The sequence below is a fragment of the Homalodisca vitripennis genome, chromosome 2, assembly GCF_021130785.1.
Source record: "Homalodisca vitripennis isolate AUS2020 chromosome 2, UT_GWSS_2.1, whole genome shotgun sequence".
In the NCBI taxonomy this organism is placed as follows: Eukaryota; Metazoa; Arthropoda; class Insecta; order Hemiptera; family Cicadellidae; genus Homalodisca; species Homalodisca vitripennis.
This window is the reverse complement of record NC_060208.1, coordinates 127,946,795-128,018,883: the sequence shown is the minus strand read 5'-3', so window position 1 is coordinate 128,018,883 and position 72,089 is coordinate 127,946,795. Positions and strand designations below refer to the sequence as shown.

The 72,089-nt window shown below is 32.7% G+C and overlaps 2 protein-coding genes across 2 annotated transcripts in view; one reads left to right on the top strand and one right to left on the bottom strand.

The window, feature by feature from the left end:
* LOC124354716 (60S ribosomal protein L29-1) overlaps nt 1-9,848 on the bottom strand; it is a 12,384-nt gene extending 2,536 nt beyond the window's left edge. Inside the window, exon 1 of the mRNA XM_046805373.1 lies at nt 9,743-9,848. The gene's annotated coding sequence lies outside the window, so the exon portion shown is untranslated. The remainder of the gene's footprint in view (nt 1-9,742) is intronic.
* A 14,414-nt stretch (nt 9,849-24,262) lies between these two features.
* LOC124355803 (tetratricopeptide repeat protein 37-like) lies at nt 24,263-67,533 on the top strand. Its single transcript, XM_046806957.1, is given in 19 exon segments — nt 24,263-24,691; nt 26,123-26,355; nt 27,125-27,320; nt 28,315-28,663; nt 31,884-32,095; nt 35,460-35,744; nt 37,610-37,789; nt 39,392-39,517; nt 44,696-44,766; nt 47,299-47,475; nt 48,485-48,696; nt 50,751-50,938; nt 51,262-51,472; nt 55,676-55,911; nt 55,913-55,934; nt 58,280-58,433; nt 63,661-63,835; nt 64,474-64,686; nt 66,476-67,533. Coding segments are annotated over 19 exon segments (3,600 nt in total). The 5' UTR covers nt 24,263-24,601; the 3' UTR covers nt 66,746-67,533.
* Nucleotides 67,534-72,089: the final 4,556 nt, after the last annotated feature.

Here is a 72,089-nt window from a genome sequence, read left to right as displayed (position 1 = left end):
GCTGATGCTACGTTTGTAAAGGTTTAAATGTGTTACCAATTGGAAAAATTCACTTGAAAGCAATGCTGATTTTCTTAATAAGGTAATCAATGGTGAAAAATTGTGGTTTTACAAGTATGAAATTGAACTAAAATCGCAAAGCAATGAGTGGAAAGCAAAGGACGAACCTGGAATAAAAAATTAACATAAAGATCAACAATCAAAGTCATACTCCCGTTTTTATTAATTTTTTTTTAAGTTGAAGGCGTTATTCATCATGAATTTCTTCCCGAAGAACTAATAGTACATGCTGAGTTCTACATCACAGGTATAAATCGTTTGAAAGATTGTGTGCATCATGTGCAACCTACCTTGACTCATGGCGATGGATGAAACCTTAAAGTGCACCTGCACATTCAGCATTAATTGTTTGCCAGTTTCTGACACAAAATTCAATCAATGTCAATGTCCCTTATCAGTGTCTTTTTATGCCAAGTGCCAAGTTATCTCTTTTTTTCTTTGAGCCCATGTTTGCCTATTATCAAAATTAATTCCTTGAACAAAAGTATGAAATCTTCGGACGTCAAAAGTTTGCCGAAAAGTGCCAACATCCAATTTTACCAGACGTTCAGGAAAAAAACAATCACTAAAAATGGAAAACTTAATAGTTAAAAGAAAACTTCCGATCAATTAACTTTAACGAAAATCAATGTAGAACACAAATATAAACATTTTTGGTTGACATGGCTACCCGTAACAATGTGACATTAGTCTCTTGAAAGTTGTATAACTCACTCATTATTGAAGATAATGATATACACTTTTCAAAATTTATAGACAATTGAATACTCTTTCCAGTAATATAGACAAAGAAAAGTATATGAATTTTTTGGTAAAGGTGAGCCGCTTTGAAAGCGACCTGTTAAGTGAAAAGTGTGAGGGGGAATGAGAGAAAGAAATATGTGGAAAAGGAGAAGAAGTGCGGACTCTCCCCCCTTCTACATTCCTTACCAACCACTCCTCAGTTGCCACTTTACCACTCGTAGGGTATTTGTTACATACCAGCTGTTTTAAAAACCCGGCAATAATAACAACTCCTTCTTACTTCTTAATTATACTAACATATTAAATAGGTGCAATGGACTATTCACAATAAAAATTATAAATTTGTTATTCCGTAACAACGAGAATAACAAAACACATTGTAATTTTTCAAAAACACCAACGCAGGGAAGCAACGCACTTGGTTCCCACTTGTGTCTTGTAAAGGAAATAGATCGAGCAGTGATAGAGGAGGTGGCGGTAGGTGTGGTCGAGCTCCACTCCTCCCTCCCTCTATGCGCAAGAAATCTTCGTGCAGGTCGCTTTTAAAGCGGCTCATCTATAATAATAATTTGATTGAAAAATTAAATTTAAATAAATTCATAAGGAAGGTTTTGATGAAGAAAAAATTAAAAGTTACCTGGAATATTTTTGAATTCAAAAAGAATTGTAGTTTTTACGTTTCATAATTCAAATTAAACTGGCACTAAACAGCTGTAGTTCGACAAACTTTCTGAAACATCTGTTTACATTTAAATTTTATCAATAATAAGTAAACAGTGCTTGATCAGTAGTATAATATAGATAGTAAATAAAACATTAAAATATAAATTTTACTCCAGATTGTGCCAGTGACGAATTAAAATCATCTAATGCTTTAAATACTGTTATAAAACTAACCTTAATGAACAAGTTATGAATGTTTTCACATAAGTTACTTTAAACTGGTGGGCTTCCTGGACATTATATTACATTTTAACAATGGCTTATTGAAAAACAGAGAAATGAATAATAACATGCCTCAACGATTCATTCTTTCCCTGGCTACAGTCCAAAATAACAAGTGTAATGCAAAACTTTAATAACGATTATTTTGGAATGTTGCATAACCTTAATAAGGATTTTCCTCTTATACCGAAAGTACATAAGAAGTAGATATGACTTCCCCCTAGGTCGTAATAGGCTTTTCAGTCATACTTGTGTGTGTATTTTCTGCATCAGGACAAGGCAAACTCAACTATGTCAACACGATTTTGACCAAAATAGATTTCCGAGAACTAGATAATCGGACGTATATACTATTTTGATCGAGGCAATATAACAAGCTAAACTGTGACATAGTAGGTAAGTGAATTTAAACGGTCTTAAGTAGGCACTTTTTAACTGAAGTAGGTATCTTGGTCCTACATAAGTATATATATTTTTTCTTCGTCAGAACAACAAGGCAAACTCTACTATGGTACTGGAAATATCTTAGACCTGAAATGTATGACAAGGACTGGAAATATACGTTTTTTGACCGAAGTTAGTTTCCGAGACCTGTGTGATCCAATATTTGTGTTTTCTTGATCGGGATGACAAGGCAGATTCAGCTGTGACGTTATGTATATAATTAATTAGAACCAGAAATGCTTCTACACGTGCCAAACATGATATAATAATTAAGTTAAACTCTGGATACTATTTACAACGAACTTAAATAATATCTACCTGATGTATGCCTACTTACGTTTTAAACTTTTTATAGGACCCCCATCATATTGCTTTTACTAAGTAATATAAGGACTTCGGTTCTAAAGATTGAATGCAAAGCTGCAGGTAACAGCTAGTTCTATAATAAAACATGTCATTAGGATATATATAAACAAAACGCTGTCATGTGCTGACATTTTGTAAATTGCACTTCATTTGTCAGAGTTTAGAAATTACATAGTAATAGTGTAGTTTTCACAATACATAAAAGACAACACCAAGTTAACACAAATAAATATGATTAGTAAATGGTTAGACAAATACGTGCTTACACTTCTCTTGTAAGAACTTTGTAAAATCCAAAATAACCCTATTATATTCACAGTGAAAACTCATGTTTTCTGCTTGGACACAACTCAAATCACTACATTACTTTTTTAAGGAAAGACGGTAAAACAATAAGTTACTATTTTAGTTTGCATTTACTTAAATGTTTGGTTATTGGCACATAAATAACAAGAATGGTCGTTACGCAACACGGTACATTGTGACTATCATCGCATTAAGTACTTCGGTATTATCGCAGCCCACTAATTTTGGATGAGTTTTCCTTATCGGGAGTCAAAATAAACTTTATTATACGTTCCTAATACTTTCCTTTTTCCATAATGTATCGAAAAATAATCAATGAATCATACTTTCCATCACTTAATCACCAGCGAATAGGCCTAAATGTACGAATCATGTGTCACTTTCGAATAATAAAATGTTCTTTTAGTTTTTGTTTTCATTGATTGTCACAATAGATTGTAAATTTCAAAATAGGTTAAAAAGGTCTGTTCTTTTTAACCCTTTTACTGCCGGACACTTTTTTTTTAGTTCGTTGAAAAATGCCGGGCTGAAATTGACTAAAATGTAATGATTTTTTTAAAAAATCATGGATTAATTATTTTTTATCATAAATTGATAACCTTTATCTTGTTTTTTTTCCTTATAAGTTGTAATTTGCTACAAAAAATAATTTAAACATTTTCTGTCATTAAAAAATATATATATATATTATGTCATGAAACAAAAATTTTAAATAAATAAAAATTATTTTTTGAGTTTGCACTTTAACAACTATATTTAAATATTAAACCACCACCATAATTATAATTTTTTATTGTATAGTAATTATATATAAACATTCCCAAAAAGTTTTAGGAACATACCTTGAAAAATACTGAAGCTGTGATGAATTTTTGAAATTGGTGCAATATCCTCGAATTTCAAGATAACACTTATTGATAACACTATATCACTTTATAATACATAAATCACTTTATAATACATAAATCACTGTCCATTGATATGAAAATATAATATATAATAGAAAATTAAAGTTAAAAGGCACTTTGATCAATATTTACAAAAATATATATATACATTTTTAGGTTCATAGGCCTAAAATGTATCACTAAGATCGGAGTCATCTCTCACGGCAACACCACTTTCAACAAGATTATTGAACAATGTCCCTTCACTGACAGGTGATCTTCTTCTCTTACTCATTTTATTAATCGTAAAAATATGTAGATTTACAAATTTAAATGTCAAATAAAGTGTAAAACACGAAACAACACAAGTGGAACTCACGACTATCGAGATCGACCATAAACCTCATCAAACCAAACTCGAGTTTATAACCCAAAGACGTTCAGTAACAAAAAATGGCTTCCATAGATTATAAAACCTGTTTTCTGTGTATTGTCCATATGGTAATGAATAACACAGCTGAATTTCGATGCATTTGGACAACATTGAAAACCAGTATAAAACAAATACGAGACGGCTTTTATAGCGCACGTCGGCGATTTTCGCACAAATCGCAACGTGCGCGATTGCGCACGTCGGCAGTAAAAGGGTTAAGGGTCAATCCATTTTCAAATCACCCAATAAAAATAAAATTTGTTTGCTCAATATTTTTAATTTTTGCCTAATTTTTTTATTATGATTGTTCCCTATGGGTAGACAATCACAAAACACTATTTGAAAAAAATTTTGCAAGCCATAGTTTTTTCCTGGAGGCCATTTTAAAATGGCGGTTTTTTGCAGATTTTAGTAAAAATACGTGGTTTGCGAAAAGTTTATTTCCCAAGCTATTTTTAAAGATATCAGAATAATCCAAAAACCAGTGTGTTCAGCATAAAATGAACTTCAATTTGACATTATAATAATGTTTCTTTTGTGCAAGAAAGTCAGTCAAAGTTGTTCTGCAAAATCTCGGAAGAAAATCATCAATTGTTACTTTTTAAGACCATAAAAGTTTAAGAAGGAAAAGAGACTCACTACTAATATTTATTTCTTTGTTGCAAACTAATATAACTACCTACTGAAAAAGTTTTAGCCCTGAGAATGCTCTCCTTTTTTTTCTAGAGCTTTTAAAAAATGGCCGAAAGCCTAATAATGTCAATTTTCTAGGGTTAATAACTAAAAGGGGACTGAATGAAAATAAATGAAAATTTTACAGAATGTTCTTTATACAAATAGGAATATCTCATAAAAAATTTATGACTGAGAACTTAACTACATTTAGAGATATACAGCATTGAATTTCAGTTAAACGCGCTACCCCTTTTTTCTCGCATTGTGCGGTACCAAGTTAGCAAACAAGGGCTTGTTTAAATCATTATGTTAACAATAAACTTATATTTAATGCTCAAAAAATTATATTCCTTATTTAAACCTACTTAGGATTTACAATAAAAATTATTTAAAACCAGAAAATAATGGTATAAATAAACAATACTCATAACCACAAAATACCACTTGCGCACTTTAGGAAAAAATAATTTGCTTAGATCTGTTATACTGTCAAAATGTATATGCATTTTAATTTATGTTCTAAAATATAATATTATTAAATACATTTTATAAAATACATGATGTAAAAATATATGTTACTACCTGAGGAATATTTTAAAATAGTAATAGTAAAAGGTGAGTGACTTGTCAGCTGAAGAACAATGTTTGCTAAAATTAAGAATTTCGAAAGAAATTACTAATATTTGCCACTACCACAAAGATAAGTATTTAGACAAATACAACCACATTTATGGGAAAAAATGTTGTGGGAATAAATGAGAAACTATGTAATGAATTATCATCTTTATTTAATTCGCTTATGAAAATTGCAGCCAATAAGTAATTGAAACCAATGTTTTAAATCTAAATGCACAGAAGAACAATATTATGTGGATACAGTATGCAAGTGTAGTACAAAAATTGTATCGGTAAGTTAAGTTTGAAGAATTATAATTCTTACCTATTGTTCTCACTGTGTAAGATTATGAGTTACTATTTTTTAAATATTCCTCAGGTACTAACATATATTTTATATCATGTATTTTATAAAATGTATTTAATAATATTATATTTTAGAACATAAATTGAAATGCATATACATTTTTGACAATATAATAGATCTAAGCAAATTATTTTTCCTAAAGTGCGCAAGTGGTATTTTTGTGGTTATGAGTATTGTTTTATTTATACCATTATTTTCTGGTTTTAAATAATTTTTATTGTAAATCCTAAGTAGGTTTAAATAAGGAATATAATTTTTTGAGCATTAAATATAAGTTTATTGTTAACATAATGATTTAAACAAGCCCTTGTTTGCTAACTTGGTACCGCACAAGCGAGAAAAAGGGTAGCGCGTTTAACTGAAATTCAATGCTGTATATCTCTAAATGTAGTTAAGTCTCAGTCATAATTTTTTTATGAGATATTCCTATTTGTATAAAGAACATTCTGTAAAATTTTAATTTATCTTCATTCAGTCCCTTTTTAGTTATTAACCCTAGAAAATTGACATTATTAGGCTTTCGGCCATTTTTTTTAAAAGCTCTAGAAAAAAAAGAGAGCATTCTCAGGGCTAAAACTTTTTCAGTAGGTAGTTATATTAGTTTTCAACAAAGAAATAAAATATTAGTAGTGAGTCTCTTTTCCTTCTTAAACTTTTATGGTTTTAAAAAGTAACAATTGATGATTTTTTCTTCCAAGATTTTTGCAGAACAACTTTGACTGACCTTCTTGCACAAAAGAAACATTATTATAATGTCAAATTGAAGTTCATTTTATGCTGAACACACTGGTTTTTAGATTATTCCTGATATCTTTAAAAATAGCTTGGCAATTAAACTTTTCGCAAACCGCGTATTTTACTAAAATCTGCAAAACCGCCATTTTAAAATGGCCGCCAGGAAAAAAACTATGGCTTGTAAAAATTTTTCAAATAGTGTTTTGTGATTGTCTACCAATAGGGAACTCATAATAGAAAAATTAAGGCAAATTAAAAATGTTGAGCAACATGACCTGGGTGATTTGAAATGGATTGACCCTTAATACTGTAATTTATTTTGTCCTCGATAAGGAAAACTCGTCCAAAAATAGTGGCCTTTTGATATGTATCCAAAATACATATGTTTCACAGATCAAAGAGTAGGGAAACAACATAAAACTAGTATTTATCAATAGTTTGGAACCTATTGAATAGAGCTATCTGGTTATTTGGCCAAATAACCTAGTACTAAATAAAGTATTATCGAAATACAAAATTTAAAAATTAGCGATGCCAGCACATTTCGTACCGTCAAAATTAACGATGCTACGGCACTCAAAGGGTTAATTAGGCATTTTTCAGAGAAAAATAAAAAAATTATGTTCATAGCTTATTAAATAATCAAACTGTATACTTGAACTGAAACCTTGCAAATATAAAGGGTTAGCAATTTAGGTGCACCTGCTAGAAAAATACCTGGCACTTTTCAGTACACCCACTCAATAAATACTTGGCACTCAAAGGGTAAAACATTTCTTGATAATCATATGTATATCGAAGATTCAACACTGATGAATATCAATGATTCAATAATCATGATTTGATTGTGGTGGGGCCCGCTTATTATACTGCAGCAAAATCTAAAAATAACTATTTACCATACTGTTGATATAAATTCAAATTCATGGTAAAATCTAATAAAACTGAAAAATTATATAAAGTAATTATTAGATGCAAGGTTTCGTACATAAGGTCTTATCATCTTGGTAGACAACTGATATATTTAGTTATGGCTCTATAGGATGCTTAGAACAGAGCTAGACAAAGGAAGCCCCCTCCCCATGCCACAGTCTAATGGTCCTCTTTAAATACTGTCTTGCCAAGGGTTAGTAAACAATTTTACAAGAATATATAAAAGTTGTTCCCCAAGGGACCTTTTGACTGTCATTTTAACCCTTTTAACCCCGGCCATTAAATCAAGTGATGTGCCAGAAATCCCAAGCCATTTTCAGACAAATTGTAAGGGTTTTGTACAAAATTCATAACTCAGTTATTTTTTAAGATATTTAGGTAATTCTTTTTTTGTTTTACTTCTTTATACATGTAGCTTACAGAAATATACAAATAAAATTATTATTTCGAAATTAATTTTTTTTACATACATATACATATATAAAAAATAAATAAAATGAAAAAATTTCAAGTTTGATCATGGAAACCATATAGATAAAAAAATATTTGACACAAAAATACCCATTTACTTTATGATACATTTACTCCTTAATAAAAGGAAACAAAAATTATAAGCCTACCTTATTTACAAGTGGAGTAACATCAATTTTTGTCAAGCCGTGTAAATTTTTCTTTTTGCCATTTCTGGGCAAGGTAATGTAACAAGACCTTTGAAATTCACAGTACTTAAAATAAACATAAAACCAAAGTTATTTCGGACAAAATAACTAAAACTGTTTATAATCTAAATTTTAAAAAAGTTTTAAAACAATATTTACATCACTACAAAATATGTAAATTTTCAAGACATCAATCACTCAAATCGTCGTCACTAATCACATCCACACCATTTGCAACTAGGTCACTAATTAGTGTATTTTCACTTACGGGAGACTTTGAACGATGTCTTTTACTCATTTTGAAATCAAACAAATAATAAACTAAACTTTAACTGTCGTACTTTACACTGCTTTAACCTAAAACTGTGAAGAAAACGGAATATTCACAACCACGTGATATACAGCTGTCTGCAACAAGCGTGAGCAGTCAGTCGAGACGAACTGCAATTGCTCAGTCACAGACGGACAAAATACGAAGTCAAACCATTACAAACTAATATATTTCGATGCAAAATATATTTTTGCACAAGTCTGAAATTTCAAAGCATTTGGTGAAATAGGTGACCAGTAAGTTAAAGTAATAAAAAGTGCACGTCCGCACTATACGGACGTCGGGAGTTGACGCCATTTTTATGACGTCCGTATAGTACGGACGTCGGGGTTAAAAGGGTTAATGGTTTGGCTAGGACTATGACCTTCCTAAATGAATAAAAAAACACGATTCTGAATAAAGGAAACCACAATATTCTGAGTTAAATAATTATTGGGTGGAGTACAATAAGCGGACCCGGTTTTTATATTGATAAGTATAATTATCGATACTTAGTATTCATATAACGAATACGAGTGTACAATAAGAATACAGTATAATAAGAGGCCACCACCGCAATAGACTCATAGTATATCCTTAGAACAGTAACAAATTACTAAATGTTAAACTATTTTGTTTGCTACATTTTATAAATACACAACATAGATAGTTTTTATATAATGTAATTCGTTTTAACATTTATTTATGTTTCCATATTTTAGATAGCCTAATCATAAATATGATTATATTGTGGTGGTGGCCTCTTACTATACTGTAGCCTTCAAGTTAATTAACATACTGTTCAAAAATCAGTATCTGTTTATTATATCATAATTGTAATTAAGTAATATCATTGGTCAATATCATCCAGGGTCCACTTATCATACTCTACCTCAATTATTTATTCCCAAGCTGTTTACTCCAAACATAGTCATTACATATTCACCTTACTTCTTTTAAAAATACATTAACTTAATTATTTTTTCTATAACATAGACTCCATAATGAGGTTCAATGTTAAACCACGTATAAAGTGTGATTGTAGTAGCTATAACATAGACAGCATAGATCATAGATCTTTAATGTTTAGCCGTGGAAAGAGTGAGGTTAACAATGAGGGCCAAAATAATGGCGAATTACAAACTTGTGGCTAGTGATAGAATTTTATATACTATTATTAAATGTGATTGGATTTTTCTATTACCACACAATATGTCAAATAACAAAGATTATTATGGATAATTCTAATTGCCAGATACTTACAAAAATACCAACGAAATCAAACTCCTCACTCAAAAACAGACTCTCTAAAAGGAAATAACAAACAACCAAGTTAAAATTTAGTATGCAGAATATACAGGAGAAACACCGGAAGTGTGATGACTATATTTTGGCACAATGGAATTAATTATAACTTATATAACTATAATGAATGTTGCATTACGGTTATAGACAATACGACTTAAAACTTTACTTGAAATTTACAATTATTGAAAGCAACATAAAATATAAACACAAAATATTTTAAATTCTGATTGATTTGCACTATAGAAATTAAAAATAAAGTAAAATTCAAAATAATAATAAAATTAGAGTAGAGAAATAAAAACAACCCACTTTTAATAAACGTGATATGATGTAATACTCGATCCAAGAATTGCTACGAAAATACATTTCATATGATTTTATAACAAGTACTTCATTAATTAAATTGTTATTAAATAAAGAGCATCTCTCAATCTTGTATGTAGACATTTTAAGCACGACTTTTAGTGAATTTATACAAAGAAAAATCCGTTTCTAATATTTTGTTAGGATTTCTAAAATAGAATCTGTAATTTTGTTTTATATGTAGAGTTTAACACCAGAGCACCCACTGGTACACTACCAGGTAATACAATAAGTTAAAAGCTAAGTTTCTTAGTAATATTTTCAGAAATGCCATGTCTTCTTCAATCATTACTAAATATTCGAAAGTCCAGGCCTGCCATTGCCTCTGCTCTTTTAATCATACTAATCATTTGAAAAAACCCAGTTCCTTAAATTTACTAATCTAATGTTGTCTTCATATCTGATCCTTTCTACTCCCAATGCCGTCGTGCGTGACATAACTTACTTATACCAATTTTAACACGTCTCCCGAAACCTAACCTTACTCCTAACAACATAATTTACAGTTGCGATTCTCTCTAACCTTTTCCAGACCTCCTTTCCTCTTGCAAGCAAGAATGCAAATCATTTAGGCTTTTTACGCTTGAAATTTCACCAAAGACATCTTATTAATTTGAGGTAGAGAGCGTACAAGCAACTCGACTCACTAGATCATCATCCCTTCTCCCTCGACAATCCCCTACTGTCCTTTACTCACGATAATTTACATCAGTGATTCTACAACCAAGACCAGATCAAATTTCTGAGGTTAGACAATTCGTTTTAATGTTATTAAAACTACCTTCTACTCAAGGTGAATACATGCTTCAGTCTGCAACCACCCTAAACATTAACAACTATCTCTTACACTTGCAAGTAAGAGGAGAATTCTTTTAGGTTCGTTACATTCCTACATATCACTAATATATCACAAACAATATGGAATGTATTTGGAAAGAGAATGTTCCATCACATTGACAACCGAGATCACCTTTATTTTTGTCCCTACGACGCCCTACTAGCAAATACTAATGATCATTTCCATTAGAGGAATCTGCTACAATGCCCATGACCAATTTTCTAAAGTTAAACCATTATTTTTTATTGTATTAATGCAATTTTAATTTATAGTATAGCATTAACTCAATCAATAGTCTAGCCGTGATAAGGGGGTTATCCCGGTTATAATCCCACTCTATTTACAAATGAGCAGAAACAAAACCGCTCTACGTATTTTCCGCTGTATGTGTTACAAATGAGATCCCTAAATCAAACAGATTGTATTATGAAAAATGTATCTACATAGGATAAATGCACTATATAAACGGGAATACAGATTACCTCATTTTATAGTGGACCTTTATTAAAACTGACCACCTCGTACTGTACCGAATATCCCCCTCAGATTGTTTGTTAAAACCCCCTAGAAACAGATAAAAGAACATATTCAACTCATCATCAATATCCAGGTTACTATTATATGCAACAAACCAGTCTACTAATATTGAACTGAAATCTAGCAGATTGTTTACAGGTTACAGGCCTTGAAATATGTTTATGTTTTATTTTGTTTGAGTTTGAAGACTCCAAACTAACCCATAACCTTGTGATCAGAGACTGGTGTATTTAACATAGAATCATTCATTCTGTCCGAATGCAATGTAGACACGATATTATCAATACAAGTTCATTTTGAAATATAGGCACAAAGTTTAGGCGGGTTATTTCTCTTACTGTAGTATGTAGACCAAATAATACTCAATGATACTCATTTATTACTGGTAAAGATTACATACATTGTCACATTGAAAACACAATATTGTACATTTCAATTTTAAGAGTAATGCAATCCTCCAGGTCGTCCAGATCATTAAAAGAAGTGATATATTAAATAAATAAATCAATTAAAACAAATCAATTAACTAATTAAAAACTAATTACAACACACATAAAAGAATTTCCCAAGATCAACAATAATTATTTAATTTATGACTAATCCCAAATAAACTCATCCACTTCATAAAATGGGTGTTCCAAAAGGAAAAATCCAATTTGTCTTTTGAAAATACCAAATGGCAGTGATCTTAATCCATTTGGCATTGTCTTCCATAATTTTGGTCCAAGAGATAATGTTGCTAATGAATATTGTTTGGAAATCAGTTTTTTTGGTTACAATATTGTTTGCGCCCCTTGTGTTATATTGGTGGATGTTTTTATATGTTAGGTTGTTTGACGTAGCCATATAAAACAACAGTTTATACACAACTAAACAAGGGACTGTTATAAAATGAAGTTCTTGAAATTTTTGTTTACATGAATCCTTATAGCAAATACCATAAATATAACGTACTGCTTTTTTTTGTAAACTTAAACTTTTATTAATGTTCTTTTTAAATGTATTTCCCCATATATCAATACCATAAACCAACTGAGAGTTAAAGAAAATGCATAATATACCATTTTAAGAGCTTTTTCGTTGCAAAATTCAGACAGTTTTCTCATCATAAATATTGCTTTAGATAACTTTAAACAGAGAGTAGTTATATGGTCATTCCAATTTAAATTTTTGCCGATAATCAATCCGAGAAATTTTGTAGAATCACACATTGGTATTACTAAATTGTCAACTGCTATTTGAATTTCAAAGGAAGATTTTTTATATGAAGTAAAATTTACAGCTGTTGATTTATTTGCATTTACTGTTAAAATGTTTTCATTAAAGTATTGCACAATATTATTAATTTGCATATTTGCTATGATTTCTAAATCCTCCAAATTTGTGCGTTTATAAAGTATAGATGTGTCATCTGCATATAAAATTGTCTGGTTAGGATTACTTACATTTCCAAAGTCATTAATATACAGTATATTAAAAATACCAATGAACCAAGAACGGAACCTTGAGGCACACACCACTTAATGTCTGATCTTTTAGATGTGACTTCAGCCTGATTATTTTTTATGGTGACAAACTGTTTCCGACAGACCAAGTAAGATTTCAGTAAATCGTGAGGTGTCCCTCTTATTCCATAGTTTTCTAATTTATAAAGCAAAATATTTATATTTACACAGTCAAAAGTTTTTTGTAAATCCAGAAACACACCACAAATAAAATCACCATTTATCATTCCTTTCATTATTTCATTAAGAAATTTGATTATGGCTGACAAAGTGGATTTCCCCCTCGTGAATCCATGCTGATTTACAAAAAGTATGCTCTTAGCTTCCAAAAAATCAATTAACCTATTACAAATAGCTTTCTCAACAACTTTAGAAATAACAGGCAGAAGTGCAACTGGTCTATAGTTAATAATTTCTGAGCAGTTTCCCTTGTTTTTAAAAATAGGCACAATTTTAGAAATTTTTAGGCTATGTGGGAAAATGTATGATTCAAAACTTGTATTAATTATAGATGACAAAGGTCATGCTATAGCATCTGAAATATTCTTTAATAAATTAGTAATTATGCAGTCCCAACCAACTGCAAAACTATTCCTCAAGTTATTTATTATTTTAAGAATATCTTTTTCAGAGGTTGGGTGAAGAAACATGCTGCTTTCAATTATTTTACCCTTGAAAGAGTAATTCAGATTATTAAAATTAATGGCCAATTGTTCAGGGATGCTCTTAAAATATTCATTAAACTGATTGGCAATAACATTGGGATCAGTTATCAAATTAACATTGCTTCTTAGTGAAATGTTAGCTCTATTTTTGTATTTCTTCCTAAATCTCAGTTTATGATTTTCCATGTATCAGCATTTAAGTTTTTTGAATTCAAAATTTTATTTGTCATATATTCTTGTTTTGTTTTTCTTAGCAGACTTTCAAATTTTTGCTTTTTCATCTTTAAAAGATTTTTAATTGCAAATTTATTACGATTTCTAACCCAGAGTGATTCAAGGAAAATTAAAACATTTTTGTCTCCGTAATTTCTTTAGTTACCCATGAAGTTTTATCTTTAATCTGTTTCTTAATATTTTTATTTTTTATTGGGTAACAAATATCAAGATTATAATTTAATATTTCAACAAAACTAGTATATTGCTTATTAACATCACAACTGGATGTCACTATATCCCAGTTTTCTTTTTGAAGAAAATAATTTAGTATGCGTACATTTTCTGCATTGAAAGACCTTGCTATTGTTGGTATTCGGTTTCAGAAATATTCTGTTGCTTCATTAATAGGAATATTAAGAGTGATACCAAAGTGATCTGATAATCCTGTAATTATGACTTTTGAAGTTACTTTTTTTTAAGCCCATCTTTTTATTGATTACTATATTATCCAAAGCTGATTGTGTATTCTGAGTTACTCTGGTTGGTTGGTTTATCAGATATCTAAAATTGAATTCATTAAGAAAAGTCATTAGTTTAAATTTATTGTTAGAGTGCACTAAAATATCAATATTAAAATTTCCCATCAGAATACAATTAGAACTAGAATCAAGTGAGTCAACTATTCTGGATAATTTACATATAAAACTATCAATATCAGAATTGGGTGGCCTGTATATACAAATAATTATGTAATTCTCATTGTTTATTTTAGTTATAATTCCTGTAGCTTCCAGTAATCCTTCACATAAAGTTATATCAAGTTTTTTTAAACGAAACAGAACGTTTTGTGAAAATTGCAGCTCCACCACCTTTAATTGAGGTTCTAGAAACATAATTAGCCAATGTATACATCCCATTATTAAGTTTGATGCATTCAAGAATGTTATCGCTCGACCAATGTTCAGTTATCAGTAAAATATCAGGATTTATCTGGTCAATTAAAATTTCAAAATGGTTCAATTTTGGTTGTAAGCACCTTGCATTCTGATGGAAAACCCTAAAGTCTGTTACTATACATTTGTCTCTGCCTGTGATACTTGCAAGTCTTTTGTCTGATCTAATTCAAAATTTATTCTATTATTATAGGTTACATTAAAACTATTTAAAGTGTCACTTGAACAAAATACTGAATGCTCCCTAGTAAAAAGAAAATCACTGAAAACATGTTTCGTCTTAATTGCACTGTGAGGAGTAGACCATCCTGAAAAGTTAGTGGCCACCGATACATTGTCGAGGCTTTTGGTGTCCGTAGACTTTGTTGTGTTCAACACTTCACAGGAGTCACCATCGACAAATGATGTAGATGTCTCTAATACTATATTTGGGATTGACACGTCAGGATTTTCATGATTCTGTAGCAGCGCAGAGATGGTATGTCGCATATGTTGAACAAACTCGGCATGTGTTAAACCATTCCTTAAAACTCTTCTGGCCTGAAAATCAACTATTTGAGCACAAAATTGTTCTGGATTGATACCATCCCGTACACATCCCATGGGCGAACAAATCAGCTGACTGAAATTTCTTTTCTTGAAGTCCTCTTTGAGTTGTTGAAATGCTTTATCATATATTTCACCATTAGGTTTTTGAAAGTAATTATCTTTAGTGATTAGACTATATACAGCCACTCCGGTTTCAGTTACCTGGCAAGCCAAATGATCACTGAAATAATCCTTACTAATATCTGGTTTACCAAAGTGCCTCTTGAAAACTTTAGCTACACCACCGCTCATATTTTCTGTCATTGCTGAAGTCTCCCGAAACACAATGTGCAAAGGCAACACTTTTGTCTCTACAGTTATCCTTTATTAGTTTGTTCATGTCTGCCTCAATGATGTTGATCTGTTTTAGCTCTTCATGTGGTTTTTCTTGTAAGCCAAACTATTGAACCAAACTCTTTGGTAATCTATCCTGTGATTACCACTATCTAATTAATAGCCTTTATTATTAAAGCAGCCAGTTTATATTTCCCACTTTTATTCAAATGGAGGCCATGTTTAGTATAGTTTAGTTATATATAGTAAAATGATTTTATTAGGCTATTAATTCTTGTGTGTGTTTTTTTTACTTTAAAAAATCTACATTACAATCACTCATGCATCAGGCAACCTTCATCTCATGTATTCTCGAAAAATGTTATGTAGTGTGTCTATAAAAGCGTGAAGTTACCTGTAGGTGACCTGTAGAAATTCACCAGCAGAATATTAACAGTTTTCAGTTGTACTGCAGACGATAAAAAAGCTGCAAATTTATATTCCGGTAAATCAATATTTACAACTTATACTTTAGATAACCAGTGCTCGGTTATACAAGTAACATCAACATTGTTGCTTGATGCTAAACAGTTTAAATAGTAAATTTTATTAGTTAGGTTCTGAATGTTCCACAACAACATAGTTAAACTATTTACACAAGTCACTGTAGAACAACTATTTACATCTTGAGAAATTCTATTTCCCTGCTGTTTTATCTTAAGGATTTTACACTTACTCTAAGAAAAATCCACAGTTTAAAGTTTTCCTCTGTGGTTCTCTGCTCCTTTAAAAAAAAGACTGATTCTCTTGGTCCCTTGGGGAATCGTAAACGACTCGCATACACTCCAGTAGGCCAAAAGTCATATACCAAATTAAAGGTGGGGTGCGGGACTGCGTAAAATGGTCAGTACCGACAGTTTTGGTAGCAGATGAAGCCTCGAATTGTTTTAAGAGGCGGTGTTGTTTGGCGGAGCGATCATGGAGTTCACCGTGGTTTTAGCGCGTCTCGTCGCGTCACAGTCACTAGAGTAATCAATTTCACTAATAGAACGCTTTGCTACTTGGAATTATAAAAAAAAACTCTAATGCCCAGTCTATTCTAACAACTGCCACACAAATCAGTGAGCACCCGCATGGCATTGTACAACACCGAAAGACAAATTTGAGGTTAGAAAACACTGAATACAATGAAGTAACTGTTCTGGGAGACGGCAAAAAATACGTCCCAAGAAATTATATTTATTTCTCGCAATGAGTATTTTTACGTTTCTCTTTTAGAAGATACATATTTAACATTTTATTGTTTTAGTATTATAAAACTCATGAAAAAAATCAAAATGCAAAGACAAAGTTTAGTGGCACAAAAAATATTACCGTGAATTTAACTTTATAATTTTAAAATTGAAGATAAAAGATAATTTAAAGATACGATGTATGAAACAAGCATATCTTTAGTTCGAATTAGGTAAAAGAAACTAGAAAAAAAGGAAAAGCATATGTAGTTGTTTGAAAATTATTATGTTTTGGTACTGGAATAAAGAAATAGTGTTATGTTCATTAGAGTTTTATGACACTTTTATTTTCTACGTTTACTGTCATTAAACACGAGATAACTATTTCATTTTTCGATATAAGTGTTTCAAATTTGTCACTCTCATTCCTATGTATACATACATTAAAACTCTATCTTGGAAAAAACCCGTTTTCCTACAAATAGCCTAGTCATAATTTTTCAGAAAAACTATTAGAAATTGTTTTTTGATAAATAGTTATATTTTTGTATTACTAAACGATGTATGCTAAAGTAAAAACAATGCTAAAGTTTGTAAGGTTATTATCAAGCTTTAAAATTAAATTAGAAACATTAAAATATTTGAACTAGAAAAAACTTATGCCGCTAACTAAATACACATATTTGTTTAACGGTTCTCTTTTCCCAACCTTCTCTTGAGAAAATTGAGCTGTTTTGACATTTATTTTTTGGTATGCATACCACATACTTCATACCGCAAAATTAAACATTTTCCTACAAAGGTATAAAAGTTATTATCTTAGGTTATGGCCCTTTTTAAGCTTTTCACCAGTAAAAAAAACCCAGTAGATAGGCTACTTCAAGTTAAATTCTAGAAGAGTATATATTTTTATATTTATAGGCCCATGTTTTGAATGCGAAAATTAATTTACAACTCTTTCTAAGAATACATATTTTGCAACATGGTAGTTATTAACTTTGTAGTTGGTACATGTTACTTTAGGAGTTAAACGTCAATATGTCCTACATTGGGTCATATAAAGCTGTACAATCCATATTTTGTGTCAAGTTCCAGGCATTGAAAGTTTTATATATTTAATTTAATTTTACATACAACAACAATACACACATAATACATTACACAACAATAGATTACATTTCTATTCTCATATTTCAAATTCGATCTAATAGCGTTTTATGTAATAAGCAATCCCAAATAAAAGATAACTAATTTTACCGCCATAACCTTTGAGGTGTTTGTTTTGTTTTTTGCGCCTTTGCGTGTGGCTGCTGCCAAAACTCGACGAAATGGCATTGGATTGGCCCGTGGTGGCTTATCATCGGTCTTGCTTACCAAGTTACCATAGTTTTTCGTACAGTAAACTGATTGTTCTTCCTTTGATACTAGTTTGTTATTATTGATATACTTTGTTGATGTATCAAAATTCGACCTATGAGCGGTATGTAAATTTTAGGTGAATTACGTGAGTGTATTTAATGTGACAGTTATTAAACATTCAGTTAAGAAAAGCGGCCTTTGAAGAGTCCCTACATGTATTTTCAATGCAGTAAGTTTAATAAATCTAAAATAGGCTATTATTAAAAACTTGTACATGATTTACAGTAATAACTTAAATTTGAAGTTGTTTTTTATAGCTATATTTCAGTCAAATATAAGTTTTGGGTTAAAAATAACTGTTTCTGATTATCATCTATTGAAAAGCTTGTCCTAGGTTAATATTAATCTATTTTTAAAAGTACTATAGCTTCTGGGTGAGATATGTTAATTCATAGTTTGTCACAATACACAATTAATAATTACATCCAACAATTCTTCTTTTTAACTTTATGAACTATGGGTTTTACAAAAACTACATTTTGTAATAAAATATCAATAAAATAATATCTATTTAGGTAAATGGGTTAAAACAGGCTGGCCACCCAACTGAAAATAAGCTGGGAATTTAACACACTGGGAAAACCTTAAAAACATATTTTATCCTTCCTAGAATTTAAAAACTCCTTGAATCAAGAATTTATTCATCCAAAACACTTGTGTTTACACACAACGTGATTTGTGAAGGTTGCAGTATAGTAAGCGTCTTACACTCGAGTGATCGATAATATTGAGTGAGTAAAGAATCTTCGCTCCAACTACTTAAACCAAATTATGTTGTATTTTCGTTGTTTTATTTCAAATACAGTAGGTATACAAAGTATTAATGTTATGGTAGGCCTAAATAAAAAACGATCTAGGTTATCTGTAGTTATAGAAAATAACAATCAAAACAGTATAATATTTACTTACTTTTTACTATTTTTAAGAACAATAATTGTTTCTGACACCACTAAAATATGTACATACCTAACCACTGCACTTGCTGCCATTACAGATCTGTAATATTAGTATAAGTAGCAGGTAATTTAGTGGTAACTTATTACCAGGTTACTGTTTCAGTAGGGTAGGGTACGATAAGTGAACTTGGTTTTTTATATCGAAGAATGTAATCATCGATACCTAATATTCGCATCTCAAATCTTAGACTATCAATCGATATACAAGTATCTATAGTCCTCAATAACAATCATATATTTTAAATTAAAATGTGAATTTAATATTTACAGTGATAAAACAAATTAGATTATAACCAAAATTAGGAAAACTGCAGATGACCATATTTGCTCCTCTCACAGTTACAGTTGTTTCTTTCCCACTAATTTCACATAATGGGTTTTTCGGTACAAGTCCAACATGTTGAAGTCACGAAAAACATGTCTTATCATCTTTCAAAGCAATGTCATATAGTTTTCTAAAATTGACTGCCATTGTTAACCCTCCATCGGGCGCTTAAAATTAGAAACACCATCAGGCGCTCACGGAGGTTTCCTCCAGGTCAGTGAATAATGGATATTATAGTCGTTTAAACTGTTTTTATTTGTTTAAATATTCATACGATTTAATTACAATGTAATATATTCATTTTTAGAATTTAAATAAAAATTACTCTCTTATGTAATGAATTTTCCAAATAAGAATTTCGAAATTTAAAAAAATGTTATTGTATAGTAACAACATGATTTATTTTAAGAAATATTGTAATTAATTGTAAAAATGTTTAACCTTCTGTAATAATATATAGAAATTAACTTAGTTTTTCACCTCTTACAAAAACAACTTACTTCAATTTTTGAGATATTATACAATTGTAATGTCAATTATTATTCTAAAATCAAAATTTATTCTTTACTAAAAATTTTTGAACACTACACAAAGTTTCAAAACATAGGTACTTTGGGATTATACCGACCACACCCAGACATGAATCGTTATTTCACATTTCGTTTCTACTGATTACTAGATTAGCGTAGAACAATATTTCGTCAATATAAAACAGGAATTGTCTTATCGCAAACCCCTCCCTGGGGGGTGGGGGGGGGGGGGGGTGGGGGGGGGGGGGGGTGGGGGGGGGGGGGGGTGGGGGGGGGGGGGGGTGGGGGGGGGGGGGGGTGGGGGGGGGGGGGGTGATTTTATTTTCTTATAGTGGTCTCTTATGTTTCGCCATCTTTTTTTGCATTGTTCTCCTGAAAATAAACGTCTAGATTAGTGTTCTTGTACTTTTGTTTTAATATTTTATTTGTAGCAAATTTTCGTAAAAAAATTCAACAAAAAAACTAATAACGCAAACGGAATTAGTTGTTAGTAGCTACAGTTGTTTCTTGTTTTACTGTCAAGGTATACATGATGTATAAATGAACCTTCAATAATACAGATGAAAATTCGCTAGACGCAGGTTGCTGTGACTTGGCAATTCCTATACTAAATTTTAACTATTGTTATTTAATTTCAGGTACCTAGCTACAGAGGAGTCATTCAGATCATTGGCGTTTGCATACCGCATTTCACCTTCGTACTTAAAAAAAAAATTGTTCCACTAGTATTAAAATCTTTAAAAACTAAACTGCAAAGTTTGTACTTGTGTCGTCCTGAAGACATTGACTGGAAAAATAAGTCTCACGAATTTTTAAAGCGTTGGGATTTTCCAAATGTTGTTGGAGCACTAGACGGTAAACACGTGCGTGTTGTTGCACCAGACAACAGTGGAAGTTTATTCTTCAATTATAAAAAATACTTTTCTATTGTTTTGCTTGCCCTAGTTGATGCGAATTGCAAATTTATTGTAGTGGATATTGGTTCCTATGGGAAGGAAGGGGATGCTGGAATTTTTAATAAATCAGCCATGGGAAAAATGATTGCCGACGGAACAAAGATTTTCCCAGACCCTCAATACTTACCTAATTCAAATATCATATTACCCCATGTAGTATTGGGTGATGAGGCTTTTCGCTTGGACAAACACCTCATGAAAGCATATTCTAAACAGCAAGCAATTGAAGAACCAGACAAGAGAAATTTCAATTATCACTTGTCTAAAGTAAGAAGGGTTACTGAAAATGCTTTTGGTATTATGTGTTCGCGCTTTAGAATTTTTTTACGCCAATGGCTGTGAAGCCAGAGACAGTGGACGACATAATTATGGTATGTTGTTGCCTACACAATTTACTTCGAGATGACTTCGTTAACAAGTATCCTAACCATGGTGAAATAGAAGAATCTATCCATGAGCTACCAGTCGACAACATGATTCCCCTATCTGGGATTGGTGGATATGCTAATTCTGAGGGTTTCAAGGTACGAAGTAGATTTACCGAATACTTTAAAGGAAAATCAGCCAAAAGAAGGAAACGTTGAGTGAACACGAACAAACAGCAATGTAAAAAAGATCAAGTATTCTGAACATTATGTAATGTAATGTGTTGTCATAATATAATTGTGTATTGTAGACTAATATTGTGTCACATTAACATTGTGTATATTATATTGGTACAGTACATATTGTGGCCCTATATAACTGTGTTATATTATGCTTTGTAATTAAAACCACTAAGATAAGATTGTATTTAAAGCACTGTTTTATTCAACAATCATGCTATTTCCTTCCAAATCAGTTCTTTTTTCAATGTGTTTTTGAAGTCGTTCTCTGAATAATCCCACAGTATCCAGTGACCCGCTACTAACTCCACTAACTGTTCGTCATCAGTGGCATTGAACGTAGACATTTTAAATTAAAACTAATAAAAGAACTACGTGCACAACAACAGGAACTGCTCGCTATTCCGGTGCGGACTGCGTCGTAGACTCCTCTAGAATGAGTCGTCGCGGCCCGCAGTCTGAACCCCGCTGGCGGGGTGCGGCGTACGATTCCTAGGAAAACACTCTGACGTAGCATTGTATATTGTGTGCTCTGCGGACCCCCAGGTTCAACACCGCACCCCGCTGCGGCGTATACCCCGCAGCTAGGAAAACGCGCCTTTACGCGGTTCACGTTTCCGCCACCAGACTCGCAACCATAGCTTCATCCATCAACCCCTCCCTCCCCTTACCCCTCGACCATTCGCAAATGTTCGGGGATAGTCGGTGGTAATCGGAACTGCTCGGCTCTGTCTATCTAATCTTCTCTGAGTCGTTGCCCATTTCAGCCTTTGAAACAATATTTTAAACCACGCGCTGCACTAGTTCTGCGATACTCCGCTTGGCGCTGCTCGCCGGTCACGAATAGCGTGTGTTTCTAGCGTTAGCCACTAGGTGGCACATACGTCGAGAGATTTCAAACGGAAACCATTTGTAGTATTGAAAAGTTTATATGCTCAGAACGATTCATAATCTAGGGTAAATCTTGCCCTGGATATGTCATCCTGCCCATGTTGGAATTTTATGAAAACAAATGTACTAGGGTTAGTACTTGTTTGTTACTAACTTGAAAAGTAGTTTCAGATTTGTACAGATCACATCACAGTAAACAGCTATTACCAAATACACAGTGTGCAAGTTAGGAAAATGCCAGTCTGGTCATTTATATACTTTTAACAATATACTACTATATATTTTGCATTATTTTGTTATTCAATAATTGATAATACTTTGTAGCCTGTATAGAATAAAATTTTTAAAAAACCATATGACAGGTTTCATGTAATTAAAATAATGTATGTACCAATCTATTATACATAACTTTTGTACATATTCTGGAGTATCTGCATTTTTCCTTTATGTTAGAAAACCATTGACATTTAAATAAATATTGCCTGGTTATACATATCCTAGCTTCGCCGTATGTGCTAAAGTGCGTATTGAAAAAATAATATTAAAAGATAATTTTGTTTTAGAAATAATAGTGTCTGTTTAGTTAAAATTGTCTTCGTCCTATCTGGATTATTAATTGTTCAGAAAGGCTATGGCGTAGTTACTTAAATTAAGTATTTTATGATCAAGTTTTGATCATATTATTACATTTTCATTTTAAATTGCCACCCTTTCTAAATTTTGTTTCCTAAATAAGTAACATATTTTGCTATTTTACCACAGTTTATTTATAACTGTAACATTCACGATTGATTGGCATAATTCTCTGAAATAAATTTATCTCCGAGTTGAGGTGTTCAATCGTCTTACCTATGTAGTTTCCTTAGTTTAAATGGTACGTTTGATTTTTACTAGTGAATTATCCATGCTTAGGCTACAATGTTCGACATAAAATTTAAGATAACGCCAATAGGCAGGTTGTGATAGTTTGTGCGTCATTGAGCATCCTAAGTGTAGTGTGTAGTCTAGGAATATTTAACAATAAAGATAAATCACAACCAGTTAAAATATTGTTTTTATAGTTCTGCAATAGTTGTCATCGCTTAAAATATGTACATCATAATTTCCTGCAACATGTTTGTCAGCAAAGTGAGTTTGTCTCATATAATACATTTATCAAAGAAACTTTACATGTTATGATTACCAGAAGGCCTATAAAGTGTTCCAAGTACCAAATTAATACCATTTAACTTTAAAGTTTAAAATCGATCATTTAAGAATTGATTTAATGTATTGATGGTATATGATAACTTATAATCGGTTTACATATTATATCATTATCTCTTTCACTATGAATCCAATCTTTTGTAATACAACATAGTCATTTGTTACTTTTTATTTAAGCGAATAAGTTTTTAAGACGAAATATTTAAGGTATAGACCTTACAGTTTTGTTTTAGAATTATGTGTAGTAATGTAAAGCTATATTATGATATATTCTACAATCTATATAGTAATAATTTGTTTTCACTCTATGCATCCCGTAATGACTGAGTCTATTTGTATGCTCTTGATACACAGAAATCAGCTGTATTTCTATTGTCGTCTGTAAATACGACATATTTATTATAACGCCTTCACATGGCTAAACTAAACTGAAACTTCACAGCTGTTCATGTTTATGTGGTATTATATCTGGTTTTACCTTATCTGATCGGATGGTGTGGTGGAATAAGGTTAAGTTTGTTATAAAAAACAAGATATCTTTGCGTTCTTTAATAGTTGTTCCCGGTTGAGGTGATAACATTAATTAATTGATATCACCTTTTGTGCTTAGAAATTATAATGTTTACACTATATAAGAATTTTTCGTTTGAATAAACCAATTACCATCCAATCTCCAGAACCGGGCATAGGGTTTAACTTCAACATTAAACTAATAATTAACTTAAAACTTTGTTAAACCTGAATTAGTCGTAAACTATGGATTCTAAAACATTGAAAAGTACATTAAAGCAAGCAAAGGAAGCTATAAAGAACAAGGATATAAGTTCAGCTCTCAGCCTTTGCAAGGTAGGCAAACCATATTATAAATTCAGAGACATCATATTACAACTTGCTTCCAAATGAAGCCAAATAGTTTGAATGGGTAACCAGGCTAAAGCCTGTTTGATTTATACTGCCTGTTTTTAATTCCTGGCTGGGCTACAGTATAGTAAGCAGCCACCACATATTTTTTTATTATATGAAAACGCGTTTATAGGCTAGTTGATACAAGTTAGTTATTGTTCAAAATCTGTATCGGTTAGTTATATCGAAAGTTATAATTAAGTAATATCGTTTGTCAATAGCGATATAAAAACCGGATCCGTTTATCGTACCCTACCCCAAAAACAATCTAATTTATTGTTATAACAATTAATAGGTAGAGTACGATGAGCAGACACGGTTTATTTATATCAAAATTATCAGACAATATTTAATTATTGTACACATTGATATAATCAACTAATAGTAATTCATTTGAACAATAACTAAATCAACTGTATACACTTTTTTGTATTCTAAACACAATTTGTTCTACAAGTAACTTCTTAAAAATAAGTTAACTTAAGAAAACCAAACAAAATAACACTAAAAGATGATTTACTGTGTCTTTCTTAGTTTCAAGATGTTTGTTTTTTATTACTTTTTTTATTATTTAAATAACATTTTTCCTGTCACTACTTGTCATAGTTTTATCGTTTAATTAATGGTTATGGTTCCTTTATTATTTTATGACATTACGTAATTGTTTAAACTATTTCTATTAATTTAAACATGTGACTTTAATTTAGTATTTTAGATAAATTGATATCGATTAATAGTTCTGTTATTCAATATATATGATGATTGTGGAAGCGATATAAAAACTGGGTCCATTTATTGAACTCTGCCCCAATTAATCCAGCTCTTTTTAATATATTGAACTGTTTAAAATTAATTAAAACAAATTAAAATCATTTGTATTGTATTTTAGAAAATTTATTTTAGCCTCAAGTAAAATGGCAATAAACATGCGTTATTTCTGACACAAGATGTTAGAGACATTTATTCGTAAAAATTGTAAAAAGTTAATTAAATGTTACACTGATTTCTTTATTATATAGACATATCTTCAATAGTTATTTTATTCATCATTACATTATTGCTGTAGATATAAATACAGCTGAACTACAGCTAGTGAATACAGCCTACTATAATTTAAAATACCTGTAACGTAATTCAGTTCAACATTTTGGTTTCATAGTAAACATAAATATCGATTATAATCGATCAAATAATTGATTGTGGTGGTGGCAACTTATTATACTGCAGCCCCTGGCTTTGTAGATTTTAAAGTCAAGTCTTAAACCCACCAAAAATAAGTCTCTTTAAACATTGCTATTTATTGAGTCTGAAATGGGGATGTTTAAGCATTAAACGTACTTAGCATAAGTAAAATTTATTTGCAAAATGTTGCAGGCTGTATTAAAAGAGGATCGTAACAATTACATTGCTCTAGTTTTACTTGGGGCAGCCTTTCAAGAATCTGATCAGAAAAATCAAGCCCCTAATGCTTACCGTAAAGCTATAGAAGTTTCCCCTGATCAAGTGCTAGCATGGCAAGGGCTCATGGTGTTTTACGAGAAAGATGATGCCAACAAACATGCAGAAGAACTAGTTCCAATTTATCAGCGTTTGTTACAGCTTGAAAGGTAGGTAAGCTTACAAACAATTTGTTTTGGTCATGTTGTTAAAATCTGTTACAAGGTTAAATTTCATATTTTTTCTACAACATAACTTCTTATAGTAAAGCTAAAAAACAATATTTTATAAGACAATTTATTTTAATTATGACCATGTAATTTGAATGTTTAATACATATATTTTAAAAAGTTTTGTTGGTCTTTGTATTTATTTTAAAATATTGCATTGTAGATGAAACTTAGATTTGTTTATTTCTTAAAACATTTTAAAAAACCATTTGTTTGTGGGGGGTTTTTTGGGCCAAGAAACTCATGCCTAATATCAGTTTTACAAACTACCCACTCATTTCAAATATGGTGAAATAAAACAAGGGGGTAAAGGGGTTATCTTTCGTCCTCTGGTAATTTTTCTGGTCTTTTTTCCAATATTTATCTTTCATTTGTAGCCTACTTACTTAATTTTGTTAGTATTTATATGCATGTAACATTATTATTATTTTTAAATTAAAACAAAAATACTGAGTGTATATCTATTGTTCTTTGCTCTTTTTTTTAACTATTATTAGTTTTGATACATTCTTATAATTTTGGAATATTAAAGAAGGTAATAAATAATAGCATGTCTAAAATTTGTAATTGTTAATTTTGAGTGTTATGATAAAACGAAAAATATAGCATGTCTGAATTATAATAGAAGAGTGACTAATCTGCTGTTAAATAATGATAAAATGAGAGAAAATGTATAAGAAATCTTTCATTCGATTATTTTTTGTTTCAGTGAAACTTCAAAGTGGTGTGACACAATGTTAAAAATACAGATGATAATTACAAAATTTAAAAGTGATGACAGTATAGGACAAATACTGATAGAATATAAAGACACAAATGATAGTGTCAAATTAGATGCTTTACGTAAATTAGTTGTTCAATATCTGTCACATGTTGATGAAATTCCAGCACAGAATCTAAAATTGGTAAGATATGAATATGCATGTTATTGTAATCCCTTAACAGCTTATTAAAAATTAAAAGAGTCCTTCTTCCTTTATTAATTAAAAAAATGTATTGCTCCATTTTAATCACAATATTATTTTATTTCTTGAGCTAAAAATTTGCAAAATCTCAACCTTTAGTCTGTTTTATTGTAGAATTAGACATTTGTATTTTACATGAATAAAAATCGAAGTACAACACTTTTTCACACATTATAAACATTATTTACACATACTCATTTGTGAATGCTGGTTTTAGTACTTTTTTCAATATGGAAACCATTGAAGCAAGTAGCTGCGCACTGACCTACATCACAATCTCTGCACTGATAATGTAACTCTCATTGTATGTAATGCTCAGGCAAACTACACATCTCCTTGTGGGACACAAGGTTTTCTTTTCTTCTGGAGGAATACTCAGGAAGTGACAGATGAGTTAAAGGGAGCCTTCCTTAGCAGAATGGTTTCCTTTTTTAAGCTATTTGCTTGTATCTTGGTATTTTGGTAACCGTTTTCACTAGAGTCTTCCGGAATTGAAGATTTCTCAACTTTCTCCTCTTTTTTTACATGTAGAGCATTTTTGTTGAATATGCAAATATTTATTAGGTGTTTGAACTCCTTTTCTTACCACACCTTTTCTTTTTCTTTTCAATGGAGTTTAGAAAGTTTACACAAGACATACTGTATTTTGTAAAGACAAAGATTGTTCATTACAATTCTAATAGATTGTTCTATGTAATGAACGCTTTAAAAACGGTTCTGTTTTTTAATCTCTTTTACTACACAAAATATTTTAACAGTTTTTACAGTGGGTGAATTTGATAGAAATCATTATACTTGTTACTCTATTGTCCATCAAATCTGATAACTAAGTATAGGCTGGTTACAAAAAACTTAATTTAAACAAAGAGAAATTAGTGGCCATTTAACACAACATAATTATGTATAAAACAATTAAATTTACTTACAATTTCAGTGTGAAGAAGTTTTAAATAGACCGGACTCAGAATTGGAGAACGACCATTGTCAGGCCTGCTTCAAGCTGTTGTACAACCAGAAGAAATTGCATCAGTTGTTAACATACGCAGGCAAGCTGATTCAGATGAATGACGAGAACTGCCAAGCGCTCGAGTGGATTTGCAAGGTCACCTCGGAGTTGTATGTGGAGGACCGAGGTAGCTTGGAGGACTGGTGCATCCGGCTGTCACAGTACTACACCAGGCTGTTGGAGCTCAGCAATGATAACGTGCTAGGACTGATGTCACGAGGAGTTCACCTGATGTCGCAGAGAGCCTATTTGGAAGCAAGAGAAACTCTTCAGTATTGTAAGTATGCCTCCATAACGAGTAGATAAAAATGTATTCTAAAGTTTTTTTTTAAGGAAAATTAGGTATGAGCAGTATATTCTGAATAGGAATTGATTGAGAAGTTGATAGATATTGTAAATCAGTATACAGTAGAGTCCCGTTAATCCGACCTAATTGGGACCGAGCCCTATTCGGATTATGTGATTGTTCGGATTAGCCAGAATTACAGAAAAATACGGTTTTAAAACTTGAGAATGGGTCTATTTTGTTATAGAATTATCAACATTGTTTATTAAAACATGTTTTCTGACTGTTGCATTGTATTTCTTGACAAATAAACGTGTTTGCGAATACTAAGCACATTTACCGTAATTTAGTGTGGGAGTTCTATTGTTAAGCAATGTGAGTCATCCAATAAACTCTCTTCAATGCGACAGAAGACAATAACTGAACTTATGTCTTTTAACAATTAATATTGTACAGTAATATCAGTACTGTACGTCCAATTTTTGTTTGATTTAACTTCATTATTTATGTACTGTACCGTACACAATTTGTCTTAATAAAATACTATATGTCTATTTAATTAAAGTTTTCTTTGTTTATGTACGAAATGATGCACCCATTTTCATTTTTTATGTAATTAGTTCCTATAACTGTTCATTATTTATTGTTATAAAATAATTTCTCCTGGACCTGTTCGGATTAACCGACGTTCGGATTACACGTGTTCGGATTAGCGGGACTCCACTGTATTTCTACAACAATAAACAAACAAATTTCTTCATGGTATTAGTTATGTTTGAGAAAGGTTTCTTCTTCTTTCAGTTGTCAGACTATTTGTAATATTATATTGGAAATTAAATAGAGCAGAACATTCACTGTGTTTAAGTTTTACTACATTTACTTGTAAGATTTGCTTTACTTCAAATAATCTGACTGAGCATCTAATAATGAACACACTGAGGAATTTTCCAGCTTAAAACTAACTCCCAAATATCAGCTGTTTGCTCTCAATAATATTACCAGTAACCGATACTTGAACCACAGGACGTGTCATTTTTTATATTCTTAAATATTAGTAGTATTGTATAATCTCAAAGGATGCTTAATTTTCTTTTGATTATTTCAAATAGTAATTTAGTTTTAAAAAAATTATCACTAAGTGAAGTATTCATTGATGTTTGGAGAGTGAATCAGAATGTGGAGTAATAAGTGCTGTGTAAAAGAATTACAATGCAAGCTTGCTGAGAAAAACGTTGATTTAAATTATTAATTTTCAAACCAGCCTTGTGTTATAATGATATAACCATTTATGTAAACACATATATCATAATACTAAAATTTAAATTCATAATCGCTTGGTAGGATTTTGCATTAGATTGAAATCTTGAAAAGGAATCATATTTTGGCTGGAATAGAAGAGAAGATGTTTAGAATTTAGATTCTTTAGTTCATTTACTTTCTTGAATCAAATTGAATACAAGACCAAATTGGTGATTAAGATTTCAATATTGTAAACTGATAGATAACTTAACAACAGTATTATTAATTTTTAAATTTTATTATATACATATAATTTTCAGTCTAAATGTCCCAGTTAAATGCTTTGCAGTACATTAAGAGAGATTTTATGCAGTTTTACGGTGACAAAGGCATTAAATCTTTAGTGGTAATAAATTAAATGGACTAGTAATTAACAATTTATTACACTTGGAAACAGACCAAGTATTTGTTGAGTGAATGACAACGTCTGTAATTGGAAAGATAATATGTAGAGGAAAGAAGTTACCCTCTCTGCCAAAGAGCTCTCTATAACATCTAGCTAAAAAGGAACAATCTTTAACTCACCATTCCAACTGCAAATAATTTTTTTCTGTAAGCATATTTAAAGATTAGTTTGTTTTATTCAACTATGAGAAACCCGAGACTTATCTAATCAAATCAAAAATTCTTTATTTGCAATTTCATGGAGAAATACAATGGCATCATCATGGTAGTAAAGTACATATTTTATATAAATATACAAAAGTGGTTTTTAATTTTACAAATTTTGATGTTGTTGTTTTAAGTCAGTGAATTCTTTGATCGAGTAAAAGGACCACTCCAAGAGCCATTCTTGAAGTTTCCTCTTAAAATGTTTTTGTCTGGAGATCTTCTTTAAGTAGTCAGGAAGGCAGTTAAACAATTTTGGTCCCAGTAGCTTGGCTTCTCTTCATATAGGCTGAGACAGTGGTTCGGCAAAATGAAATTGTTTCCATGCCTGGTGTTGTAATAATGGAGCTGTCCTGTTCTTGTTAGATTTTGATTAGTAGTGTAAACCAATTTATTTTTGCTCAAGAAACTGAGCAGTGTTATTTAAAAAGTATGTTTTATAGAAGTTAATACAGACTGAACTAACAGCTCTTAAATAAAAACATTATTGTCTCTGGAATTACTTGCTTAATACCCCCCCCCCCCCATTGACTACCACTCCCATGTTATCACGTTTCCAAACAGCTGCTTCGTTACTTAACACCTGACAACTGTGATGATACATACTGTGCTCTAGTAGTTTTTAGCTACTAAGGAACTATTATGAAATCGCATGTTGAAGTTTTACTTGGAAGTGAGAGACATAGCAGTATTTTTTTCTAGTTTTTAAAGTGTGTTTTTGAAGTTAATATTGCAAATTTTGTATTTTATTTTTTTTTGCATTATTTACTAGTTGTAATAATCATAACAACTTTTTTTCAATTGTAGATTTGTCTGAATGTATAAGGCATGAAGCAGTGTAACTTTCTTGAGAATTATGACTATCAGTATGCACATCCAATTAAATCAACCAAGAACTGATGAATCAGGAGATTCTGAAAGCAGTTTGGTAAATGAATATATCAGTGAAGTTGATCATGGTGGGCAAGAAACATGCTGCATGTGCGCTGACTATGGAATAGCTTTGTGCACAGCACTGTGGCGTCTTGATTTACTAACTACCACTTACTGAAAAACTAATAAAACGAGTGATTTTTGTTGTAAATAGTTGTATGTAATGCATGATTGGTGCTTAGGAGATTAATAATTTATTATTACAGTACATTAAAATACAAGGTTATGGTTAATCACAGGACCATTGAAAACTCAGCACTTTTAAGGGATTAAATGTTAGTTGGTAACAGCATATTGTGTGAAACGCCAAGGAATTAAAAAACTTTGTAATTGGAACTGAAAGAAAAACATATGCTGATACGTCCAACAGGTTTGTCCCTGAACAGAGGCCTGTTCCACGCCATGTGTCTGTTGGCGGAAACCGAACTCCAACTTTTGTGTCTGGAACAAGCTGAACGACACGCGCAGACAGCTCTCTCTCTGCGTCCAGACCACCGCATCACATGTGGGATACTGGCTAAGACTCTGGCTCTTTCTGATGATCCAGGAAATTGGAAAAAAGCAGTAAATATGGCCAAAGAGGTGAGTCAGTTATAGTTCAGTCAAATTGAATCAGACAGTAGTTTTTGTTCAAACATTCTCTCAAGTAATGTATATTGTAGGGAGAATCAACAGTAAGCCTTATGCAGATTTTCAAAGTTAATTATATGAAATTTAAAGGGATTCTTTAACAAAGTTTACATTCATATTCACTCCTTGACAGTTTTGATTAACAAAGTATCTAAGTTTTAGAAACATCAGAACAGATTGCTAGCATGGTAGGTTGTAGAAATGTTATAACAATAAATATACTTACTTACTTACTCCCACGGCCATGGATACCCTAGGTGGTATTTTGCCTCGCCAACCAGCTGCCTCCATCTCTCCCTGTCTTCACAATCCCCCTGACCCGCTCTCAATTTCCACAAGTCCTTCTCCACCTGGTCCTTCCAGCGATTTTTGGGTCTACCTTGAGGTCTTCTTCCAACTGGATTGTGTTTCCAAACCTCTTTAATCAATTTATCATCCTCCCTCCTCATCACATGGCCTGCCCACCGAAGTCTCTTGCTCTTTGCTTCTCCTACAACGTCTGGAGATTGAAACATCTCTCTGATTTCTTGGTTGTGCCTGATTCTCCATCAATTTCCATCTCTAATAGGTCCGAAAATTTTCCTCAAAATTTTATTCTCGAATGTAACCAATCTCTTTTCTGCCTGTTTATCTATAATCCATGTCTCTGCTCCATAGAGAAGAACTGGTCTTATAACAGTCTTATATATTCTTAAGATATATAAGACTGTAAGATATATAAGATATATTAAGATATATAACAATAAATATAACATATTTGAAAATATTGATTATATTTAATCACCTTTGAACATGATATTACCAAGTGGATTATAAAGTTAAGACAGACTAAAAGGGAACAAACAACCAAGGATCTGAGAAAAGCCTTGTAACTTTGTTAATATAATGATAAATGGGCAGATTGCACAGAAAAAATTAAGAGGTGTTGGAATCAATTATTGATTTTCGTGACCAAATTCACAAAATTGACTAGAATGAACAGATAAATGTAATTTTGTTGTAAATACAAAGGCATTTTGTCAAATGATGAGCATTATTTTCTTTCCTTAAATATTTTCTCGTATTTAATTTTTTTCTCTCAGTTTTTAGTTTTTAATGTTTGAGAGATGGATTTAAATTTCTAATTACACAGTGCAGTCTTCAGGTTATTTCCTTGTGTCCCATTTATGATGGTTCCTTCCCATATAGTGAGAGAATAGCGTGACAAGTGTTATAGTGGTGAACGCCTGCTACCCGAAGTAGTTTATTATTTTTCAGCAAACAGGACCACTTGCAGGATGCATAGGGCCACAATCGTCATGATACAGATATCCTTGAATTCTTCACGGCAGATGCCCCTGAGTTCCAGACTTTTAGCGTTCTTATTACTTTTTTCTGGATTAGAAGGATTCTTTGTAAGTTGATGGCTGTGATACCATCCACAGCAATAGCAATGCCATATCTTAAATGGGATTCAAAAAGGACATAATAACTGTCACAACTGTCAATCAAGGAGTCCTGTATGTGATTTTATGTCAACTTCTACCATAGCTACAATCTTATCACTTATCCTGCCAAAAGCCAGTTGCTTGGTCTTGGTAATGTTAATTACTAGGTCATTCGAGTGGTAGTATTGGTAAGCCATATTTATTGTTGTGGAACATTATATTATACATTAAAGCGGAACAGTATATAATAAGGCATGTCATTAGTAAATAAAATGAACAGAACAGGACCCAAGACTGATCCCTGAGGCATTCCTCTATCTACAGGTAGGGTTTATATCTAATGTTAGGTATTATTACATGTCATTGTCTAATTTCCAAAAATTGGCTGCAATCTTCCAAATACCTCTTAAACCACTTGTAAGCAGAGTCACTGATGCCACTATTGTCGTACGACAAAGTTGTAACCCAGACAGTCACAAGGCCTTGCTGAAATCAAACCTAACGCCAGTTACAAGTTTTTTCACACTTCTAGTTGGTCACATGACTTTTGCCAGTTCATCAATTGCGGTTTCATAAAACTTTGTTAACTACCTGTCAGCAGGTTAAATTGTTCAAGATACTCCACTAGTCTATTTTAATAGCTATTAAAATAGTTGTTTTTTCCTTTCATGTGGGGGTTTCTTGCCTTCATTTAAGGTGGAGTGTTTTGGGCAATGTTGCCTCTTCACTGTGGGCAGATTCTATATATTTTGTCAGCTTAGTTTGTTCATGCTGTTGAATTTGGTCTTGTATTTCTCTCATAGAGTGCTCCACTTGGTCCTGATGTATCTTCAACTGAGCAAGTTGTAGTAGTAGGTGTAGTTTATCATGTAATTCATGGTAAATTCCCAACACTGGTAATTCATCAAGTCTATCAATGGTAAGTTTTGTTTGTATATCTCTAACTTCTTTAGGATCATTTACTTGGTCAAATTTTGTGCTTTCTTCTTGTTTAACCCCAAAAGTGCTGAGTATCCAACGGTGGTGTCACCCGGTACTGCCGGGTTTTCTTACTTTGCACAGAGCTGCTTCACAGTTAACTTACATGTAGTACCATGATCAACTTTAGCAACATCTTCGTTCACCAAACTGCTACCAGAATTACCTGATTTGTCATGTCAGATTGTGGTTAATAAAGTGAGTCTAATCCTGATCGCCATCATTCTTGCAAAAGTTACACACTGCAGGTGTCATGTGGCAAAGCAGCAGTATGGCACGTGATAAACATGGGCGTGGAAGTTGAAAACAACGTGGCAGTTTAGTGATTAAGTTTACTCATTGCATCCTTAAACTGCCTATTTTGCTTTTCCATGGCACATATTATTCTCTTTTTCCTTATCTTGGTCTTCAAAACTTTGCCTAAGCTCTAACCAAAGCTGTCTCTCCTTGTTAATTTGATATTCTACTTCATTTAATTTTTCAGTTAAAGCAGCATTCTAAAGTTTTAGTTACTTTTTTTCTCCCACAAGTTCTTAAAATTATACTTGGTATTTTATTTCAGATAAGTTATTTTTATCACTTATGTGCTATGCCAGTCGAGAATTCTGTATTATTACATCAAAAAGATCCCATTATTATTTAATGTAGTTTTTGGCTATTTCCAGTGTTTAATTTAGGTGATATTGTTGTATTTTTGATTGGTTTTAATCTCTCTTGTCTAAAGTTTCTTTTAACCTGTCAAATTGGCACAATAAATGCTTCAAAATGGACTTACTATTCCTTTTTATGATTTTATATTTGTTATGCCCAACTCGTATAAATAGATACAATTATTATATAACATAATTTGAAATTCAATTTTATTTATATGAAGGCTTATTTTTTAATATTTAAACATTGGCTTCTCGCAGCTGTTGGCAGAAGGACAGTGTGAGTTAGCTGCGGAAGCATTGTGTCAGGCATATCTACAGCTGCGACAATGGACTGACCTATTGACTGCCCTACTACCATGCCTGAGTCATGCTCCTGCTCTTGCTGCCTTACTGCACCTGGAGTGTGATCATCAAGGAGCAGGGAAGGAACTGCTTCCCACTCTTGCACAACATACGCCTGACTGCCCAGAAGCATGGTATCGTATTGGACAATTGTACAACACAGAATGCTCGTATGATCTCGCCTGCACTGCCTTTCTCAAGGTATGTAAATAGAATTTGTCACTATATAAGATTTAATTTGATTATATCCAAAGTTGGGTTTAATTGTTTTATTTAGAGTAGCTAAACTTTAAAAACACCTACTCAGAGATGTACATCTCAAGCTTAACCCATTGCGGGTGGCTAAAGACTGTTTGCAGCAGCAGATGTTATGATGCTGAGACTTTCTGATATATAGGATCAAGATGCGATGCGGCAAATAAGGGATGGATTTGATGACTATTTTCAAATAAGAACTTTTTGTCAGTTGAACATAAAATATTTTTATTTGTTACTTTATGAGGTTTAGAATATTCTCTTTGTTTTAGTCTCTAATTTTGTATTTATTAAAAATTTCTTTTATTTCTGATTATAGCTTTTAATAATTTACAATAGGAAAATCTGAATTAGTATTTTGCAATAAATTATTACAAGAAAAGACCTGTTCTATATCGGGGCTGTTACAATCCAAATACATCTCTTCAATAACATTTGGTTTTACAATAAACTTAAAAAGAAGCTCAATAAGATAATTATCAATAGGTCTACTACAATAATTTGATGGGCCACGTGCCCAGATTAGGTTCTTCACTGTCAGAGGAGTGAAACTGATTGTAAATGTAATAATAATAAGTATTTCTTGCCTGACTGGTGTTTTGGTGATAGTGATAAAAACAGAGATCGAAAATTAACAGGTTTTAGGCATCCTGAAATGCAGATTGAAAGAGTAGCAGTAGTATTTGGGAACAAACACAAACTATAACTAGAATAATGGTTATCCTTCCAAAACAAATTATCATTTTTACAATTATTTATGCCATTTTCACTTTATTCTGTATAGCAAAAAACATTATATATAACAGAACAACCATATGTTTTTGTGCTATTGTGAACAAAATTACCAAACCTAACTGAGAGTATTTAAATTTATTCTAGCAGAAATGTCAAGAAATACAAAAATTATTGTTAAACACAGAACTCAGGACAACATGTGCACCTTTCGGACACGGGTCCACTGAACAAACGGATACATGCACTTTGCCTTTTAAGTGATTTTTTTTTTTCATTTTCACAACAGAGAACTAGGTTTCCTGGGTCTGGTAATTGCCTCTCAACCATCCGGCTTATTGTGCTCCATCTTCAAGGTTTAAGCTATGTCAAATCCCAGGCCTTTACAAAACCATGAGATTGCCTGTTCCAACCACTCTTCAGTTTGCCTAAGAAAACCTACAGATCTTGAGCGTTTGTTGTGTAATGCCAGAATTCAAATAAGTTGGTGGATTTTGGAACCCTGTGGGTCACGTTCACCTCAACTCCTGCCTCTATGTCGAACCTAATGGGGCAGTGGTCCGAAAGTGAGGCCTCCTGTGAAATGTACCACCTTGATGTGTTTTTATTTTTCAGTCCTTTAGATAAGGTTATATCCAGAACTTTTTGTCTAGTTCTTGTAATAAAAGTGGGACTAGATTCTCTATTTTCTAGAACTAAATCATTATAGAATATAAACTGCAGGAGTTCCTCACCTCTTGGGTTTATGTTATTGCTTCCCCAGAAGGTTGTGATGAGCATTACAGTCACAGCCGAGAATGAGGGCTACACTGCTCTCTCCACAGTGCTGCAGTAGCCTTTCTATTTTTACTAGTGGGCAGTTTGTTGAAGAGTTGGGGAAGTAAGCTGAGGCTATGATTACCTCTTTTTCCCCTTATTGTGAGGCTACCTTCACAGACACCACCACCATGTCTTTTGAAATTAGATCTTGTAACAGGGAAAGCTGTTATATGTTTTGAAAATTAAAACACACGCTCTTGGATTGTCAATTGAACGATAATATATGAGAATCAAAGTGCTTAAATGATGTTATTTTGCAGTGTGCAAAACTGGCACCTCATTGGTACACTGCTTATCTCCAACTGGGTCACATCTACGCCAGATCCAATGCGACACTGGACAAGGCGAGACGGTGCTACCAGCGGGCCCTGGCACTCAACCCAGCACATAGCCCCACGCAGATGGCACTGAGTGACACATACCGAGCGTTAGGAGACGGGGTACGTAACTACATTGTTCATATTTGTCATTGTTAAATGGATCCTTTTCCATTGTGCATTGTTTGGGCACCAAATAATTATCAAGTAATCAAATATTGGATATTATTAGAATTGAAAATTCCTTTATTATCAGTTGAAATATAGATTTTTTATAGATTATATATTACTAGCAGTTACCCGCAATTTTGTAGGTAATGAGCACTTCTGGTTCAAGTGAATATTTCCTATGCCAATGTTGAGTTTGCCTTCTTCCCACATTTAATAAAATATGTTAAAAAGTGTATATTTATAGTCATTATAATTTACTCCAATATTAGTATTTCGTATTCTGTAGTTTATTTTGAAGTTGTTTATTCCTGATCAAGAAAAATATATATATTATATATATATATATATACACATCTCTGAGAAGTCTACTTATGTCGAAAAACAACAAATTTTGGCTTCATAGCAGTCTAAATGTAAAGTAAAAGTTAGATAGTTATATTGTCTTTTAGATCCTAATAATTAATATTTGATAAAAAATGTACAGTTAAAAATACATTAACAATGGTTCTTCATCTTTGTTTCTTTATAAATTGAAAAATATTGTTAATATTTTAGATCAGTTAGAGCTTAAATTGGTACATTAGTTCAAAAGAACAGTCCAGCAAAATTTCTTCCAGCATAGTTCTTATCAATTGCTTGAAAGTGAGTCTTCGGAGTCAAATTCTGACCTTCTTATGTTTAGGACATTTTCCAAGGTAGATTACCTAATCACTGAAATTGAAATTTGTAATCCTTTAAAAATATGCTTTTTAGACAGATTTCTTACTATAAATGTAAAGAAATATAAAATAATACACAATGTTTACACGGGAACAGTTGATTAAAGTTGACAGACTCATTCAATGAGTATATTACACAACTTAGAGACAAAGATGGGATTGTTCACTACTTTAAAGGCCTGTGAGGTGTAGCCCAGAGGGATTTTCGAAATAAGAATAGGCCTGTATTTATCCAGGGACTGCAAGAGAGTCCATGTAAAATTTCAGTGCGAATAGCTTATAGCGAATAGTGTGAATTGTTAAGCGTGAAAGCAAAACAACAAACAAACAAAGGCACTTTCACATTTATAATATTATTAGGATTTAGAAAATCATTTACTGTATATATGTAGAAAACAGAAAAGAGAATATTATTAAATTATGTGTGAATTCATGTTTATGGAGTAAACACCTATATTGGGAGAGACAATCTAACAAGATGTGAGCAGATTACTGCAGTGCGTGCCATCGCAAAAATAAATAAATGCATGTGTTTGCATGTTAAGGATTTAGATAGGGTATCAGGTTCTTCTGGAGGTGAAGAACAAGCTGATGAGAATAAGTCATTAAACAGGGCCCTTAACAAAATAAATACAATAAATAAGTAAACATTTATAGTCTTTTCTTGAGTCAAAGAATCATTATAAATTGCTATTTACTCATAAATAATCATTTAATGTTATTGTAGAAGATTGGACTAATTTGACTGTTGTAGACCAAAGAAGTTTGTTAATTTACCAAAAACTTTTACTTTCTCCCAGTAATGCTCATCACATTCTCTATCACCTGTTTGTAGAAAAGTAACCTGTCACTATTGGAGGATATATCACAGAGGCCAGAGGGTCGCTGGGCCTGTGCCAGACTGGGTCTGCAGTACTGGGACCTGGGGGACACATCAGCAGCTATCAACTGTCTTCGAGCTGCCCTCAAAATCTGACCCTGACAACAGGTGAACATCAATATTTACAATAATAACCACAACAGTTTCTCATGTGGTAATTGATAACAGTCTGACTCTCTCTTTATTTCTTGACTTGATGACCATACACTCTATACTACTTTGGTGTAATTATGTTCAGTAGAGTTAACGTTTAGTAAGAATTGAGTTCAGTAAGGATTGCATAGTCCTCTTGTTGTAAACTTGACCCTAAACTCAGAAATAATGAAAGCGAGATTATACGAGGTATGTTTTTAAAGTAAGTACTGTTTTTTAAATTACGCCGCCGTAGCGCTGCAGTTGCTGTTTAGCGCATGCACGTAGTTTAGCTACATCATTTGGGAAGCCACAGACGCCATTACGACGCTGTTTGATTGAGTCTTTGTTTGTTTATGTGTTTAAAATGCCGCCGACTATCGAGAATCCTGCCGACTGTGAAGTGTGTGCTGTGATTTGTTTTCTCTGTGCTAAAGGCTTAAAAGCAATTGACATTCATTGTCAAATCAGTGAAGTTTATGGTGAAAACATTATGGTGAAGGAATGGTGCGGAAATGGATTAGGGCCTTCAAAGATGGCCGCACAAACGTTTATGATGAGGAACGAAGTGGGCGACCTTCAGTCATTACCGATGATCTCATTCAAAAAGTGAACTGTAAAGTGAAAGGGAACAGACCGTTCACAATTTCGTTCTTAGCTGAAAAATTTCCTGCTGTATCAAGAAGTGTTCTCTACGAAATTGTGTCCGAACGTTTAAATTATCGGAAGCACGGCATGCTGAGTGCAGGTGTCGTCTTCCTCCACGATAATGCTCGTCCACATTCAGCAAATTGAATGTAAGAGCTCATCACTTCATTTGGCTGGGAACAATTCGACCATCCTCCATACAGTCCCGACCTAGCGCCTAGCGACTACCATTTGTTTCTGCACTTGAAGATGCATTTGGCGGGGAAGCGTCATTCCAATGATGAAGATGTAAAAAAAATGTTCTGTGCAACAGTGGTTATTCAGTCTGGCGGCAAGCTTCTTTTTACGACGGCATACAAAAGCTGGTCCCAAGATACGAGAAGTGCCTTAATAATAATGGAAATTATGTAGAGAAGCAGAGGAAAGAATGCTCTTTTAGGTAAATAAAGTTTTGTTTGAAAAATTTTACTTGTTGATTTTTTTATATCAAAACGGTACTTACTTTAAAAACATGCCTCGTATGCCATGGTTTTGTACAGCCTAACTCTTTTCGTGGTAGTATATAGTGATTCAAGATTCACGTGAGTGTGTGACAATACCGGTAGTAGTAATCATCAGGACTGTTGGAGTTTGGTGGGGTTAGTTCCCTATCAGAGGTTCTTGCTAATCTCAACAAGGGTGTGCCACCCCTGCCTGCTTTGACTGGAGAGGACTGGTACAGAGCTGGCCTCCCCTTCTTCCAAGGGAACATGACTGAGATTAATGCCCTAATTCTTCCTCATGGATCTCGATAGGAGGCGGCCACTACCCACTAACCTTTCTCATCCTGAATGTCCTATCACTCCGGAAGCAGTGCAAGAGAGTGTAAGAGGTTCTTACAGGACTAAGTGCAATTTATAAGCTTTTTGTCCTAAGAAAACAAAAAAAAAAAAAAACAAAACACTCATCAGAATGATGTATCTAAATGGATACAAGCTAAGTAAAGGGTTAACATTTTCATTGCTGTTCTAAACTGAGTGATTTTGACTAATAGTAATGAGCATTTATGTACTTGTACAGTCAATATGTTAAAACTACAGTACAATAACTGTCTAGCTATGATACAGGTTCGAGTGTTGACTGATTAGTAAACATATCCTATGTCATTACTTTGTTAAATATCCAGATAGCTTATGTGACTTAGACTTGTTCGAAATATACTAAGGTCAATTAGAAGCATGCCAAATATCATTTTGGCAAGTTACTTTGGTCTGATGATCTTATAGGATGAGTGAGATGAGTTTTCCATTGCAGTTGAAACAGATTGGTATTCAAGTTCCTTGTCGCAGAAGACTTTCCACCCTTTAATATTTATTGGTGAATGAAAAGTGTTTAGAGTAACAAAACTATGATGGTAGTCACCTTAGAAAGTGGGTTTTAAAAGTTAAAATATGTGACAACGGAAAATTAAATATGGAGGATGCTTTTTGTTCCGGCCGTCAGTGAGTGTGACAAGAGATGAAAACCAGTTTCTTTTTGATGTATTTATTCGAGAAATCAGATGAATAAAACAACATTAAATTACTTCTTTTCTTGATATCTCTGAAATGTGAGGCGGCCATAAGATTAACAACATGATGGTAAATGTGTGCTCATTGGGTACCGAGAATGCTTACTCCTGAAATGAAAACTCAGTGTATTGAAATGTGCTGGACAAATCTTCGCCAATATGAAGATGATCATGATTTTCTGCATAATACCACGACTGAAGAAGAAACTTAGCTTCATTACTATAATCTGGAGGATAACAATGAATCAAAGAAGTACAGATACGTGGGGTCACCCTCTCCAGAAAGTTCAAAAGTTGTGCGAACATTGGAAAACTTATACTAACCCTGTTTTGGGATTCACACAAAGTTCATTATTCAGAGTACTTACATTGTGGTCTACTTATCATAATTTCTAATACCTCCTGTAAGACACTGGGGAAGATAAAAACCAGGATTAGGCAAATTCAACCAGAGCATAGAAAATTCTTACTACATCACAATAATGCGTGACCCCATAGTAGCCGACAGATAGTGGAAAGATTCAATACTTGGCAAGGAAACTGAAAGGAGTTTGGTATGAATCCGATGGTGAAGTCAAATCCACAGTGGTAAACTGACTCTTAGATATAGATGCCAACATTTCCCTCAATGGAATGCAGAATCTAGTTCATCGCTGGCGTAAATGTATAGAATAGTAATTATAGCTTCATTTTGCCCTTTAGATTTTTAATTATGCCCTTCCTAACTGACTTTAATTGGGGCACTACTATCAGCTGCCCGTCCCTGCTGGTTTATACTGATTGATCTTAACTAGTTGTAATGAGTATCACGCAAGCATATGTTTGTAACAATCAATGCGTTATTGAGCACTGATCAATTAAATGTCATTAAATTAACTCTTATACTAGTTTTTTGCTCTTTTTTGCCAGCTTTGATATTAGGTTTATACCAGAAAAAAAGTTAGGCTAGACATGCTTTTATTTCATTAGGTGGATGAATGATCCAGTTATTATTTTATATATCTATACTTTTGATTGCAGCAGTAATGGCCCGTGCCTGTGATAGATTTAATCTATATTATATTTCCAAGCTGACATTTTATTTTTTCTGAAGTCTATGTATGGAGAGCATGTTCTAAATACTACAGACATTCAACAAATGTCAATGGTAAATCCTTCCCAGCAACCAACCGACAAAATGGAATAGCAATCATCACAGAACTCTTATTTGTGATCTAGGTTGATTTTTTGATCACATCATAAGCTACTTGTTCTCTCAAACTTCTTTCGTCGTACTTTTATTCAAATGTGGACCCACTCAATTTTAGGACGAACATAGTAAAATAAGTACTGAAAAATCCTTTCTTTCTACCAATAGGTAAGTATATTTTATGTTATATTTATCATATTTTTAACTTTTTCAGTCACATGTGGGAAGCTTTGGCAGATGCTTATATGGCCAGAGGAGCTAATGGATCTGCGTTGAAATCGTACCAGAAAGTGTTGGGAATTGAAACCAGGAGCTTTTTATCCAGCATTACAAATTGCTACCATTAAACAGGTATGCATTTTGTGGTAACTTTTCATTTGTTGTCTGTGCATGTTAAAATTAATCCATATATATTATTATATATATATATATATATATATATATATAAACTACTACGCTTAAATTTTAATACATTGTCAATACTGTTTTATATATATATGGAGCACTACTAAGTGTTCACGGCGCATCAGCAGGCAGACACAGTCAAATCAACTCTAGTGATTTAGTCTTGTTGTTCGACTATGATGCCAAATCATATGTGAGGGTTAAAATAATTGTAGAGAAAAGATAAATTAACTTGATATTGAAATAAATTCAAATTATTAAATTATAATAATTACGAAAAGAAATCCATATTTTATAAACAGTATTGACAATGTATTAAAATTTAAGCGTAGTAGTTTGGGTCTGAGACTAAAAATACCGGGAGCCATTTCTGTGTACCTTCGCTCTCTGTTTTTCCTTGGTGTTCATACCAGTAACATATATGATTATAATAGAATGGTTTAGTTGTTAAATCAAAACCTGAATCAACATAACTTGAAATGCATAGTAGTAAACTTTCTTGTGAAACTAGTTATGCAATGTAATTAAAAAAAACAAAAATGACTGATGAACCCAGTAACCATGTGTTTGGTATTCAGTCCAACAAATAAATTTATTGCAAAGTGAAATGGCTGTTGATATTCCCAAAGTGTACGTCAAGTGGTGAGTATAATACGTAAATGATTTGAATCTTATTGACATTTGATACCTTCAAACATTACATATCAGGAGCGAATATAGATTGGTGTTGTTTAAATTTAATGAAATATGACACTGACAACGTGATTCTGTAACCAATGCCACATACAATATAACCTATTATATTCAAATTACTAATTACAGTTATAGATTACAACCAAGTTACACCTTGACTTAACACTGGACTTACACAAGACAATCAGCAAGGAGCAACACCGACTCTACACAAAGGACTGCATAAATGTTAAGACTAAAACTGATCTTACTCAAGTGATGTCACCAATGTGGGATGGTAATAACCGATTTTACTCAATAACCATAAATGTACGGGCCATTTATGATCAGATGTATCAATGGCAGTCTTCAATAATGCATTTTTAAACAAACAAAAATTGTTTTGGTATAAAAAGCATTACTATGACATCATAGATATATTAATTATCAACTCTAAAAATAGTAAGGATTCAAAATTAGAGTTCTACAAGAATCAAGAAACACAGCTTTAAGTAATCACATTGATGAACACGTTGTCGGTTGAGCAGATGACAGAGCTGGCGGATGAGAGTTTGTTGGAGTTTAGAGAACTTGTGATGGCCCAGCCTGCCTCCCCCCTGGCACTGAAGGGGTTGTGTGAGACTTGTTTATTACCTGGCTCGAGAAACACCTCACCACCCGGCTCATGGGCTTGGCACGTGACCGTCTACAGGAGGGCCTCATTGCCATCGCCAGGTACCATGCTCTTCATAATGGTTTTAGAATGTTAAATATTTTAATTTGAAACTACCCTCTTGATAATTGATTAATATTTTAAAAGGGTTATTGTATCGCTATACAGAACAAGATGGTCCCAAGCCATCTTGAATAAACCATTAAGTTTAGGGAGATACCAAGAGGTCAAGACTATACAGAGTATATTTCTGCCATGGACGTTTCCTTTCCTGGAAGTTTCTAGAGTTAGTTGGTTTAGAAGTACAAAAAAGAGATTCATCTCATGCTCTTTTATATCAATATAATGTGGTAGATTTGTTGTTTTTTCTATAACATTCTTCATGATCATGGTCTTTTTGAAGAAAATAGAGGTCTAAACATACAGTAGTAGAGGGCTAGCCAGTGAAACGGGAAGATTTAAATAAGTAACTAATTCTTTAAGAAAAATTTATTTTATTATTTAATGGTTATAAATATAAAGAAAAAAAGGTAGCCATTTACTGTACAATAAGTGAAAAAATTATTTTTTGAATATAACACTTGTCATAAGTCCTCCATTGTAATCTATGCACTGCTGCAGCCGGGCCTGGAAGTTTCTCATGACATTTTGCAACATATTGACTGGTATTCCTTCGATTTCGTCCCGAATTCGTTTTTTTTAGGGCAGGGATAGTTCTAGGTGGATCTTTCTGAAAAAAAGTCACAGGCTGTCAAATCAGGAGAGCGAGGGGGCCAAGGGATATCCCTGTTTCGGGAAATGACGCCACCTGGAAACAAAGCATTCACAGCATTCATAGCAACTCTTGCAGTGTGGCTTGTTGCCCCATCTTGTTGGAACATTGTGTGTTCATTTACTGGAAAACGGGAAAGTTGTGGTGTAAGAAAGTTCTGGATCATTGCAACGTAACGCACAGAGCTAACAGTCACAGCACTTCCATTGCTATCCTCAAAGAAAAATGGGCCTATGATTCCTCTTGCTGACATTGCGCACCAAACCGTCACTTTTTCAGCATGAACAGGCGTTTCATGAAGTGCGCCAGGGTTTTCCTCAGACCAGTATCTGAAGTTTTGTTTATTAACAAAACCAGAAAGGTAGAAATGCGCCTCATCGCTCATCCACAAGTTGTTTACTTGGTCGACATTTTCTTCAAGTCTTCTGGCCATTTCCTCACAAAACTGTAATCGTTTCTGATGGTCAGTTGGTTTGAGAGATTGCACAATCTGTATTTTGTATGGGTGAAAATTTAAATCTTGATGAAGAATCCTTCTCACCGAAGTGTTACTTATTCCAAGGCGTAGAGCATGTTGTTTGGCAGATCGGCGTGGACTTCTGAGCATTGCCTGTTGAACAGTAGCGATATTTTGAGGGGTTCGAACGGTTTTTGCACTCCCACCTCGTTTTTTAAACGTTGATCCAGTTTGTTCAAGGTTGTTTATCCACGAACGAATTGCGCTATCCAAAGGAACAGGCCTGTTGCGCGGTATGTTGAAATGGCGTCGAAAAGCACGTTGTGTTTTCACCAAACTTTCACCATTCGTATAATACGCTTTAACCGCGTAGCCGCGATGTTCACCCGTCCAACGATCCATCTCAACTAAATGGCGGAACACGCAGGTAAAAATGAGCCGGCCACTATTACCCCACCACTCACATTCCAACTGTCAAGGCCATCTCCAATCTTCCCTTTTCACTGGCTAAACCTGTATATGTCTTGCTTGAGAGTGAGATATGTTTGTTCTTATTTTGGAGTATGTAACTTATAATTAAATGTAATTGCTTTTATAAATTTAGACTTTTCAATAATGATTTTTTCAGGTTTTTACATGATAATAACATATGAGCTGAGGGTATGTGCCATTCTTTCAGATAATGCTGAGTGCTCGAGTCTCAGGCTTGTTAGAGACATTGATGTTTTCAGACACTTACTGGTTGGGTATCAGTTTACATGTGGATCGGTGGTGTGAGATTGGTGTATGGGATTCCAACACACAGTACTGAGTGCTTGAGCCTCAGGGTTGTTTGGGACATTAATGTTTTTAGAAATGATCTGGTTGGATATTAGTTACATATGGGAGTATCGCTGATGTGAGACTGGTATATAGGACCCCCACTCACACTGCTGAGTTTAAAAATAGTTATCACACTGGAATCAAGAATATTTTGTTACCAGGTTTTGAGGCTTGACAAGAAAAAGTGTTGAAAATAAACAAAGCATTTAAGATTTAAAAGGTTACATACCTAACCTAAATTTCAATTGAAATCTAGGACGAATATTATTGTTGGACTGAATACTTGTTGGACGCTTTGTTATATTTTTCATCTTTCTTATTGTTATAATTTGACCATGTCTACAAACCCCAGTATTCTATAATGTAATAAAGATTCATGCTTCATTTCAATTGATTGATGTTTTAGTGCAGTGCAGGGATGGCCAGACCTAGCTTGGAAGCTTGCAGGAGACTGTCTGACATTAGCTAGGTCCCTACCACTGGCGTGGCACTTTTTTACAGTGCCTGAGGTCAAAGTATTTCTATATTGCGTGTATGTTTTAGTGCGGTGCAGCTACGGCCAGATCTAGCCTGCCTGTGGAAGCTTGCAGGAGAATGTCTGACATTAGCTGGATCCCTACCTCGGTCGTGGCACTATCTCACAGTGCCTGAGGTCCTGAGGTCAAAGTCAGCTAGTGAGGCCACTCAGCAAGGTCTCCAGCTGCTACAGCTAGGCGCACGGTCAGTCATAGCCATGATCCACGTAACATCACTTTGTGTATTTTACACAAATTAGATACAAGATTTGTTTATTTCCTTTTATTGGGCATGTTTTGGTTTTAACTCTGTGCAAATTTAAAATTTGGTATGCATAGTTTTAGCCGTCTTCATCTACCACACGGCGTGGCACAACAATTAGTTCACCTCCTCACGAAAGGATTGTCACAAGATCGTCATTCTGTCTGGGCACTTGAGAATAGATTTATAAAACTCTAACCGTAGTCACGTGTCAGCGAATTTAACAGTCACTTGGGCGAGGGGGACGAGGCCACATACTCCGTAAAAGTACAAATTTATTTAATTATTAAAAGAGGGGGGTGTGAGGAAGCACAATGTTCACAACCCAAGGGGGTGACACCACACATGAAACAAACTCTATAGACACTCAGATAAAGTGAACAGGAAGACGCTATGCCAAACTAATTCAGATACATGAGTATGTTTTATTGCTCCAACCGATCAGAAACAAGAGACAGTCATCTGATCATACAGCAATCTGTATGCAGCCAGCTAATGTACCTCATTGAAATTATGTATAAAACTACAGAAGTAAACCAATATTAATCTTATAGTAAGTTATATTTTTATGTTATAAGAGAGTAATGTAATAATTATTATGCACCTTATATATTTTTGAACATATTCCAATGAAATTTTGTGGACTAATTTATTATAAAGTATACTTTCTTTTTAGGAAAAGAGCCTAAGTCTCTACACTTAGTCCTGAAAAGGTTTTTGCACCTCCTTTATTTAAAGTGTACTTATAGAAACATTTTTTTGTATGTTTTGAAGCTAAAACTATTTTTGGCATTCTTTATCTATCCATAATTTTTTTAATAAACAAATTTAGTAAGCAAAATTATGTCATATTGTTCATGAGTTAGAAAATTTCATGTATTATTAAGACAAGGTCTTGAGAAATAAAATTGATGTGCTTATTTATATGAATGAAATGTTTTTTTCCTGCTAGTTGCTTGTGCCGGTGTCTCAAGCTGATGTCAGGAGAGGGACAAGCTGCTGTATGGCACGACCTTGCCCTCAACTACAGACAACAGGTGGAACTATCTGACACTAGGGACGGCATATGTCAACGTGCATTGGCTGCTGCCAAGGAGAGTGTCACTCTGGATCCAGGCAGTTGGCAACACTGGAACCAGCTCGGAATTGTTGCTGCTTTACCAGGTCAATTGGTAGTGTGTGTGATCTCAATAGAGTTCTGCTTACTCAAATTTTGCTAATCCAAAATTGTAGTTAACGACTTTAAAACATGATATTTTAATTATATTTATATCAATTTAAAGGACAAAAAGAGACAATTTATATCACACTGTAAATAATAATCAAATTTTGAACGAAATATAATATTGTGAATGGTACAGTAAAAGAAGATAATTCAAAATTCAATCATCCGTTATTTGTAAATACGTATCATTATATGAAGAACAACATCAAAGTCAAAATATTTTTATTTATATTATGCATATAAGTACAAAAAATAGTGTCTACAACTGCAACTAAATTTGTTTGATAGTTAAAGTTATGTAAGTTTCATAACATTGTCATTGTATACAATTCTTGAAATGAATAAAATGCATTTTTAATGAAATAATACTTTTTGAACTTCAGTTTATACTTCTTGACGTCTTCAACACTTAAGACAATTTTGAATATCTGTTACTGAACCTTATTTGAAGACTGGGACAGCCTTTGACATTTTTAATTTATCAGGACATGTACCTGTAACAAGAGATGAATTTACTAGATGCAATAGTGGTTTAATTATGGAATGTTTTTACAAATTTTATCAATTTCACTGGAATTTCACCATAGCCATTATGATGGTATATTTGTTTGTGAGTCAAAAATTTGTTTCAATTGGGTTAAAAGTGGATCACTCATAGACAAATTTTTAGATTTAAAGACAAAAATCCCTTTACAATTACTTATACTATTTTATGTTTTTTTGTTTATAATTTGTCATCTTGTCTTGTTAATATTTGTTTTATCTTAAATTTTGGTGTAAAAAATAATTTTTTTACTGCTTGTTAGTTTTGAATTATATTATTTCATTTTTATTCTTGACTTCGTATTTTATATTATTGGATTTTAACGACCTTTGATAATTTACTGAGGTTAATATTTCATTTTTTTCATCTTTTAAATCTTGTGTAATCCATATGTACCTTTTATTTTACTTTAAAATTTGTATAATGGCAAAACAGAGATAAAAATACTATCTGAAGATAGTATTAAAACAATCATACCTCCTATTAAGTGTATATTAAAAGAATTAATACCAGGTTTCTTTTTCCAATAGAACTTAACAAGTACCTTCCACTAGTGAATTACAACAAATTTTCCAATATTAATTTAATTTTGCAAGGCATTTCAGAATTTAGGATTCCATCATCAGGCAACTTTACAAATGAATAAATAGTTAAATTTTTGTAAACAATAAGTACCAAAAATAACATATGGTAAATGATGTGTCCATATTCAGTACAGTGGTTCACAATAGCAGATTTTTCATTTCTTCCATATTTTATATGTGAAAAGTGTTCTTTGAATCTTGTCTTGATGTTCCTTTTTGTTTGGCCAATGTACAATTTTTCACAGTCATTGCATTTAATTTAATAAATTCCTGATTTTTTTGAGTGATTTTTTGTCTTTGCGATTTCCTAATATTTGTGATAATTTGTGGTTTGTTTTGTACATGATAGATTTGTTTGTATGCTTTTAAAAGTTTTCTGTAATTGATTCGAAATATCGCTGTATGTTGTACAAATGAATTTTGGTTTATTGTCTTGAAGGGGTAGTAATGTGGTAAAATTGCTAAACTGATAACAATTGTTAAAAATTGTATAGTATTAAGTATGTAAGGTTCAGTCAAGTAGGACTTAGTTTAGCTGACCTATAATTATTTCTAAACTGATCTGATTTTGACTGGAGAGTAAAAAAGGCCTAACCTGGACTGAATCAAACAAATCTAAGCTGTAACAATGATTTAAACTTTCTGTATGATTGTTGGCAACAGTGCATAGCATACCTTTAATCAGTTTTCTCTCTGATGATCCAAAGGACTCATTAGTAAGAATGACATATCAGAATTCTTATGTTAATTTAATATTTTTTTAATTGTTCTGGCCAAGAACTCTGGTCCTGTTTGGTATTTCTAACCACTCGAGCTAGGACGAGTCTTTAGGCAGATCTTATCCAATTCTCTCTTGTTGATACAGAAGTGAGGAAGTTCAAGTTGGCACAACATGCATTCATCAAAGCTACTATGCTGGATAACACTGTGGCAGCACCATGGAGTAACCTGGGCTGTTTGTACTTAAGGCTAGATGAACTTAAACTGGCCAACGCAGCGTTCAGTGCAGCGCAGCGGACTGACTCCGAATATTGCCCTAGTTGGGTCGGCCAGGTACATGGGGTCCAACAAGGATCTATCGTAGTTCTCTTTATTATGAAATGATAATAGTGAGGGGTTGCAGTGTCATATAGTTACTTATTGACCCATTAATTTGAACATTCAATGTAGTCAATAGTCAATTAAATTAATTTGTAAAAAATAAAGATAAAATACTTTAATGTCTATTAGTTTTGTTGTGTTTAAATTGTAATGAAACTGAGGGATTGTTCATGACATTCTCATTCATATTATACTTATTATGTATGAATAGTGTGTTGACATCACGAGTTGTGATCATAACAGTTGGTTCACCAAGTGTGTGCTGGCACGAGCAGGCGCTGATAGCGGAGCGGGTACAGAACGAGGAGACAATGGATCTGTTCCGACATACCACACAGCTCGGTTACCATCCAGAGTCCAGCCTGGGCTACGGCCAGTGGGTGTGTCAGACACTGCGACAGGCCACCAATGATCCCCACTACATCTACAGCATTGAGCGTATGCATGCCGTTCCAGTTGCAATTGATGCGCTCACCTGGTCTACAGGTCAGTTTATAAGTAAGATGAAATAAATGAGTTACTTGAAAAAATTAAAAATTGTGTTTGCACAGGAAGCAGTCTAGGCATATTTTCTTCATCAGTGTTTTTGTAAATCAATAAATTATTAACCAGTATCAGCCCAGATAATAAAGTAAGGAATGATCACTCTGTATGAGGACTGAACATATTCCTGTTGATCAATAAGTCTAGTCTTCTTCGGAGGATGACATTTTAAGTGGGTGGAATACCCTCAGTGTTAAAGCCTTTTACTAGCTAAACATGAGGTACCTTCTTCTACCTGCTTGGACTGGAAGAGAACTAGCTTCTTTCTGCACAAGGTGATATAACTGAGATATAGAGCCCTCTATCCCTCCTGATGGCATTTCGACAAGAAGCGGACTCTTTCACTAACCTTATGGCTACACCAACCTCAGGTTGTGACGGGTTAAAAATTGATATACTAGCTGGTTTAAGAAGTATCAGTCCAGATAATAAAGTGAGAAATGAATATTCTGTGTGAGGACTGAACATATCCCTCCCTGTGTCAATATGGTTACACTAGACTGTTACGTGTTAAACAAATGATATACAGGGTGGAAAAAAAGTATGGAAACGCTTTCACTAATTTTGTATGGCTTCACTTATACAAATTAAATTTTGTACATCACCACTTGTATTAAGAAACCTAGTTTTTTGAGACCAGTGGGGACATTTTATCTTTTCAGGGGGACGGCCCGGGAGGAGTCGGACGAAAATCTTAAAATTGTAAGCATAGGCCGAGTTTGGTATCAAATTAAAGGTCTAGTAAAGAGAAACTCATTACCGCAAACCGCACTTAAAAAAGGTTGACCCTATCCAGAGTACGGGCCGTTTGAATTTCATAAGTAACGTTTGATTAATTATTATTTCTCTGCAATTTCACAGTCTCAAGTAAAATGTTCTGACTGAAAATGACACTTTTATGGAACACAACTATCCAAAAGAATTAAATTAAAAATTATCTATGTATTACAAAAAATAACCATACCTTTTAAATGAGGTGCTCAAACTGCTCTCCGAACACTTGTTGGCAATGAGCTAGTCTATTATAAAAACCTACTGCAGTCCACATTTTGAAGCATCTCGGGTGTAATTCTTCTTGCTTCTTCTAATAAACGATTTGTCAGCTCCTCAATGTTGCTGGTTTAGTTTTATACACATTATCTTTTAAGAAGCCCCACAAAAAGAAATTAGTGGTTTAAGATCCGGTGACCTAGCCGGCCACTCAACGGTACCCTACCCCTGCGACCAATCCAACGGTTAAGAAACACTTCATCTAACAGATTGCGCACTCGCAAATAGTAATGGGGCGGTGCTCCATCTTGCTGAACCCATACTGCATTAAAATTTGCCCCAAGAAGAGCACGCACTGCTGGCAAAATGTTATTTGTCAACATATTGAAATAAATTTCGCCTGTTAGATTTCCATCTATCACAAACGGTCCTACAATGTTATTGTTTATTATTCCAGCCCACATATTCACTTTCTGAGCCCTTTGTGTGTGGCCTTCTATCATCCAGTGTGGATTATGGTCGGCCCAGTAACGGCAATTATGCCTATTTTAACTTGTCCATTAACAAAGAATGTAGCTTCATCTGAAAACAATATCAAACTTAAAAATTTTTGAATTTCGTCACACTTTCTCATCATTATTTCGCAAAATTCAGTCCTTCGATCAAAATCATCCTCTGCAAGTTCTTGGGTTAGGGTTACTTTAAAAGGGTGATACTTGTTTTTGTGTAAAACATTCAAACACTGAGGTATGGCTCATATCAAGTCTTCTGCAGCCACTCTGGCCGAGGTGCTGGGATTTTCAACAAATGTTTGGAGTACATATCCAAAGATTTTTGTTCATTTGTTGCCGATTTAGGCCTGCCACTTCTTTCGCGATCTTTGACTGTTCTAGTTTCTTCAAATCTTTTTACTGTCTTAAACACTGTTGACTTACTAATTGGGGGTCTATCAAGAAAAGTGTCATTAAACAAATGCGCTGTTTCTTCATAGGGACGAACTAGATATCCATACCCCACGCATCATAAGCAGCGTGATTCTCTCAAACTCACTAAGTGACATTGCTTTTAAAAACTAGTAGAATAAAATGTAAACACTTAAGTAAAAAAAATGTATAACTATCGCAGTACCTTCTAGTGAAGACTTTCACTTTATCTTACGTGGACGAAATTATAACGTAGACTAAAAACCAAGCTGATATTAAAAATACAAAACTGTGGAGTTTTGCTGTGACAGTACTGTTTGTATTGCCTAAACCAGTTTATGTTTGCCTGAGATAAAAGGGCTGGAGGGACTGGGACCTTGACCTCATGTTTATTAAGGAGTTATGGTGGTATTATTGAATACTCTCAGTTTCTTGAAGACAAGACAGGAAAACCCCTATTTACTGTTATCCAACAAATGTAGAGGTAAAAAAAATAATTTTTTTGTTGGAAATTGTTTTTCAAATTTACATAACCGACATAAAACATACTACTGAAAGTAAATTTAGTTACTTCACAAGACAAAATTACTAAATTTCTTTGTCATGAAATTCATACGGCCCGTACTCTGGATAGGGTCAACCTTTTTAAGTGCAGTTTGCGGTAATGAGTTTCTTTTTACTAGACCTTTAATTTGATACCAAACTCGGCCTATGCTTACATTTAAGATTTTCGTCCGACTCCTCCCGGGCCGTCCCCTGAAAAGATAAAATGTCCCCACTGGTCTCAAAAACTAGGTTCTTAATACAAGTGGTGATGTACAAAATTTAATTTGTATAAGTGAAGCCATACAAAATTAGTGAAAGCGTTTTCCATACTTTTTTTCCACCCTGTATAAGCTAGTTTAAACTATTGATATATTAGCCAGTTTAACAAGTATCAGTCCAGATAATAAAGTGAGAAATGAATACTCTGTGTGAGGACTGAACATATCGCTCCCTGTGTCAATATGGTTACACTAGACTGTTTCGGGTTAAACAATTGATATATTAGCTAGTTTAAACTATTAATATATATGCCAGTTTAACAAGTATCAGTCCAGATAATAAAGTGAGAAATGAATACTCTGTGTGAGGACTGAACATATCCCTCACTGTGTCCATATGGTTACACTAGGGCTACCAAACATCTTCTGATTTGATTTACAAAAGTTTTTTTTACCTTTCTACAAATATTAAAATTGCTAACTTCTTCCATTTAAAAGTGACATAGGAGTTTTGATACAAAATTAATTTCAGAGAAATTGGCTACATCTTCACATGAAATATAAATTCTTATAGTACTACTAATTTTTAGAAAGAACTCTAAACTCATTTGCTGTAATAGGCCCAATATATTTGTATCTGGTATACGATCTGTTTACAACCAATGTATATAATTTATAACTGTCCACGCAGCTCTACAATTGTTAGGTTCTAGTATAACTATATCATTTGCACTCTTTTTTTGCCAAGTCAAATAGGATAGGTGTTATCATTTGTCAGTAAATACAGTAAGACAATATCTAGGAGCGTCAGAGCAAACTGTAAACAATAGATTACAAAGTTTTATTGTTACTGTATTGTTACTAAGAATCAGGTGGGACCTTAGGAAATAAGACTATACATATGATTACTTCAGGAAGGTTCATCTCTGGTGATCTTGTAGGACCTACACTGGGTACTGCAAACCTGTTGTAACTTATGCCAGATTATATTGTTACTTGGTAGACAAGTTTAGTTCACTGCTAAGGAAGATGGTTGAAGTGGGTGCCACAGACACCACAACAACAAGCTTAACAACCTTATATCTAGAAGGGTCAACCATCACCTGCCTGCTTCGATGGATAATATTACGATGTATTAATAATAGGCTTGAATCGGTCTAGCCTCTTTTTCTTCGAACATTAGATCTGAATCATCCACAAATCCTCCCATGTTTTCTGTTCCTTGGCATCTTGGCAGGAAGCATTTTTAATCCCTCTTACCATTTTAGAATTTCATCATTCATCTCACACATAGAGTTTATACCACTTGCTTTCTAAAGTATATTGAAAATTTAACTTATGTAAGAAAACTCACAAAAAATGACCGGATTACATACAATTACTAGCAGTTTATAACAAGCACCAGTTTACATTAAAATCAATTTCATATTTTAACCTAGACAATAAGTTGCTAGTGAAATGGTGTATAGATGACAGAGAGGATGACGCTTGTGGGCTGAACATGCTGGGCTGTCTGCTGGAGCGTTGTGGTCGCTACCGCAGCAGTGTAGAGGTTCTCAGTAGAGCTGTTGACCAGGCTCCGCCCACACATCGAGACAAGGTTTTGGCCAACTTTGGACGGGTGCTGCTCAAGGCTGAAAAGGTGGAGGATGCTGTGCAAGTGTACCGGGCCATCTCCAAAGCTGATATTCATTCCCAGTGTGGCCCTTGCACTCGCTTTGTACAGAGGTGAGCTGTCATTGAGTGTAGCTACAAGTTTATGTTAACAAGAACACCATCAGTTTAATTTTTAACAATTTTGTTTTAGTTTCATTTTTTTTAATTTTGTGTTTTTATTATTTTTATTTTTATTCATCTGTAATACAAATGTACAGATTAGGGTAGTTTTTACTCTTTTAATGCACCTATTTCTTTGCAATAAAGTATTGTAATAGGAATTTGGCATCAACAGTTGTCTGTAGAAGAAACGTCACAATGACAATCTATCATCTATTGTACATTTTGTTTATTATATTTATCTTGAATGCATTTTGTTGTTATTAATTGTCCTGAACTATTAGATTGTATACTAAATACCTCTGTTTTTATATAACATCAATTGAGTAAAATGCTTTATACTTTAACGAAGTAGTAATGGAATTTTTAAATATAACAAGACTAACTGACCATGCTATAATCAGGTAATTTATTAATCAATTTAATTTCCAGGTTTAAATGACTGGATTTTTCTAATCCAATATTTGGCATATCTAATTTATCTCTGTTTCTGGTATCATAGTTATAAATACCATATCAGGAATTATAATTTTCAAACTTTTCTTTACATTTTTTATACATATATATATATATATATATATATATATATATTATATATATATATATATATATATATATATATACACAGTAGATACCTGGCATGGTCATAATTTGTAGTTCTTTCAATAGGAGATAGCAACACATTCTATCAGGAGAACCTTTTATAATTTTTAAAGCTGTTTTGCCATACAAATGCTTTTTTGCATTACTACAATTAGGATATCAGTGTTGATGTAAAATTTTAATTTTCAAAGTAAATATGTAACTTTTGCCAATGTTTTACAGATTGTATGAACATGTATGTTCCAGCTTAGCTTATTATCTAAGTATATACCTAAAAGTTTTACAGGGCTAAAATGTAAATTATTATAAATTTTAATATACAAAGAAAACATATTATGTGCTCTGTTTTTCTTTATTTACAACTAGATAATTAGACCTAAACCACTCATTAGCTACAACCATTGGCCTCTCCTAATCCAATAGTAAGTTATCTATATTTTTATTGCTACTCAAAAGAGTAGTGTCATCAGCATATAATGCATGAGAACATGGCATATTATGTGCAAATCATTCACTGTTATTACAAACAAGAATGGCCCTAGCAGGAAACCATATGGAACCCCTATTTCGACATTACTAAAATCCGATTTATCATCATAAAGATATGATGACAACAGCTTCGATTCATTAACTTTTCCACCGTAATCTTGTAATATTTTTAGGAGTGATTTATATGGAATACAATCAAATGCTTTTGATTAATAAGGCTGAGCAAGTAATTTTGTCTTCAAAGCTATCTAAAACATTTGACACTACCAACTCTACAGCTTTAATCACATTACGACCTGGTATAAAACCAGACTGCTTTTTTACACATATATCCATTGTTTAGCATATAAAAATATACGGTAGCTGATTATTATTGCAATGCTCAAATATTTTGTAAAAATTGGCAGCAGCGATATTGGACGATAACTAGCAGGGTTCAATTTGTCTCCCTTCTTATAAATAGGAATTATTTTAACCACTTTCAGAACAGTAGGAAAAGTACCTGTCAAAAGCATTTTATTGTATAAGTATAAATAGCAAAAATAAGAATTCTAACATCAATAATATAACATCCTTAACAATTTTGTTAATAAACCTATACAAATCTTCATGTGAGTTATTTGGTATTGTTAACTAATTGTATACCAATATTAGGCTCAACATAATTCTTTTATTTTATACTATAACCATGACTCTCAGAATAATTTAGAGATTACATTCAAAGGCTTAAAAAATATATCAACTAAATATACAGTGTATTGTGTGGTTTTATAAATAAACACACATGTACGCACGAACAAATGCATGCATACGCACACACATACAAACACATACATAATTAAATTTATATATAAAAACATATCATATTCATAAAAAGTTTGAGGCTCAATTCCAGCCATTTTTGCTGAATTCATGATGTAGAGAGTGAAGTAAGTAAAAAAAATGTAATGCGTTGAAGTGTGAAATAAAATAAAATAATTTTATAAGGTCTTAATGTTCAAGAACTTTTTAAAAATGCATCCAGCTTTGAGAAGGCAAATAGTTTTTTGTTTGAGTAATATGATTGATTAGAAATAATGTTGAGTACATCCTTTACTCATCAAATCACTGTTTTAAGTTTTGATGACGCATCAATACTATGACTGAAATCATCAAAATACTTCTCCAGACCTATGATTGAATTAGCCACAAGTGCATGATTTCAGATAAGCAGTATCAGGAGGCTTTTGAAGCATATGAAGCTGCCCTGAATTGGTGGGCACAGGACGATGCAGTAAAGTCCCATCTCCATGTAGCAATGGCTGCCGTCGCTTACAAACTGGCCGGTGCCGACCTTGCTAAGACTTTACTTCTTAAAGGGTGAGGTTTAATATTCATAATGTTAAAACAGCTTACTTTTATGTAAGAGCAGAAAAATATGGAAAGATGCCTCATGCAAATTAAATGTTGTTACCACAATTAATTGGTTTCTTTCCCTATTATGCTAGCATTTTCTTGACCACTGCATTACAAAATAGTGACAGAGTGTGTATAAATGTGTGTTTAATGGGTTAAACCCAACAAATTTTAGTCTGGTTCTATTACATTTTTGTGGAATTCTCCCCTTAAACATTTTTTTATTTCTTAAACTGTTCTCCACTCTGAATTTTTAGTCTTGCCACTGATTTCCTCTCTTGTATTTTGAATTCATTACTTCTTGGAATTGAAGATATAGTTAACACATTTTCAGCATTTATTTCATCCTGTATAGTTGGACTTAGGAGTTAATGTTGTGTTCAAGTTATAAAGGGGCTATCCCTTAGTTAAATAACATTAAAATAGGAACTTTCAGAACACCCTCCTCCCCATGTGACAGTAACACTACCCCCTCAAAAATTACGTAAAAATGCTGCTAACAACACCCCCTCCATATTATTCTAAAAGTTTTAATATGACAATTTCATACTCCAAAATAAAACGTGATTTATTAATATAATATAAAACTAGTAATCCACAACTGTACATCACTTTAGTCTGTTTACTGTTTCTTTTTGGGATGTGCATTTTTGTAATTTTAAACATTTTTACCCAGTTAATTTATAATTTAATGATAATTTCTGGCATAGTTAAAAATACAGGATAAAGCGCTACTTCAATAAGTTGACTATTCTTAGATACATTTTTGCCAATATTATTGTGAAACCTGTTACCTGTTTTATTTATTGTTTTATTTTCATTTTTTTGTACATTATCATAGAGAAAAATCAAGGGTCTTAACAATTTATTGTTACAAGTTGTTAGTCCATTCATAATATTCACTCAGGTGGTACAAAGGATGTTCTAGCAGCTAGTTCTTAATATGTCGTCTAAACTGTAGCTTATTGTTCTTCTTCAGCTCCTTTAGTGGTGGGGGAGGGCATTCTACAGCTTTGCTCCAGCATAGGTCTGTTTCTTCTCTGTGGCAACTAGTCTATGCACAGGTAGTTGTTAGTTGGATGCGTGTCTGGTGTTGTAATTGTAGTTTTGTGCGCTTGTTCTTGCTTCATCACATAACTTAAGATGAAGGAAGGTGAGTCTGGCTTCGTCCTGTCAGGTAGCTTTTGAACCAGTTAGGTCGTATTGTACTAAAAAGAATACTACTAAATTTGTTGTAGGACTCTTCTGTGTCGGTTTAGCTAAAAACTGTTGACTAGTCTTCATGGTGAAGGAGTTTTTTTTTAACTTGATCATGTTTCTGTTGCTCATGTTTCTGCGCTTAACACCAGGATATGGAGGTAGACTGATGTCCAGATTAATGGTACAGAGCTGCCCTATGTGGTCTGAGATTACGGTGTTTATAATCTCTACAAGGAGTTTTCCCAGTAGAAGGTTGGTACAACCACAATTTATGGATGATCTTAATGTTAGTGTTATTCTGGTATATGAGCGGTCTAGTCTCTGAATGTTGTGACAAGTCAGAATTTTTTTTATTAGGATCTGGTAATTATTTTTGGCTTGTTTATCAATATTGATGTCACGCATGATTATCACTGATTTGTTAGCTGGTACGCTCTCAAGTGGTTGAAATATTATACCTAGGCCAGCTTCATAGTTTCCCTTAGTTATCATCGCTACCTCACAAACCAGTTGCAAGCAGTATTCATAAGTGTCAATCATTTCAATTTGACATTTGGATTCCATTATGTATATGGCAACTCCTTATTTCTGGTGATATTTTCTGCAGTATTAGAAATAGAATTAGAAATAAAATATCTTTATTGTTATCAGAATACAAGTATTATCGACAATGTCAAAGTCACAGTCACAAGCCAGGTCACAACATTAGCCAAAGAAAACTCGCAAACATTACGCATCTATTTCAAGCGTATAAATTGGTCACAGAATTAAAATCATACAAATGTATAAATTTATATCACAACACAAAATAGTCGATTTTTAAATCGAGCATTGAAATCATACAAAGTTTCAATCTGTATTAACCCTTTCCACTCGGATTTTTTTCACTAGTCTGTCCCCTCAGCTCGTATTTATTTTAGCATATTTTCAGTAAAAACCCATTTTTAGCAAACTGGAAGTCAATAAAAGTATATACATTATTATATTGTATAATAATTTTATTTTATTTCTAATTTATGTTATAGAGATATAAAATTTGATACTTACACTAATAAGTTTTATATTTTAGTATGGTATGGTATCGTTCAAAACACTCTGCAGGATGAAGACCAGGATTTTTTTTGAACAGGTTTTACAATAGTAAAGTGTTTCCTTTCTTCCTCCTGGCACCTTTCTATTGCTACAAACAGCACAGTCTTTAGTTTTTTTTTGTTGAATGAGCTGCAAGAAAGTGAGGTTGTTTGTTTAGCCTTCTTCTTTTTTTACTGATGAAGGACGACCCCGCTTCAAACTCATAGGGTTACGGACATGGCCTACAAGTTCAGTGATAAGGATTTCTCTGAAATTCCTGTGTTGAATTGTTTTTTATCCATGGGTTTTGTTTATTCGTGTTGAACAAGAGAAAGCTATTTACTATTGCCACTTCCAACATCCAGAAAAATAGCTTTCTCCACTACTTCAGAGATTTACGGGGAAATTTGTAGGAAGCAATATAGTGGTCTGCTTGGTCCACGCCACCCATATATTTGTTATACTGACAGATAACTGTTGGCTTTTGCATGTTTATTTGATTATCCTTGCCTTAATTAAGTAATTCAGCAATAACTTCTGAATCAGAAAGAAAAGATGTACTTGGTAACGACATATCGAGTTCACTAATGCGAACGCGTCTGAAAATTGGTTAGGAAACGTGACTACAATGACAAAGTAAAATAAATCAGCAGCCGACCACCAATTGTAGTTCAGCTGTAATTTATTAGTTCCTGAGAATACCGTTGCGATCGCAGCACCAATCGGAAACATCGTAGGCCGGCAAAAAATAAAGTAAAGCTGACGTCACTGCAATGTCGGATGGCGTCCGACATACGAGCGGAACGGCAAAATAGCAATGTCGGACGACGTCCGACATACGAGTGGAAAGGGTTAAAACACAGATTGAACAATTTAATGAGATTTCACAGTCTTTATCTATGCGGAGTAATTTTTTTTTTTAATTAGCCTATCTAAAACACTAAACAACAATCTGAAAATAAGGTTTCAAAATGTAATGTTTTCAAGCATAAAAACTCATTATAGCATAGAAAGAATTATCAAGTAACCAACAAAAAATCTTTTTTTAAATAATTTGTAATCATACTTATTGATAAGATGTTTTAAATTATTATAAATATTTAAACCTAACACAGTATAACTATTTAAGGATTTTTAAAATCTACAATACTTAATTTTTGTATTACTATTATGCCTTATATTGTAAGAGTGAAAATTTTATGATTTTGAAATAAAGATACAATCAGATATACACATAAAGATTGATCATAGTTGGTATTTTTTTAATTTTTAAATGCGAGGTCTACAATGGTCTAAATATCCTGATTTTGAAATTACAATTACTGCTTTTTTTTATTAGCAAACATCATGTATTCTGAAGGATTTTCCCAGAAAATTAGACCATATCTAAAGACAGATTAAAAATATGCAAAATAGGTTGTTTTGACTTAGCTGGGTGTCACACATGATGTTAAATGGTTCCGCAAAAAAATTACCCTAGATAATCTGTGGGCTATATAATCCACACAACTATACAAATTTAACTGCTCATCAATGAAGATGCCTAAAAATGTTATGCAACTAACAAAATCATCATCGTTAATTAAATGTTCTTTTAATTAAATGCTCTTATTTTAAATAATGTCTTTTGAGTTTTATTACAATTTAAAAGTAAACCATTAGATTGAAACCAGTTTGATTCATCAAGTATGGTGCTTTGTGTGAATATATTAATATCTTATATGCTTTCACTTGTGCAAATAAGAGTTGTATCATCAGCATATAATACAGTTGAAGCTGAAGTAGAACATGGTAAGTTATTCACACTTACTAGAAAATCCTAAAACAGAGCCCTGTGAAACACGATATTTGACAGTTACTTCGTCAGATAATAAACCATCAATGTATACTTTTGCCTTCAGGTCAACTGGTATGATTTAAAACAATGTAAGAGGTTGTCCATTAACACCATAATATGATAATTTCAGCAAACTGTAATCATGATTTACACAATCAAATGTCTTACTAAGGACACAAAAACTAACTTGATCAAAGGTTTGTTTTCAAATGATTGAAGAGAATCTCTCGGATAAGAGTGTCAGTGGAATGACTAGTACGTTTTCCCTTTCTAAAACCAAATTATGATGAATTAAAGACATGATTTTGATCAAAATATCAATAAATTTGATTGAATACTAAAATTTCAACAATTTTGGACATGCTGGAACTATTGAGGTGAAAAATAGCTTTCTATTTTATCTTTTGGCCCCTTCTTGTAAACTGGACAAATCCAAGAAATTTCCAGTTCATCAGGAAAGATACCTTCCATTAAGCACTGTTTAATACAATGACAGAACAAATTGAGAATACTTAAGCAATGAACTTAGAGGATTATTAAACATATAATACGAGATATCAGAACTTATTATCTTTTTATTGGCTTTAAATATTTTAGGAGTAATTAATTCACAGTCAAAAACAACGGATTTGGGATCTGTGTTTTATTTTCTATGGTGCAAGGCTTCTGAAGAAGCATATGAATATGGGGATGTTTAGGAGTTAATTTTTGGTCCCCGTTCATGCTCTAAAAAATGGTTTCCTTCTGTGGTAATGGGGATAAGACTGTTGAACATCTGCTTGTGGATTTTTTGACTGTAAGGAGGAGATGATGACAAGTATTTTTTGTTCTTAAATCTTCATTAATTTATTAAAATTACTTTACATGTATATATGTATTCAGTGCATATGCCTTTAAAAATGTGTTATGACTTTGGTTTAAATGTGTAGGCATTATGTTTAATATGACATTTTTTCTATATTCTGACTCAACAAATTGCCTAGTAAGGTTTGGTTGGTGATGTTATGTATGTTTTTCCAGTACCGTATTACAAAATGAAAGCTACATCTTCAAAAATGTACAATAATTTGTTGTTTGCCTCAGAAACCAGCTGAAACCGACGTCTGTGTATGGATTGTTTGCTGCCTGTTCACTGGGCATGTTGAACAGTGACCTAGAGCTCTCCAAGATGGTGCTCCGTGATTTACTCAAGTACCAAAATGAGGCTGAATACATACCACACATTGCTCTCTTCCAGGCATATACAAAGTTTCTTCAGGTGATTTGAAACTCTTTATAATATGTTTTTATTTTGTTATTCTGTTACTTAATTATGTGCCAGTTCCAATTTTGTAATATTTTGTCCTTGTTACGTTTACATTCTTATTTGAATTTAAATTAACTTTAATTCGTGCTATATATTCTCCGATCTTTATATTTTTTTCCTAAACAAGTAATGGGTTGTGTGTAAAAAGATACTTTTATTTTATTTTCATAATTCTTAAAATTGATTTTAGGTCTATATATATATATATATATATATATATATATATATATATATATATATATATCCTATTCTCTTTATCATCCTAACTCTAATTTACCTCTCTATGGATGACTGATAATATGTGCAAGATGTAAGAAGAAAACAAAACAGAAAAAGCGAGGGGGAGAGTGTTGGTTGCTGTCACCTAATCGCTACACTAGATGTCTGCTAAGATTGTGTCAAAGAATAATGACACATTTTTACCATCTTGCCATTTTTATTGGTGAACTACACCATATTATAAGTGACTTAGGTTATTTATTTATTTGATATATTGCCATATATTTATAAATAAATACCTGACCTTACTTTTACCTGTGCTTCACCTGCTCTATCACACCACTCATCTTCTTTATTCATGTTCTGTGCAGTGTGATTTTCAAGGGTCAGTGTGGAGCATGAGTAAGACAGTACATGTCCATCCATCTCTGCCTGCGTTATGGCTGCACCAGGCATTACTGATACTGAACAAGCACAGTGTTGGTGAATCAGCAGGGGTGGTGGGTGTTGGCAAGGTGGGAGTAGCCGCTCACTCGGCTCGCACTGCCATGACTCTTGGGCGCACCAAGATGGATGTCTCCAAGGTGAGTATTCTTGTATCATCAGATTCTTTCCTTTATCTGAGAAAACTAATGCACACTTGATTCCACATTCACTATGCAGGAAAGGTGTAATGTGAGATAGTCATACCTTGATTTATAGTTATGATTAGTCATAAACACCTAATATTACATTTACTGGTTCATCAACCGTCCTCACAATGCATGTGACATGATTCAAGTAGATTTTACTACTTGTAGTACTTAACAGTACACATGGGAGGTTAGTCCTGTTACCTCTTTTTCTAGAAATCGAGTACTGCCTTTAGGTATTAAGTTGTAAAAAATAAAGAAATTTGGCACTATGCACTATACAGGGTGTCCAAAAAGTCCCGGGTTGGTTAAATATTTTTCAAAATATTTAAAATAGAGCTACAAAACCTTACACAAAGTTACTGGACATAACAATCTATTTTATCACATATTCAGTGATCCGCTACTTCCTCAGGGGGGCGGCCCGCTATGAGTCAGAAGAAAATCTTAAATGTAAGCATAGGTTGATATGCATATCAAATAAAAGGTCTTTATTAGTAGAGTACAGAGCCCCAAACCCGACCTCAAACGATAACTGAGTCAAAAATGACAGCCGTTCAAAGATGGCTAGAGTTTGCAACTTAGATCATGTAAAAAAAATACACTGATGAGCTTTTTGATTTTAAATTTACTAACCCAAAACTGTTTACAACTGAATCAGTCATTTGAGTAACACCCCATGTCCATTTTTACCAATAATGAGTTAGGCATGCCAAAATGATGTTGAAGGCAAGGCGAATCCAGTACTAAGTAAACATCTTTGAACGGCTGTCATTTTTGACTTGGTTATCCGTTATCAACCTATGCCAACCATATCAACCTATGCTTACATTTAAGATTTTCTTCTGACGCCTAGCGGGCCGCCCCTCTGAGGAAGTAGCGGATCACTGAATATGTGGTAAAATAGATCGTTATGTCTAGTAACTTTGTGTAAGATTTTGTAGCTCTATTTTAAATATTTTGAAAAATATTTAACCGACCCGGGACTTTTTGGACACCCTGTATATAGCAGATAACATGTAGGGATTAAAACAAGCTAAGAAGCAAGCACTAGATGTTCCACATAAAGTTTTGCATTGAGATGATTCCAAGTACTTAGGGAGTAGCATAATGTCCATAATGTCATCATTTTTTCTTTAATTGCATAAACAATATCTTTGGAACAATAGTTTTAAAAATCTCTCATAAAACAAAATAACATACAATATTTGTCTTTTCAAAAATCAAGTAATAAAGTGTAAAGAAAGCAGCACATATAAAAATCCATAGTATAATAATAATTATGAAATGTAATAAATGTACAAAGATATTATAAGCAAAAAAGTCAATTTAACAATTTCAAATGTACAACATCATAAAAACAAACAGAAGAATTCAAAATTGTGGGATACAGAACAGTTGAAAATTAGACAGTTGTAAATATTTCCATAAATTTTATATTTAAACAGCTGAGTATAACCATGTAATAGAGTTAAAAAGATCCAGTAAATAAGGCACAATCTGAAATGTCTCAACAAAAATCATTGTTTCTTAAGAAAATTTAAGAGGAGAATCAAAAGTTGTCAGTCATTCAATGAACAGGCAGAACAAGTACTTAACAGCAACAATTGGGTACCTACTTAACAGATTCCATATCCAAATGGTTTCAAATGAGAAAAAAGGGTTTGCTTTTTATAATAAGCAATGCCGAATATGACTGTAAGAGCAGTAATTATTAATATTATTGCAATTTTTCATACAGGTACTGGCTGTTGTGAGCCTCAGTCAGCTGATGAGTGGTGATGCCAACCGTGCTCTTTCAGCAAGTCAGCACGCCGTCCACTTGTACCCTGCTGTGGGTGAGTCCTGGGCAGTCCTGGCCACATCCTGCCATGCTGCCAGTGTTACCGATGTCACACCTGCTCACCTGCGCTCGTTTATTTCCCACGCACGCCAGAACATCGAGCTTGAACGTCCACTTGCTAAGTGGATGAGTAACTTTGAGCGTAAGATTTCGTTACTCGCTGCATAAACATTGTCAAAATCAAGTAAATCTTTCAACAGTTTAGGATTTCTTAAAATTAAAATAATTTAATTTTGCAGAAAACTGAGAAAAAAACTCATTCAATAGTGATGAATGTATAAAGTGTTGTTCTTTTGAAGAAAGTTAAAAAAAGTTTGTTTTAAATTTTTTATCTTTTAATTGCATGTTTACTCTTCTTTACATTAAAATTAAGACTAAAGTAATTTTTGTCTGAATTAAATTGATAATTGATAAAAGAGATTTCTGATCATTTCTGTGATTTATTTTTTATTACTTAACTTGGTTACATTAATAGTTTTATTGTAAGTTTTCTGATATTAATAATTTAGCGTTAAAATTGTTGTTGTAGTTTATAAAGTGGAATATCATTATAATTGACAATTTCAGCAGAATTCAATATTTTAATAATAGACATTACTAAATTATGTTTAAAACATTTGCCTAGTGTACAATTGAACTAACTATTGTTTGTGATAAGTAAATATTTGTATAGCTGAAGAGCTGGTCTCTTTGTGCCAAAAATGTTACAGAAACATTAGTATATCACACTTTAGTTTACTACAAAATATGACATATTTTAATTTTCCATATAGTATTTATCATAATATAACTAATATTGTATATTTTGCACAAAATGTTATTCTAAGATTTAATTTGTTGTTAACTCTACTTGTATAGTTTCAACCTTTTAAATTAACGGCTTTAAAAACTAAGTTTTCCATGTTTTATAAGTTGCTAATTTTTTATAAATGAATATAAATTTGTGATTATAGTTAGTTATTTGTCTAATACATTACATAAAATACAAATGAACCTATGCTGATTGCAAAATTTATATGTACTATATTTTTGTATCAGCATATAAAAGAAACTCTGGGCTAAAAGTAAACAAATAAAAAATTATGAAATTAATATTGAGATGACACACTCATCTTGACAAATTCTATTGTATTCATTTGTTTCATAGTATTGTTTCATAATATAATCATGGTGATGTTAAGGATTCCTTACATTTTTATTGCATGTGTCAAAAATGAGTTTAAGTTATTGTAAAACTTGTGTTTTGAGTTCTATCTATTGATCATAGAGAATATACTTTAAATAAGTTATTTTTATTAGTATAAACTTTAAAAATAATAGTCTTTTAGCTCTCGTTACTACTACTATGAACATTTTTTAAATGTATCTAATTCATTACAACAATGAAATGTCATCAGTTTTATTAAGCAGGTTTAAGATGCCAAACAATCTATAGACACTTCTTTACAAAGTTTATGGCTTTAACCAATCTAATGATTTTATAATTAATAAAATGGAATTCAAACATTATTTCAACATACACAGTTTTATTGAAATGCAGCATGTTGTTTATTAAAACACAAGTAGTGTGTGTCCTAAACAAATAAACTGAATAAGTTAAATCAACCAAAATCTTTTATTTATAATACAGTAAAGTACAGTATATATTTAAACATGCAATCATAGAGAGAAAAGTGAACTGATTTCTCTTGTACAAATATTTACAAAATATGATGATGTCTGTAATTATTGGTTTTTTAATCGAGTAACCTAATTAACAAGTATATGTTTATTACTTTCTATTGTTTTTTGTCCAGGTATGTACTTATAATAACTTTAAATATTTTTATTTATTGTATCATTACATAAAATAAATAATATTTTAGATAAATTGAGAGACAATGCCTTTAGATATTACACAGTACAACCTTGTTTATCCAGATTAATTACGACCAGAACCAATGTGGATGAACTAAATCTGGGTAAACCTAGAATACTGTAAAAACAATAGATTGCAGATAATAAGGAATTTATTTGATACAGTAAAATATTTATTATGCAGGCAATTTATTATTTCACTCAGAAATTTTGTTTAAGGGGGAGTCCATCAAATAATTAAAATGATTGATTTATAGACCTATATATTTAAAAAATTTAACTTATAATTAACCTTAGTTTTTATGTATCTTTTATTCCCCCCTCCCCTTGAAAGGGGGTTTATGAGCTTTTTAGCTGTTTGTATGGGTTTACATATGACATCATTTCTAAAGTTTTATGAGAGGTTGAGAGGTGATTTTTTTATAATTTTATTCAGAAAAGCCTGCTCTATAATGTGTAATATAGGTTTTAAGTTTTAGAAACAAACTATGTGACAGCAATTTTTATAACTCAAAACTTTTGTAGAACATTGGTTTTAAACCCTTTGAGTGCCGAAGCATCGCTATTTGCGATCCTGCATTATATGCAAGAAATGCCAGAATCGCTATTTGCGACTTTTACAGTAACGCTTATATTTTATATAGTTTTTATCTAAATTGGCTCAATGACTATACATATGCATTCCAAAGGCTTCAATGTAACTTTTGTTGAATTCTGGTTAGATTCTGACTTTTACGGCGGTTGTAAAGTCAGCACGTCATTTGAGTTTAGAATCGACCGCTACGCGGACAAGCCGCCACATGTTTTGTGTGAGCTGGTGTTTATTTCACAAATGATTGTAAATATTGAAAGTTTTTAAGTATAAATGGGTTTGTAGTGTTAGTATCTTCAAATTATTTCGTTTGTGTATGTTATTCAAGTCTGTGTGTAAGTAGAACAATTACTTGATCGTGAGTTACGGTGATCGTAAGCAGCTAGTACTTTACTAAATACATTTGTATAGTTTTTATGAGTTTTGTGTTTGTTCAGTGATATTTATAAACAATGAGTCGTAAAAACATTGCTGACAATGAAGACCTAGTATTGCAGACATTAGATTTAAGTATTAGCAGTGTAGACAATACACAGAGTGCTAGGTTAGGTTAGAAAGTTTCTAGTTTTGTAGTGGTTCATATTTTCATATTTATTTTCCAAACTTTATTTACGAGTATAAGATAGAATAACTAAAAGTAAAAATATAAAATATTTCAATAACACTAAGTTGTGTTAAAATAAAAAAACAAAATGTTTTTGCTCATAAAGTTTTTGTTAATGTTTTTTTTATTGGTATAAAAACGTTAAATAAGTGATCAATGTATTATATTTATAAAGAAAATATATATCTAAAAAAAAAACAAAAACCCAGAACATTATAACAATAAATAATTTTGTTATGAATTTTAACCAGACCCTTGCAGAATCAGGCATTTTCGCTTGGCATTTTATGCATACCATATAGCAAAACACTGTGCCACTCAAAGGGTTAATAGTTATCAATACTTTAATACTATCATTTTTACAATTTAATACTACACAAAAATCATCAATTTATCTCTTATACAACTCTAGAAATTTAGGTAAACGTAAAAAAGTGAACTTTCGGAAATGCCAATAAACTAAAATAACAAACTTTATTAGGTAAAAGAACTTTACAGGAAGTTTATTAGGGATAACTTACTTTTAAAATCTTCCAGGTCCGTAGGTATTGCCTTCAACCTGTTTTCTTCTCTCTTCTTTCTTAAGAGTTTTCTTTCTCAAGTATAATCTTTGCCTCTTTAGCCTAGTTAACTTTGCTTTCTCAATCTTGTTGCAACAACGGCAATCCCCCATCTTGGCAATTTGCTGGTCTGACTCCCAGGTGACAATGAAGCCTGAACCATACTTCAGACTATAGCAATATTCCCAAATTTATATTTATTTACTGCATCTATCACAGTAGTTTCTAGAAGTCTTCTGGAAGCGCTTCTTGTCTTGTTGCACTTACGCTAATTGTAGCTATGAAGGCTTTCGTTGCTATTTTGGGTCTTGCCTTTGATCTTTGTAACAGTCTTTTTCTGACAACTTTTTATAAATAGGGACTATGAACTTCAAAACTGTATTATTTATAGGTTTTTTTGTGTTGTACATGTTTACCTGGTGTTTCATTACTGGCCAGGGCTCTGTTATAGAAACACCAGCTGTGCTTTCCTTGCGGGCACTTGAAGTGTTTTGATTTGGATTCGTAGAAATGCAGTGATAGAGGGTTCCTAAAATAGAGTTTTCATTGAACCATCATCTTTGAAATAATTTTGACTGTAAGCTTCCTGGAGCTTTTCCTCCAAGGGCAACTTTTTTGATTTTGCTGGTAATTATTATTACTTTGTTACCTAAAGTAGTTGTTAATCTTTAGGAGACATGATTAATATATTTTTCTTTCTCCAGTTTCACATTGTCACCATATATAGCGATTTCTTTGAAATGACTGAAGACTTTCGAGTCACTGTCACTCACAACCGTTGTGTATCGGAAGCCAAAATCTATGGATTGCTGCCATAATATTTTGCTACAGCTACTTCCGAAGCAGGCGACGACCCAGTATAGTTTATATCAAACTCTCCAAGTGTCCTTCATACCACATATTGAACTCAGGGCTGTTGTCCCCAAGTTGAGCTTTGGTTTGTGGATAAAACTTCGATAGGACACAAAAATCTATGTCCAACCCGGTATCAATATGGATAATAATTCCAACTCCGTAATTTGACGTGAGACCACGTTTATGCCAAGTTCCATCGAAGCTGACTCCTAGATCAAGTGTAGTTGAATATGTTACAGAAGGGTCATTCTGCAAATAAAAATTTTGTACTCTCTTTCTGTCTTTGGTTAACAAGTTTTTACCTGTCGCTTTTGAAAGTTCGTGTAGTTCGGCTGAAGTTTTTTGAAAAAGGCCCTTGCTAAAATGTGACTTATTCATTATCATAGAAAACTGTTCAATAGCAAAATAGCCTTTACTCATGTTTATGAAGGCCTTTGTCATTTTTCTGTTTACATCATAACCAGATTTCTCAGTTTTTTTAGAACTTCATTTTGTAACTATTTCTTCCTGGCATTATTCACACATAACTACTAAATTTCAGTTAAAACCGACTTTATTTTTTATTTGCAACACTAACCCAGTTTGTAGGCACTTAACCCTCCAAGTGCTGGTTAGAACTGCCTTAAGTGCTGGGCATTTTTCAGTATGTTTGCAAGCGTTTAGAAAGTTTTTTTTTATATACTGTTACCTTAATGTAAATACTACATATTATATATCATTATTTTCAGGAAAGATCACAGAATATGATAATAATACTTATATGACTTACCTTTACATGGTAAAATATTGCTGAATGTAAATCTTGACAAAAAAAAAAAAAAAAGTTTTTATTTTTTCACTTTGAGCTTAGATATCATTTCACCAAAGTTATGAAAATAAAAATCCAAGATATACAAGTTGTAGGTAATTTAATAATGAACCCAAAAGTATATACATCTTATGGGTTTACATATTGACAGAATTCACTCAGAGCAAAAAAACGATAAATTGTAACACGTAAAAAATCAGTGATATTTGAAACATTGTGTACTACATTGTAACACC